The 52,518-nt window shown below is 46.1% G+C and overlaps 1 long non-coding RNA gene across 1 annotated transcript; it reads right to left on the bottom strand.

Moving 5' to 3' along the window:
- Positions 1-928: 928 nt before the first annotated feature.
- LOC149454133 (uncharacterized) lies at positions 929-49,739 on the bottom strand. Its single transcript, XR_016314363.1, has 2 exons — positions 49,501-49,739; positions 929-4,386 (listed from the first exon to the last, which is right to left on the bottom strand). It is a non-coding gene; the product is annotated as an uncharacterized LOC149454133 (long non-coding RNA).
- Between the last annotated feature and the right edge of the window lie 2,779 nt (positions 49,740-52,518).

Genomic DNA, 52,518 nt, shown 5'->3' with positions numbered 1-52,518 from the left:
CACAGAAACACTTTTTTTTCCTTTTGAGATAAAGGTTTTCCATATAAAATTGCAACTGCCACTATTTAATTCTCCAGGGACTCTACTTTCAGAAAATATATAATTGAGGTATAATTAAAGTAATTTTAAGCAAAAATGCAGATTTCAACATGTATGAAATTAAAAAATTGCCCTGCTAGATGATTGGTTAAATTTAGGTTGCCTCCTGGGGGGACTAAAATAACAAACACTTGGTGCCAGTAGTCTGTCCTTGGCCTCCAACTCCATCTTCAGTTATGATTCCCTCCTCAGCCAACAGCTTGTTTCTCACCGCAGACCCTGTCCTTGGCCAGCAACCTATTCCTCATCACTGACACCTTGCCATTCAGTCATTGCCAGCTCCTTCATCAGGGCCAACACCTCAGGCCAGCGGTCTGTCTGTCAACGCCGACTGTCCTTGGTAAGCAGTTGACACTGTTGTCACTGTTGATTCCTTTCTCAGCAAGCATCTTTTCCTTCGCTGTCAACTTCCTCCTCAGTATCTACCCTGTCCCTTAATGCTGGCTTATTTCTTAGCCAGTATTCTACACCATGCCACCATCTCCTTCCATGGTCATCAAATTGTCCTTTGCTGCCACCTTCTTCCTTGGCCAACAGCCTGCCCCTCACCTCTAACTCCTTACGTGGCCATCAGCCTGTCCCTCACAGCAACTCAGAAGGAGTTCTCGTAGCCTCCACCCTCTGCCAGCATGTCTGCTAGTACCTGTGTTTTCTCAGTGTCCTGATGGAGCGCCTTACCACCTAAACTGTACAGAGGATCTTGACAGGTACCTTCAGCTACAAGATGCCCAATCTTCAGCACTGTTGTTTTCTCAGGTCACGGCTGGTGGTATTCTAGCACAATTGTATCCTGTAGGAGAAAGATCAGGTAAAGAAGTGGAAGACCAGAAACACAAAGCACTTTATTTGAAACTAGCAATTGTGTTGTAAGACTGATACATATGTAGTACTGATATTGACACAAAAAGGCAGCTGAGGATCCACATGGACACAATTTGTTATTATTTATGTTATTTTCACTTTATATTTATCTTTATAAAGAGGTATTGGTGGATTAGCATATATATGAGATCTTCTTTTTTGGATTGTTTAGTGTGAAGGACAACTGTCCAAACAACAGCAGCTGTCACATTTGTTCTTTTATATTTTTTTCTGGAGAGCTTAGCGTGAGTTTTATCACTGTACATATCATATCTGGTAATTATGATATTATACCACTAAATGCACTTCTTTAAAACTAAGTAAATACATATTTAATTTTTGTTGGGGATTTTAAAATATATTATGTTTTAGAACCAAGTTTGAAAAACATGTTTCATTGCAGAAGTATTGTTGGCATATTTTTTTCAAATTATGTAAAGCAACCCACATTTTAAACAAAACAAGGAATGGTAAAACATTACATAATATGTTTTTAATTAAGCAACAAACCATATTGCATCTTCCTTTTTTCTGTTCCTATCTCACCATTAGTGTAGTTAACTCTTACAACAACTAATTTAAAGGGCCTGCAAGACAGAGGCATAATGGCCTACGGTTGCCATGAATGTGGCTTTCCCTTAGGAATAAATGTGCCTGGGAAGCGCCTGAGCAGTAAGAAGCAGCCATTTTCTGAGAAAGGGTGAAGATCATAAAATGAGGCTGAAGGTAAAATACAATATATCTGGTCAGCAACTCTCAGTAGGGTGGGGGCAACAAAGTTAACAAAAAACAAAAAAAAACATAATTGTACTTTAAGTTCTATGTGATCCCTTGCAGGCAGCCAAAAACTAGAAAGCACCTCAGAGAATTACTAAGTGTAAAGCTGCCCATAGCTGGCCATTTCCACTTGAAAGAAGTCCATCTAATGACTGGTTAACATCGAACAGGACTGTTTGAACATTTTTGTCGATCAGCGACTTGTAGCAGGCTGCAGCTGCTGATCGGTGTATTCTGATAGCAGAGGAGTCCTGCTGTCAGAATACAATGGCACAGTGGGGAGGATTCCTCCATCCACCTTGCATGTGTGGGTGGGGGAATCCGTTAATTTTTATTCAATCAGACCTCTGGCTGATCAAAAAAAAAAAATGTACAGTCTACAGCCAGTGTAATTCTTGAACCCACAGCTATGTAAATGACTCTGTTTCTGTATCAACAATCACATTCAAACCTACAAGACGGGTTTGAATCTGATTGGTGTCCAAGAGAAACTACTTAGTACTGACTTTTTAAACTCAAACATTTACCATGTGAGGAATAGTAAGAATCACTTTGCCTCCTACATCACAATTTGCAATTCTCAGATTACAGCATTACTGACATAAAGGCATTGGGAGGCATGGTAACATTACAGCAATACCTAAATGAAACTTAAGTACTGAGCAGGTAGGTTGTGCTTCCTGTATGCATCTTAATGTTTTCCCCTCAAATTCTATTCTAGTGACAACCTGAGATTGGCTGTCATCAGGCAGGAAATGAGCTCCCCAATGTGAATACAAACCACAAAACATTCAAAATAGATTAGAAAAGAGTTTAGAAAACAATTTCTAAACTGTACCCATAGCAATAAAAGAAAATAATTTATCTGCATATACTTCCAGCATAGTTATGTGCAATCAGAATCTATGGGGTGTATTTACATTTGTTCTATGGGGAAGGGGAAAATCATAGCAATTTTTCCCCTCCAGGTCGAATGTAATTTATTCATACAGAATAGAATTAATCAGGATTTTATGAATGCATAACATTAGACCTGGAGAGAAAAGAGAGTTGTTTTGTGATCCTGGGTATCCTTTTACAAAGTAATATGCACTCTGTTTTCTACAGTACAATATATTGATATCATCACATCCCATTATGTTGACACATGTTTTGTTTTTCAGTTTTTCCCCTCTTTGCTCAGAATGAATGTATATACAGTTTTATAGCTCTGCATATTTTTTATGTATTTATTTATTTCAGGTACTTATATAATGCTGTTCATTTACACAGCACTTTACACATATATATTGTACATTCAAATCAGTCCCTAACCCTCAAGGGGCATACAATCTAAGGTCCCTAACTCACATTCATACATACACATACTAGAGCCAATTAACCTACCAGCACGTCTTTGGAGTGTGGGAAGAAACCGGAATTCCTGGAGGAAACCCATGCAGGCACAGGGAGGACATGCAAACTCCAGGCAGGTGGTGCCGTGGCTGGGATTTGAACCAATGACCCTAGTACTGCCAGGCGGAAGTGCTAACCATTTAGCCACTGTGCTGCCCATGTATACACATTTGTCTCTATAAATGTCTATAAAGTCAAACACTGGCACTGTCAGTTCTGCAAACTAACATTGCATTGCACAGTAAAGTCATCAAAACACGTTTCAGGCAATTTAGAGGAAAGGATGTGTTTTTATGGGCTTAGAGGAGAGCACATTGCATCATGATAAAAATACTGGAAGGCAGAATTTCTTGGGAGAATTGTACATTGGTCCAAAAGTCCAAAGTCCCACCAGGAGATTCCATGTTCAAGCACTTTTACTTTGAAGCAGGTTCTACATTCAAGCACTTTTTTCTTTGTAGCAGGTTCTACATTTAAGCACTCTTCCTTGGAGCAGGTTCCATGTTCAAGCACTCTTTTCTTTAGAGCAGGTTCCATGTTCAAGCACTCTTTTCTTTGGATTAGGCTCCATGTTCAAGCACTCTTTTCTTTAAAGCAGGTTCCATGTTCAAGCACTCTTTTCTTTGGATCAGGCTCCATGTTAAAGCACTCTTTTCTTTGGATCAGGCTCCATGTTAAAGCACTCTTTTCTTTGGATCATGCTCCATGTTCAAGCACTCTTTTCTTTAGAGCAGATTGCATGTTCAAGCACTCCTTTCTTTAGAGCAGGTTCAACGTTTAAGCACACTTTTCTTTGGAGCAGGTTCTATGTTTAAGCATTCTGTTCTTCGGAGCATGTTCCATATTCAACCACTCTTTTCTTTGGATCAGGCTCCAAGTTCCAGCACTCTGATCTTTGAAGCATGTTCCATGTTCAAGCATTCTTTTCTTTGGAGTAGGTTCCATGTTCAGGCACTCTGTTCTTGGGAGTATGTTCAACAACTATTTTCTTTGGATGAGGCTCCAAGTTTCAGCACTCTACTCTTTGAAACAAATTCCATGTTCAAGCATTACTTTCTTTGGAGTAGGTTGCACTTTACTCTTTGAAGCCTGTTCCATGTTCAAGCATTCTTTTCTTTGGAGTAGGTTGTACTCTGGTCTTTGAAGCATCTTCCATGTTCAAGCATTCTTTTCTTTGGAGTGGGTTTCATGTTCATGCGCTCTGTTCTTTGGAACAGGTTCCATGTTCAAGCACTATTTTCTTTGGAGCAGGTTCTAAAGCAAATTATATAATCAAAATTACTAGTTTATAGATTACCCAAATAAAGAAAGAAAATATGTACCAAACCATGATACCTTTAAGGTTCCATTCATACTGTGTATTGCATTAAAATAAACTAGTAAAAGGTTTTACTATCACAACACATTGCTCAACGTGCTGTACAATAATGTGCACTGTGGTAAAGCACAGTAAATAAATTTTGAATAGTACCCCAATGCACGAGTACAGTTGCTGGCAATGCATTCACACTGAAGCACACTATGGAGCAAATGCATCATCCATTGCTGTGTATCAGCAGCTCATTCAAAATGCATGGGCTGTCTTTTTTATGTTTGTTGGAAATTTTAACTTCACATTGTAAAACAGCAAAGAAACAGATAACAGAACAAGTGCCAACAAAGAGTTAGGGTCATATGATGGCTAAAGTGATATACACATTTAGTCAAATGTAGATCCATCAACTCAGTAAAAGGACAAAGATAATAAATGCAATATATACTGTATACCATGGTTACACGACATCACTGAAAGCTGTAGCTACTGTCCTGGGAAGAAAACAGAGCAGTAAAAGTAGAGAGAGATAAAGAATTGAGAATGAGGAAGGTGAGGGGATAGAGAACATGCAGCTGGTAAAGGGTGGGGAAGGGGTGCTCGAAAAGGAAGCACCTGCCTATTGTTATGGCGTTAGCACAGGATGAGTCCTGCAATTAGGTTTATCAGGTTAGCATCTCTCAGAATGGAGTTGTAGTTCAATAATATATCTAGGTGTCATAGCTTTGTCATTGGTTCCTCCACATGCTTCAGATATCACATTTTGTGCACTCCTTCCTATATGGAGGGAGAAGTAGTAGATATTCAGGAGCTGGGAATGACTGTCCTGGCTGCCATTAAAAGAGGCTTATCCTGGTGGATGCTATTTTGCCAGGAAAAGTGTGAGTCATGGAGTGCATTATATTGTGATAGTACTGAAGCTGTAATAAATATAAAAAAAATGTTGAAAAGAATGAAGTAAGGTGTGTACATGTCCGCCAGATTTTCAGCATTGTTCTTAAATGGGTATTGCGTCTCCAACATGCTTTAGGACCTTGTGGGAAAATGCAGCGAGGGCAATGATACTATCTGTTAGGATTTTAAAAATTCTTTTCTTGTATATAGTCGGCCATAGACAGCCTATTAGTCAAGATAAAAGACTTAGAGGTATGCTCTAACGAAAGGCTGCACAAATGTTCCAATTCCCATTCACCCAAATAATAGAGGAAGCCAGGCGACACATAAGATAACAGGAGGTTTATAGAACATAGAGACCAGGCGCAGAGGTCTCTCAATATGCAAACATAACGCTTCAAATGAATTTAGGGTTATATGTAAGAGGACCCTTCCGTGCAAAGAATTACAAAAATCTCCAAACTGGAGGTAAGTAAGCCAATGACTGGGGGGTAGTATGAATTCTCAGTAAAGGAAGTAAGGGAATGTAGGTCTTTCTATGTCAGTGCAAAGTGTATTGGAGAGATTGCAGTGGTGGTCCATTTAACCAGTCTGGTGCAGGACTGTCCTGGCAGAAATTTTGGATTTTCCAAAAATTGGTTATTGGGCCTACATACAGCAGGATGAAGGTTTGTTTTCCCTATGAAATTAGTCCAATGTCTTCCATAAAAAGACGTAAGCAGATGGTAAAAGATTTTGTGGAGGACACATGGAGGGGTATGTCCACGGTAGGGGGATAGGTGATGAAAGCACTTCAATATGTGCACAGAATGTGAGAGAAACATTGAATATTCCATATTATATTCTAGTAGGGATTGATGCTTTATAATAGAGTTCAACATGAGGCAAACCCATTCTATCCCCTTGCTTTCAATTAATGAGTATGTTGTTGCATAAACGAGCTGGGAAATTAGTCCAACATAGGGTAAAAGAGAGTGTGCAAGAAAAAAACAGGATTTTGGGCTCTCAATGGGGACCATATGAAATATGTACAACAGCTTTAGGAGCATCCATTTTAAATAGCTCCTTTCAGCTAAATCAGTTGCCCTTTTTTTGACCAGCTCTGTAGTTTTTTAATAACTCTGGGTTAACCGGGTTTATAACTGAGGTCATAAAGGGTATATGAATGGGGAGACAGGAGGACTCCTAGATATTTGAAGGCCTTAGTTTGCCACGTAAAGGAAAAGTGAATATCTGCCTCCACAGTCTTGGGCAAACATGGTAAATGCCCGTGTTATGGTTGTTAACCTTAAAATTACAAAGAACCACCCATTTGGAGAATTCTTGAAAAAAGAATCAGGAATGCAATTCTTGGATTTGTACCATAAAGCAAACATTTGACAGTATTTGGGCCATACTTGTATTACTTGTATTTCTAATCATCAACAGAGATCCCATAAATAAACAAGTTATTGCACACCACTACAATAAATGGGCTGTATTAGTGGAAAGTGCATGCTGCAACACTCTACAATATAACAGATTGGGACTTAAAGTTTGTTTTTTTACACTGCTATTTCTTCCTCTCCCTATGACAACATCCTTTCACCTTGCCATTAAAGAGAGGGTAAGTCTCCCCAAATTGGGAACAGAGAGCATTAAAGCATCTGACAGTGGTTCTAACTCTTCACACTCTATCCAAAACAGGTGCGGACTGACCATTTGGAAACCCGGGCACTGCCCGAGGGCCTGGGGTTAGTAGGAGGCCCCACGAGATGCCCCTGGTACCTTTTTCATAGGTTTTTTTGAGTTTGGGCAAGGACACAGGGGCCCCATGATCCCCTATTGCCCGGGGGCCCCATGAGTTGTCAGTCTGCCCCTGATCCAAAACAAGCATAAAGTTTTGGTTACGGTTAAAGGAGAAGTACAGCCAAGGCTCTTTTGGCTGTACTTCTCCTGTGGGTCACAGAACTGCATTACTATGACCTGTTTTTAACTGGCGTCACTCAGCCGGTCCAGGCTGGAGAAAGGTCCCAACTTTAAAGTCAGGATCCATTCCAAAGTCTGGAGCAGCACCTGGCTCAGCCTTGCCTCTCAGCGATCTGCTGAGAGCCTGAGCCAGCCACTCCCTTCCCCTCCATAGCCCAGCACTCCAGTGAGCGCGTGGAGGGGGGGCAGAGCAGACAGTGCTGACCAACAGTCACCACTCACTGCACACAGTGGCGGTGAGAACTCAGCAATCAGCGGTCATTGATGAGTTCTCAAACGTAGAGCGATGCTGCATCTACCTGGGTAAGTATAATTTGGGGGGAAAAAAACAAAACCCAAACGTCTCTTTTAATATTCAAGTTTAATTTCTTTACAATTTTTTTTTCATTTACACCAACAGACACATATAAATAATAATACATATGTATATATATATATATACACACACACACACTATATTGCCAAAAGTATTGGGACACCCTCCAAATCATTGGATTCAGGTGTTCCAATCACCTTCATGGTCACAGGTGTATAAAATCAAGCACCTAGGCATGCAGATTGCTTCTACAAACATTTGTGAAAGAATGGGTCGCTCTCAGGAGCTCAGTAAATTAAAGTGTGGTACGGTGATAGGTTGCCACCTGTGCAATAAGTCCATCCGTGAAATTTCCTTGCTACTAAATATTCCACAGTCAACTGTTAGTGGTATTATAACAAAGTGGAAGCAGGGGTCAGCGCATGCGGAAGCGCACAGTGCGCAGAAGTTGCCAACTGTCTGCAGAGTCAATAGCTAAAGAGTAGAGATGAGCGAATCGAACCAGGCGAACCGGAATTCGAGTCGAATTTCAGGAAATATTCGATTCGCGGCGAAACCGAAATTTTGCCTACTTCGGGTGCGCGAATCGAACATTTCCCGATCAGCCGGCAAAAGTGTCCCTGCAGTGAGCTCCGCTATTTCTGACAGTTCTCTGACAGAAGGAACACATGTTTAGCGGTTGAAACATTGTATCTATTAGTTTACATTTAGGATACAGATGTTTCAACCACTGTTCATGTGAAGAAGCTGTGAGAGAACTGTCAGAAATAGAGGAACTCTGCACATACACTTTTTGCCGGCTTGGAATTATTCTTCTTTTCATCCTACTTCTTCTTCTTCTTCATCTTCATCCTCAGAAGAAGAGGATGAGGATGAGGATGAAGAAGAAGAAGAAGAAGTAGGATGAAAAGAAGAATAATTCCAAGCCGGCAAAAAGTGTATGTGCAGAGTTCCTCTATTTCTGACAGTTCTCTCACAGCTTCTTCACATGTACAGCGGTTGAAACATCTGTATCCTAAATGGAAACTAATAGATACAATTTGTATCTATTAGTTTCCATTTAGGATACAGATGTTTCAACCGCTGTACATGTGAAGAAGCTGTGAGAGAACTGTCAGAAATAGAGGAACTCTGCACATACACTTTTTGCCGGCTTGGAATTATTCTTCTTTTCATCCTACTTCTTCTTCTTCTTCTTCTTCATCCTCATCCTCATCCTCTTCTTCTGAGGATGAGGATGAGGATGAAGAAGAAGAAGAAGCAGTAGGATGAAAATAAGAATAATTCCAAGCCGGCAAAAAGTGTATGTGCAGAGTTCCTCTATTCTGCAGATACACTTAGAGGAGCTCTGCACATACACTTTTTGCCTGTTTGGAATTAATCTTATTTTCATCCTACTTCTTCTTCTTCTTCTTCTTCTTTATCCTCATCCTCAGAAGAAGAAGAAGAGGATGAAGAAGAAGAAGAAGAAGTAGGATGAAAATAAGAATAATTGCAAGCCGGCAAAAAGTGTATGTGCAGAGTTCCTCTATTCTGCAGATACACTTAGAGGAGCTCTGCACATACACTTTTTGCCGGCTTGGAATTAATTTTATTTTCATCCTACTTCTTCTTCTTCTTCTTCTTCTTCATCCTCATCCTCATCCTCAGAAGAAGAAGAAGAGGATGAGGATGAGGATGAAGAAGAAGAAGAAGAAGAAGAAGTAGGATGAAAATAAGAATAATTCCAAGCCGGCAAAAAGTGTATGTGCAGAGCTCCTCTAAGTGTATCTGCAGAGCTCCTCTAAGTGTATCTGCAGAATAGAGGAACTCTGCACATACACTTTTTGCCGGAAACCGCTGTATGGAGGGAATGTCATGGAACTGTCAGAAATAGACTATTAATGACAGTTCTGGGACTGTCCTTCCATACAGCGGTTGAAACATTGTATGTATTTGTTTCCATAAATGGATCCATTTATGGAAACAAATACATACAATGTTTCAACCGCTGTATGGAAGGACAGTCCCAGAACTGTCATAAATAGTCTATTTCTGACAGTTCTATGACATTCCCTCCATACAGCGGTTGAAACAGCTGTATGGAGTGAATGTCCCAGAACTGTCAGAAATAGACTATTTCTGACAGTTCTGGGACATTCACTCCATACAGCGGTTGAAACATTGTATCTATTTTTTTCAATAAATGACATTCTGCAGATACACTTAGAGGAGCGCTGCAGATACACTTTTTGCCGGCTTGGAATTATTCTTATTTTCATCCTACTTCTTCTTTTTCTTCTTATGAGGATGAGGATGAAGAAGAAGAAGTAGGATGAAAATAAGATTAATTCCAAGCCGGCAAAAAGTGTATCTGCAGCGCTCCTCTAAGTGTATCTGCAGAATGTCATTTATGGAAAAAAATAGATACAATGTTTCAACCGCTGTATGGAGTGAATGTCCCAGAACTGTCATAAATAGTCTATTTCCGACAGTTCTGGGACATTCACTCCATACAGCTGTTTCAACCGCTGTATGGAGGGAATGTCATAGAACTGTCAGAAATAGACTATTTATGACAGTTCTGGGACTGTCCTTCCATACAGCGGTTGAAACATTGTATGTATTTGTTTCCATAAATGGATCCATTTATGGAAACAAATACATACAATGTTTCAACCGCTGTATGGAAGGACAGTCCCAGAACTGTCATTAATAGTCTATTTCTGACAGTTCTATGACATTCCCTCCATACAGCGGTTGAAACAGCTGTATGGAGTGAATGTCCTAGAACTGTCAGAAATAGACTATTTATGACAGTTCTGGGACATTCACTCCATACAGCGGTTGAAACATTGTATCTATTTTTTTCCATAAATGACATTCTGCAGATACACTTAGAGGAGCGCTGCAGATACACTTTTTGCCGGCTTGGAATTATTCTTATTTTCATCCTACTTCTTCTTTTTCTTCTTATGAGGATGAGGATGAAGAAGAAGAAGTAGGATGAAAATAAGATTAATTCCAAGCCGGCAAAAAGTGTATCTGCAGCGCTCCTCTAAGTGTATCTGCAGAATGTCATTTATGGAAAAAAATAGATACAATGTTTCAACCGCTGTATGGAGTGAATGTCCCAGAACTGTCATAAATAGTCTATTTCTGACAGTTCTGGGACATTCACTCCATACAGCTGTTTCAACCGCTGTATGGAGGGAATGTCATAGAACTGTCAGAAATAGACTATTTATGACAGTTCTGGGACTGTCCTTCCATACAGCGGTTGAAACATTGTATGTATTTGTTTCCATAAATGGATCCATTTATGGAAACAAATACATACAATGTTTCAACCGCTGTATGGAAGGACAGTCCCAGAACTGTCATAAATAGTCTATTTCTGACAGTTCTATGACATTCCCTCCATACAGCGGTTGAAACAGCTGTATGGAGTGAATGTCCCAGAACTGTCAGAAATAGACTATTTATGACAGTTCTGGGACATTCACTCCATACAGCGGTTGAAACATTGTATCTATTTTTTTCCATAAATGACATTCTGCAGATACACTTAGAGGAGCGCTGCAGATACACTTTTTGCCGGCTTGGAATTATTCTTATTTTCATCCTACTTCTTCTTTTTCTTCTTATGAGGATGAGGATGAAGAAGAAGAAGTAGGATGAAAATAAGAATAATTCCAAGCCGGCAAAAAGTGTATCTGCAGCGCTCCTCTAAGTGTATCTGCAGAATGTCATTTATGGAAAAAAATAGATACAATGTTTCAACCGCTGTATGGAGTGAATGTCCCAGAACTGTCATAAATAGTCTATTTCTGACAGTTCTGGGACATTCACTCCATACAGCTGTTTCAACCGCTGTATGGAGGGAATGTCATAGAACTGTCAGAAATAGACTATTAATGACAGTTCTGGGACTGTCCTTCCATACAGCGGTTGAAACATTGTATCTATTTGTTTCCATAAATGGATCCATTTATGGAAACAAATACATACAATGTTTCAACCGCTGCATGGAAGGACAGTCCCAGAACTGTCATTAATAGTCTATTTCTGACAGTTCCATGACATTCCCTCCATACAGCGGTTGAAACAGCTGTATGGAGTGAATGTCCCAGAACTGTCAGAAATAGACAGAAACTGTCACAGAACTGTCCTTCTTCTCATCCTTCTTCTTCTCATCCTTCTTCTCATCCTTCTTCTCATCCTTCTCCTTCTTCTCATCCTTCTCCTTCTTCTCATCCTTCTCCTTCTTCTCATCCTTCTTCTCCTTCTTCTCATCCTTCTCCTTCTTCTCATCCTTCTCCTTCTCCTTCTTCTCATCCTTCTCCTTCTCCTTCTTCTCATCCTTCTCCTTCTTCTCATCCTTCTCCTTCTCCTTCTTCTCATCCTTCTCCTTCTCCTCATCCTTCTCCTTCTCCTTCTCCTCATCCTTCTCCTTCTCCTTCTTCTCATCCTTCTCCTTCTCCTTCTTCTCATCCTTCTCCTTCTCCATCTTCTCATCCTTCTCCTTCTCCTTCTTCTCATCCTTCTCCTTTTCCTTCTTCTCATCCTTCTCCTTCTCCTTCTTCTCATCCTTCTCCTTCTCCTTCTTCTCATCCTTCTCCTTTTCCTTCTTCTCATCCTTCTCCTTCTCCTTCTCCTTCTCCTTCTTCTCATCCTTCTCCTTCTTCTCATCCTTCTCCTTCTCCTTCTTCTCATCCTTCTCCTTCTTCTCATCCTTCTCCTTCTTCTCATCCTTCTTCTTCTCATCCTTCTCCTTCTCCTCATCCTTCTCCTTCTCCTCATCCTTCTCCTTCTCCTCATCCTTCTCCTTCTTCTCATCCTTCTCCTTCTCCTTCTTCTCATCCTTCTCCTTCTCCTTCTTCTCATCCTTCTCCTTCTCCATCTTCTCATCCTTCTCCTTCTCCTTCTTCTCATCCTTCTCCTTCTTCTCATCCTTCTCCTTCTCCTTCTTCTCATCCTTCTCCTTCTTCTCATCCTTCTCCTTCTTCTCATCCTTCTCCTTCTCCTTCTTCTCATCCTTCTCCTTCTCCTTCTTCTCATCCTTCTCCTTCTTCTCATCCTTCTCCTTCTCCTTCTCCTTCTCTTTCCTCATCTCCAAGGGCATTTAAATTAAAGGTACAGTGTTCTGCACTAATTTAAAGGCTCTCTGAAGCCTAGAAACCCTTTTTATAAGTCATCTTCGTAGCGAAGAAATTCGCATCGAATCGAATTTCACACTGGAATTCGCCGAATCAGCCGAATCGAATTTTTGAGAAATTCGCTCATCTCTACTAAAGAGCTCCAAACTTCTTGTGGCCTTTGGATTAGCACAACAGTGCGTAGAAAGCTTCATGGAATGGGTTTCCATGGCCGGGCAGCTGCATCCAAGTCTTACATCACCAAGTGGAATGCAAAGCATCGGATTCAGTGGTGTAAAGCACACTGCCACTGGACTCTAAAGCAGTGGAGACCTGTTCTCTGGAGTGAAAAGTCACACTTTTCTTTCTGGCAATCCAATGGACATGTCTGGGTTTGGCAGTTGCCAGGACAACAGTACTTGCCTGACTGCATTGTGCCAAGTGTAAAGTTTGGTGGAGGGGGATTACGGTGTGGGTTTTTTCTTTTTACGGGGGTTGGGCTTGGCCTCTTAGTTCCAGTGAAGGGAACTCTTAAGGTGTCAGCATACCAAGACATTTTGAACAATTTCATGCTTCCAACTTTGTGGGAACAGTTTGGGGATGGGTTCTTCCTCTTCCAACATGACTGCGCACCAGTGCACAAAGCAAGGTCCATAAAGACATGGAAGAGTGAGTGTAGGGTGGAGGAACTTGACTGGCCTGCACAGAGTTCTGACCTTACCCCGATAGAACACCTTTGGGATAAATTAGAGTGGAGACTGCGTGGCAGACCTTCTCCTCCAACGTCAGTGCCTGACCTCACAAATGCACTTCTGGAAGAATGGTCAAACATTACCACAGACACACTCCTAAACCTTATGGACAGCCTTCCCAGAAGAGTTGAAGCTGATATAGGTGCAAAGGGTGGGTCAATCCGATATTGAACCCTACGGACTAAGACTGGGATGCCATTACAGTTTATGTGCGTGTAAAGGCAGGCATCCCAATACTGTTGGCAATATAGTGTATATATATTTGAAGATTTTCCTGGTGGGCGTGGCCTGCATGTTATGAGGTATGGCATGTATGATGTGTCAAAAAATCACCATAAAACATTAAAGTTAGTTACAAGCACCAAATGTAAACCTTTCCAGTATCAAACATCCTATATGACAGTTAATTAAACACACAAAAGGATTGTGTCCGCTCTACAGATTCACCCCACACACTAACGTTACATACTTTTCCCACAAATCTTATCATCTTATCAATAGAAAAAGATTTAAAATAATGCACAAAGAGCAAAAATTGCCTAGTGTCTGGTCTGAAAATGTTTTTTATATTCTATTGTAGAATACATGTAAATGGTATGCCCCTTGAATTTCAACTTACTTTTTTATAGAAGGAGATTTCATGACAGATGACCACTTGGCCATGCCAACTATTCTGTGCGTATAAGAAATAAAGTGGTATTTGTAATAAAGGTTTAATCTTTCTTATTTCCAGGTGTTAAGTTTACCCTTTCAGATGTGTGGATGTAGTACAATCATTTCAGACAACTCGAGAGTATAATAATTAGAGATGAGCGAATCGAACATGACGAAGTGGAATTCGTTCCGAAGATTTGGAAAAATTCTATTCGCGACGAATCCGAAGATTAGCAAACTTCGGATGCACGAATCGAATTTTCCCAAAAATGGCGGCGACATGTGTGGCCACGGAGAAAATGGACAGAGAAGATGGGGCGGGGATCTCTGGGAAGGCGCGCAGACAAGGCGCGCTGACCCATAATGCATTCATGACATGTGATCGCATTAGCCAATCAGCAGCCAGCCAGCACTGTGTAATGGTGGAGCTATAAATCGCGGCCATCTTAGAATTCTCCATTAGCCTCCGGTCATTCAAGAGAGACAGACCTGTGTGTATTAAGGGACAGAGTTAGGGCCACAGAGACTTTAGGGCCACAGAATCGTTACTCAGGGACACAGAATCGTTACTCAGGGACAAAGAATCGTTACTTAGGGCCACAGCTATCAAAGAATCGAAAATTTAAAGTGACATACACCCTTTTTTTTTTGGTGGCTGTCCTGCACAGTTGGTGCTGCAGTTTGCCGATTGTGCAAAATAAACTGACTTTCTGCTTCACAACCACTATTGTACGTTCAAAGAGTTAAAGCCATTTACACGCCGGCTGGCGGTAATATTTTTTGGGTGATTAGTGCATTCCAGTGACATAAACGTACAGTTTCCAGCCAACGGCAAGCTGCAATTGACCGATTGTGTACAATAAACTGACTTTCTGCTTCACAACCACTATTGTACGTTCAAAGAGTTAGATCCATTTACACGCCGGGTGGCGGTAATATTTTTTGGGTGATTAGTGCATTCCAGTGACATAAACGTACAGTTTCCAGCCAACGGCAAGCTGCAATTGACCGATTGTGTACAATAAACTGACTTTCTGCTTCACAACCACTATTGTACGTTCAAAGAGTTAGATCCATTTACACGCCGGGTGGCGGTAATATTTTTTGGGTGATTAGTGCATTCCAGTGACAGAAACGTACAGTTTCCAGCCAACGGCAAGCTGCAATTGACCGATTGTGTACAATAAACTGACTTTCTGCTTCACAACCACTATTGTACGTTCAAAGAGTTAAATCCATTTACACGCCGGCTGGCGGTAATATTTTTTGGGTGATTAGTGCATTCCAGTGACATAAACGTACAGTTTACAGCCAACGGCAAGCTGCAATTGACCGATTGTGTACAATAAACTGACTTTCTGCTTCACAACCACTATTGTACGTTCAAAGAGTTAAATCCATTTACACGCCGGCTGGCGGTAATATTTTTTGGGTGATTAGTGCATTCCAGTGACCTAAACGTACAGTTTCCAGCCAACGGCAAGCTGCAATTGACCGATTGTGTACAATAAACTGACTTTCTGCTTCACAACCACTATTGTATGTTCAAAGAGTTAAATCCATTTACACGCCGGGTGGCGGTAATATTTTTTGGGTGATTAGTGCATTCCAGTGACCTAAACGTACAGTTTCCAGCCAACGGCAAGCTGCAATTGACCGATTGTGCTAAATAAACTGACTTTCTGCTTCACAACCACTATTGTACGTTCAAAGAGTTAAATCCGGTTTTATTTTTGGGGTGCTTATTGAATTAAAGAGTATGTCAGACAACACGCAGAGGAGTGGCAGAGGAGGTAATGTTTCAGGAGCGAGCAGACGTGGCAGCAGAGGAAGGGGTCGAGGCAGCACTAGTCGCAGCCAGAGGCCAGTGCTCCCGGTGTCATCCAGCGGTCGTGTCTCCACCGACAACCCTGCCGTCATCGATTGGTTGACTCGGTCGTCTTCCTCTTCCCAGGTCACCTCTGACACCTACAGCCAACGGTCGGTGGGTACGTCAGACACAACCGTTAGTTGGCATGTCCCGGGAGCAAGCCCACTGCAATCACGTGTCCTCGACCTGCCCCTGTCCTTTGGTGTTCCCTCACCAAGCGAAGTATTGCATGCTGTGGGCTCAGCCCCACTGTACAGTGAGGAAGAGCTAACAGAGGGCGGTCAGGAACGGGGGGAGACATCCGCCTCTTCAGCAGCCAGGCGAAGAAGTACTGGTGAGGAGAGTGGCTCGGTAGCCGGTCTAGAGACAGGTCTGTCTCCTCACCCACACGCAGCCGAGGGGGCTAGTAGTGACGCGGAGACCCTAATTGATGATGATGAGACTGATCGCACTTTGCAGCCTCGTCGTCATCAGGCTATTGCTTCCGCATCATCAGGAGAAGAGGGTGCCAGCTTGCCAGCGAGCAAAACAGTCGGTGGGTTGCCCAGGAGGCAGCAGGGTCGCAGCAGTGTCAGTGGAGCCAAACGGCCACGGAGTAGAGCACCAGCTCCACTGCAGCCTACCACCACGGCCAGTAGTGGTGCCGGTGTGCACGGAGGAAGTAGCAGTCAGCCAGTGAGGAGTAGCGGGGGCAAAGTTTCCTACTCGGCGGTGTGGCAATTTTTCGTCAAGCCGCCCGAGGAAGTAAACGTAGCCGTATGTCGACTATGTGGCCAGAAAGTCAAGCGTGGCCAGGGGGCCAATGTTGGGACTACAGCGTTGCGTCAGCATATGCAGCGTCGCCATTCGGTGGCCTGGGAAAACCGTGATAAAGATACGGCGGTTCTGCCTGCCCCAGCCCCCGCTCCATCACCCGCTCCGTTACTTGCTCCGTCACCCGACGTCAATCGCCCTCTATCAGCCAGTCAAGGCTCCAACACCTCTGCTGAGGGGAGTTGTCGCTCGTTGGCATCTTCCGCTCGTTCAGATGCTCCTTCTCCTGCTACTCCTCTTCACGGATTCCGTCAGCAGTCTTTCTTGGAATCCGTTTCCAAGAGACAACAGTTTGCGAGCACGCACCCGACGGTGCAGAAGCTGAACGTCCTCCTGTCCAAGTTGCTGGTGCTGCAGTCCCTCCCTTTCCAAGTGGTGGACTCAGCACCTTTCCGAGAAATGATGGCTTGTGCCGAGCCGCGGTGGAGAGTGCCAAGCCGGCATTTCTTCGCCAAAAAGGCAGTGCCAGCCCTGCATTCACATGTAGAAGAGATGGTGGGCCAGTCTTTGAGCATGTCGGTCTCTGCCAAAGTGCACGGCAGCGCCGACGTGTGGAGCTGTAACTACGGTCAGGGACAGTACATGTCATTTACGGCCCACTGGGTGAACGTGGTGCCGGCACAGCCGCACCAGCAACTTGGACAGGTCACGCCGCTTTTGCCTCCACGTTTGCACGTCCTTGGTCCAGCAAAGATGTCCGCCTCTACCACCTCTTCTTCCGCCGTGTCCTCAGCCGCCACCCCCGTGCCAAGTCCCATTACCCGACCGGCATATCACATGTGCAGGGCGCAACGGTGTCACGCTGTGCTGCACCTGGTATGCCTTGGCGAACGTAGTCACACAGGGGAGGAACTTCTCAGTGTAATGAACAGAGAAATTGACAGATGGCTGTCTCCGCGCAAACTGAAAATCGGAACCATGTTGACCGACAACGGAAAGAACATGGTGTCTGCTCTGCGTCAAGGAAGGTTGTGCCATGCGCCATGCATGGCTCACGTGTTCAATCTGGTTGTCAAGCGGTTCCTAAAATCCACCATCCCACTGCAAGACATCCTTAAAATGTCACATAAACTTTCATGCATTTCAGCCATTCCTACACCGCAAAGCACACCCTCCTTGAGCTGCAGCGGCAGAACGGAATTCCACAGCATCGCCTGATCTGCGACGTTGCAACAAGGTGGAAATCAACCCTACATATGTTAGACCGCCTTTACGAACAGCGAAAGGCCATCACCGATTTCCTGATGTTACAAGCGGATAAAGGTACTCCCCTGTGTAACTTAGATGTCAGCCATTGGCAGCTCATGCGTGACACCTGCCGCTTGCTCAGGCCCTTTGAGGAGGCCACGCTATTCGTGAGTCGGCAGGACTATGGGATGAACGACGTCATTCCTCTGTTGCACGTCCTGGAACAAATGCTGTTAACAATGGCTGGTCAGGGTGCGGTAGACGTGGCGCACAGATCTCAACGCCACATTACCCCTGTGGGGGCAGGACAGGAAGAAGAGGAGGAGGTAGAGGAGGACATTGGTGCTCAGGAATTATTGAGTGAAATGGGTGGTTTTTCCACTCAGCGGACAGGAGTGGAGGAGCAGGAGCATCTGGTAGAGGAGGAGGAGGAGACAGAGGACCCAGACGCACCGTGGCAGTATGCTGTGGAGATGGAGGCAGGGAGTCCCTCGCATTCCTTGGCACAAATGGCCCATAGCATGCTCGGTTGCTTGCGTAGCGACAGCCGAATAATAACCATCAGACAGAGGGATGACTTTTGGCTGTCCATCTTGTTGGACCCTCGCTACCGTTCAAAAATGGTGGCCTTTTTCACACCTGCTGAGAGGGAGGCCAAAATAAAGTACTATAAAAACCACCTATGTAGTCAGTTGGTCTCTGCCTTTCTGCGCCAACGTCCATCCTCAGACACTGTGGGCCCTGTGCGCTCGCGTTCCGCTGCCATGGCAGCAGGGGAGGGGTGGGGTGGTAGGAGCAGTGGCAGCTCCACCAGCAGCGGCTGCCTCAGTCTGCAGTCGATGATGAGTAGCTTTCTTCACCAGCGCAGTGAGGAAACTACTAACCAGCCGCAGCAGCAGCAGCATCAGGTGGACCTGGAGCAGGACCTCAAACAACAGGCTTGGGCCTACTTGGACAGCACCCTGCCAACCGAGGTAGACAATCCCCTTGACTACTGGGCAACGAAACTTGACCTTTGGCCCCAACTAGCTGAATTTGCCCTTGAAAGGCTGTCATGCCTGGCCAGTAGCGTGGCATCGGAGCGCGTGTTTAGTGCGGCAGGAGGTATTGTAACTCCGCGGAGGACACGACTGTCCACCCAAAGTGTGGAGAGACTCACGTTTGTGAAAATGAATCAGGCGTGGATTAGTCTGGATTTCAAACCACCAGTTCCTGACACAACTGACTAAATCCGCCATGAATCATGCCCCAAACATGTTATTAGGGACAAATGGAAGACCTCCACCTGATCCGTACATTTGTATATATATTTTATTGAGAGGCTGCTGGTCGGCCGACTCATGTTTTGCACATTTTTAATGACTTATACTCTGCAGGTCGGGCCCCTCATGAATTGGGGTTTTTAAATTATTTATACTTCGCTGGACGACCGTCACATGAATTGAACCTTTTTAATGACTTATACTCTGCTGGTCGGGCCCCTCATGAATTGGTGTTTTTAAATTATTTATACGTCGCTGGACGACTGTCACATGAATTTAAACTTTTTAATTATTTATAGTCGACCAGTTCCAGACCGATGGAATAGCAATTTTTTTAAATATTTATTTGACACGTGTTGTCCATCTCATCAATGAGGTGGACTGTTTATTTATTGGCCACGGTTTGGCCCCCTCCTGTTTCTTACATTGTTAACTTGTTGTATCGGTCACGGTTTGGCCACATGTTTGGTTGTCTTGTTAAGATTTTCTGTAATGTACACAGTTACGCTTGACTTGTCGACTTTCCACAATCTACTAAGGTATAGCATCGCATCAAAGTTTTTTTTTTTTTGGTCTAAACCATTTCTTATAATGTCAATTTGTAGGATACGCCGCTGTAAGGCGACCTACTTTTTTGTCACTGTGTAGACATCTATTTATAGGCCGATGTTTGGCCAGAAAGATATATTTAGTAATAACCTAGCCGTTCAAGCCGCTCACTGAACACCTCGGGAATTGCTTTGTATATCTGTCGCCTTAGGGGCCGCTGTCTGGCGACATAATTTTTTGTCACTGTGTAGACATCTATTTATAGGCCGATGTTTGGCCACAAAAATATATTTAGTAATAACCTAGCCGTTCAGGCAGCTCCCTGAACACCTCGGGAATTGCTTTGTATATCTGTCGCCTTAGAGGCCGCTGTCTGAACAGCTCATGAATTGCTTTCTATATGTGTCGCCTTTGAGGCCGCTGGCTGGACAGCTGATGAATTGATTTGTATATATGTACTTATTGTCCGCTGTCCGGACAGCTCATGAATTACTTTTTGTATATAGCCTTCCAAACCACTCTCAGAATAAGTCATGATATTCATGCTGTGTATAGCCTTATAGGCCAATGGTCAATCAAGTCATGATTGTTATAGTGTGTATAGCCTTATAGGCCGCTGTCTTTACAACTTTATAATTCCATGCAGTATATAGCCCTATCGGCCACTTTCTGGCATCCAGTTGCTGTAGCCCCCATCACCACACTGTGCCACGGGCCCCTGTACCGCCTTCTCATACTGCTGCCAGATCCATCCTCTGCCATGTGCATCTTTGTCGTCTGCTCACGCTGCTGGGTTCCAGTTTTAAACCTAGGCCTGTGTATGGCTTCCGAATACTGCTGCCTCCACCGCCACCCTGCGCCATGTGCCTCTGTCGTCTGCTCACGCTGCTGACGGCTTCCGCTTTTTAACCTAGGCCTGTGTATGGCTTCCGAATACTGCTGCCTCCACCGCCACCCTGCGCCATGTGCCTCTGTCGTCTGCTCACGCTGCTGACGGCTTCCGCTTTTTAAACTAGTCCTGTGTATGTCTTCCGAATACTGCTGCCTCCACCGCCACCCTGCGCCATGTGCCACTTTCGGGTCTCCTCACACTGCTGCCAGGTCCATACTGATTCATGGCCCCCTGTACCGGCTCCTCATGAACGTGGTTCAGCGGGTTTGCATCACTTAACGGCAAATCGTTGACAAATGCTGGGACGTTCAGTGTTGTGCGCATTAAGCCAGACACCAAAGGGCAGCACAGACCTGTTATTACTCGCTCAAGCATGGCTGAATAAAACCAGTCTCTACCACAAATTGGACCCAGACCTGCCCAGGGTCTCGTAACTAGATTGCACGGAGGAGTAGAGTCCGTTATCGGAATTAAATAGACAAAACGCCACACCAAAAAGAGTGGCCATTTCCAGAAAGAGGAACAACCCGTTTCATATACGGCCCGTAGACGTTTCACGTCTGCCACATTCAGTCGATTTAAGACGCAAGCTCCACTTCCTGTGGTCTCTGACCGTCGATATACCTTTAAGTGTCAGCTTTGAAGCTATATTCCCTCTGGAGCACTGACACTGGTGCCCTTCCGTCAACATGCCTTTAAGTTTCAGTTTTCAACCATATTCCCCACAGAAGCCAAACTCTTGGGTATCCCAGAAGCTGCTCAGCGGGTCAGGGCAATAAAGCTCCCGGTTCGCAGGTTGTTCCGTCTTATGGATGGAAGTACGACGGTATATGATCTTCTTCGCACCCACGGCATCACCTCATAGAATCTCTGCATTGCATCTGCAATCACAACGCTGACTTCCCGGATCACCACTCAGCCATTGGACTCTTGATAGTCGTCTCCCCACACTGCTGCTGGGGGGACTTTTTAACCTAGGCCTGTGTATGGCCTTCAATTGAAGCTGCTTCCGCTCCGCCACTCTGCCATTGGACTCTTGATAGTCGTCTCCCCACGCTGCTGCTGGGGGGACTTTTTAACATAGGCCTCTGTATGGCCTTTAATTGAAGCTGCTTACGCTCCGCCACTCTGCCATGGGCCTCTTGGGTATCCCAGAAGCTGCTCAGCGGGTCAGGGCAATAAAGCTCCCGGTTCGCAGGTTGTTCCGTCTTATGGATGGAAGTACGACGGTATATGATCTTCTTCGCACCCACGGCATTACTTCGTAGAATTTCTGCATTGCATCTGCAATCACAACGCTGACTTCCCGGATCGCCACTCAGCCATTGGACTCTTGATAGTCGTCTCCCCACACTGCTGCTGGGGGGACTTTTTAACCTAGGCCTGTGTATGGCCTTCAATTGAAGCTGCTTCCGCTCCGCCACTCTGCCATTGGACTCTTGATAGTCGTCTCCCCATGCTGCTGCTGGGGGGACTTTTTAACCTAGGCCTGTGTATGGCCTTCAATTGAAGCTGCTTCTGCTCCGCCACTCTGCCATTGGACTCTTGATAGTCGTCTCCCCACACTGCTGCTGGGGGGACTTTTTAACATAGGCCTCTGTATGGCCTTCAATTTAAGCTGCTTACGCTTCGCCACTCTGCCATGGGCCCCTGTACCGCCTCCTCATGCTGCTGCCAGGTCCAGAGTGTGTCATGGGTCCCTGTACGGCCTCCCATTGCTGCTGACTTCATCGCCAGACACTGCCATGTGCCACTTTCAGGTCTCCTTACACTGTTGGTGGGTTCCATTTTGTGATAGGGTGCTGTATGGCCTTCCATTGCTGCTGCCTCCACCGCCACCCTGCGCCATGTGCCTCTGTCGTCTGCTCACGCTGCTGACGGCTTCCGCTTTTTAACCGAGTCCTGTGTTTGGCTTCCGAATACTGCTGCATCCACCGCCACCCTGCGCCATGTGTCTCTGTCGTCTGCTCACGCTGCTGACGGCTTCCGCTTTTTAACCTAGGCCTGTGTATGGCTTCAGAATAATGCTGCCTACACCGCCACCCTGCGCCATGTGCCTCTGTCGTCTGCTCACGCTGCTGCCAGGTCCATACTGATTCATGGCCCCCTGTACCGGCTCCTCATGAACGTGGTTCAGCGGGTTTGCATCACTTAACGGCAAATCGTTGACAAATGCTGGGACGTTCAGTGTTGTGCGCATTAAGCCAGACACCAAAGGGCAGCACAGACCTGTTATTACTCGCTCAAGCATGGCTGAACAAAACCAGTCTCTACCACAAATTGGACCCAGACCTGCCCAGGGTCTCGTAAGTAGATTGCACGGAGGAGTAGAGTTCGTTATTGGAATTAACTGTGAGGGACTTTTAAACCTAGGCCTGTGTATGGCCTTCAATTGAAGCTGCTTCTGCTCCGCCACTCTGCCATTGGACTCTTGATAGTCGTCTCCCCACGCTGCTGCTGGGGGGACTTTTTAACATGGGCCTCTGTATGGCCTTCAATTTTAGCTGCTTACGCTCCGCCACTCTGCCATGGGCCCCTGTACCGCCTCCTCATGCTGCTGCCAGGCCCGTAATCTGCCATGGGCCCCCGTACCGACTCCTCATGCTGCTGCCAGGCCCGTAATCTGTCATGGGCCCCTGTACCGCCTCCTCATGCTGCTGCCAGGTCCAGAGTGTGTCATGGGTCCCTGTACGGCCTCCCATTGCTGCTGTCTCCATTGCCACACTCTGCCATGTGCCACTTTCAGGTCTCCTCACACTGCTGGTGGGTTCCATTTTGTCATAGGGTGCTGTATGGCCTCCCATTGCTGCTGCCTCCACCGCCACACTGTGGCTCCACACTCTGGTTTTGGCCCCGTGACTGCCCAAATGAGTGAAGTGTGCGGTGATTCTAAGATCGACGGCACTCATCTGCATGTCATACTGACTGACAGTATTATTTCTCTTCCCCAGCAGACTCCAAGGGCATTTAAATTAAAGGTACAGTGTTCTGCACTAATATAAAGGCTCTCTGAAGCCTAGAAACACCCTTTTTATAAGTTAAATTTGCAGCGAATATATTCGGCTCGAAGCAAATTTATTCGGCGAATTCGGCGAATCAGCCGAACCGAATTTTTGAATAATTCGCTCATCTCTAAGAATAATAAAAGAAGTTTACTTAGCTTGGTTTAAAGATGTATTACAGATGATAAAAAAATAGATAAATATGGCATGTTCAATCCAGGAGGAGTCCATAACTTCATTTGAAGTTCCTGGAGACGATAGCCATCTGTCCTTGTTTCAGGCATATTTATATCCTGATAGTACTGTAATGGCCCTTGTTTGGGTTTTTTCTTTTTTTAGAAATCACTCCAAAAAAACACACTTCTTGCACTTTCTAGTCATGGCCATCTTGTGTAAAGGCAGATGATTCATGTAGCATTTACTTTCTGGAATCCATCTGTCTTTAGCTCAGGCATGCATAAAAGGAAGGTGTGCTTAGCTGAGAGTCCCTCCTTTCCTCTTTCAGAGGAAAGAATAAAAAGTGCCCATGAAGACATCGTATTTGTTCAGTATTCGGAGTTCCACAGTTTGCAATATAAGCTTTCACTGAATATTGATTGTAACCAGAGGATAGTCCCATATACTTAGATTGTAAGCTTCCACGATCAGGCCTTCCTAACCCTCTTGTATTGAACTGTACTGTTGCTGTATTGTCTCCCGTTATTGTAAAGTGCTGAGCAAACTGGTGGCGTTAAATAAATCCTGTATAATAATAATAATATACAACCTGAATCTTCAGTGTTCTTGATACAATCAATAAAACAATTTAGACATTTAGTTACTGAGCACATGGCTTAAAGTTCATGAAATTTGGATATCATTTAATTGTTTGGCAACTCCAGCCATATAAATATATATATAGTAGACCAAAAACCAGTTAAAACCGGTTTAAGCCACATCACCAACGTCTCACAGAATAATGAGATCAGATGTTCCCAGCTTCTCCAGAACAATGAAGTCAGCTGTCTCAGTATATATTAGACATGTATATAGATGGAAGTGATTACTTATACACTAACATAATTGATAACGTAAAAATATTGCTAAGTTTCTTCTAAACCAATAACTATTAAAAACCTACACTACTGTATTAAATCCAACAAGACAAAAATGTAATATATTGCAGCTTACCAAACATTAGATGTAGAGGCTGTATTAGTTTTCTTTTTATAGGCGTTTTTCCCTTTGTTTTCCCCTGGTGAGTAGGGCTGGCCGTACATAGAATTTTCTTGTACAATTTTCCTTTAGATTTACCAAAACTATATAATAGGAGGTCAAACCCAAACAATTTCAATTTGTATGCAATCAGGCAGGTCCTTGCACTACATAGTTGCAGGTAAATCTAAAGGAAATTGTATAATGTTTGTCCAGCTTAATACACCCCCTGTATATATGGAACCTATTCTGGATGGAGGAGCACAGGAGGTAGATTTGAGCAGCAGCATTGTCAGTCTGGGGGAAGGAGAGTGTTAGATGCAGGGGCAGACTGACCATTTGGAAACTCGGGCACTGCTCGAGGGCCCAGGGTCAGTAGGGGGCCCCATGAAATGCCCCTGGTACCTTTATCATAGGCTTTATTGAGTTTGGGCAAGGACACAGGGGCCCCATGATCCCCTATTGCCCGGGGGCCCCATGAGTTGTCAGTCCGCCCCTGGTTAGATGTACTAGCGGATTTAAATACACTAACAAACTGAAGCTGACCTCCAGCTAATACTTCATAATCTGCTGCAGCAAACAGTTTTTTCCTTTTGGGATAAAGGTTTTACATAAATAAAAGCAGATCATTGTAAGCACCCCTGCCAGTGTTAAATGGCCTGTCTCATCCCTGTAACTGCAAGAGAGTTTTTCTGTTGAAAAACAACAGATGTACTGTCTGGATCTCCAGAATAAAATAGAAGAAAGAAAGCCTAAAAAAGGAAACTAATGCAGCCATCACTTTTAAGAATTGGTAAGCTGCAATATAATGCATTTTTGCGTTCAGGTTTAATAATGCTTTAACTAGAGATGAGCGAAGAAATGAAAAATTCGATTCGACTGATTCGGCGAATTCGTGGACAATATTCGATTCGAGTCGAATAAATTCGCTGTGAATTTAACTTAAAAAAGGGTGTTTCTAGGCTTCAGAGAGACTTAATATTAGTGCAGAACACTGTACCTTTAATTTAAATGCCCTTGGAGTCTGCTGGGGAAGAGAAATAATACTGTCTGTCAGTATGACATGCAGATGAGTGCCGTCGATCTTAGAATCACTGCACACTTCACTCCTTTGGCCAGTCACGGGGCCAAAACCAGTGTTTGGAGCCACAGTGTGGCGGTGGAGGCAGCAGCAATGGGAGGCCATACAGCAACCTATGACAAAATGGAAACCAGCAGGAGCGTGAGGAGACCTGAAAGTGGCACATGGCAGAGTGGGAGCAATGGGAGGCGGTACAGGGACCCAGGTCACACTGTGGGCCCAGCAGCAGCGTGACCAGGCGGTACGGGGGCCCATGGCCGATATGGGGCTTGGTGGCACCTATGGAAGGCCTGTAATCTGCCAGCAACCTATGACAAAATGGACAACCGCAGGAGTGTGAGGAGATTTCAAAGTGGCACATGGCAGAGTGGAAGCAATGGGAGGCCGTACAGGGACCCAGGTCACACTGTGGGACCAGCATCAGCGTGAACAGGCGGTACGGGGGCCCATGGCCGATTTGACCTCATTCATCCCATAGTCCTGCCGACTCACGAATAGCGTGGCCTCCTCAAAGGGCCTGAGCAAGCGCAGGTGTCACACATGAGCTGACAATGGCTGACATCTAAGTTACACAGGGAGTACCTTTATCCGCTTTTAACATCAGGAAATCTGTGATGGCCTTTAGCTGTTCGTAAAGGCGGTCTAACATATGTAGGGTTGAATTACACCTTGTTGCAACGTCACAGCATGAGGAGTCGGTACGGGGGCCCATGGCAGATTACATGTCTGGCAGCAGCAATGGGAGGCCCGTAATCTGCCAGCACCCTATGTCAAAAAATTTAACACACCAGCAGTGTGAAGAGACCTGAAAGTGGCACATGGCAGCAGAGTGTGGCGATGGAGACAGCAGCAATGGGAGGCCGTACAGGGACCCATGAGAGACTCTGGACTTGGCAGCAGCATGAGGAGGCGGTATATAGGGGCCCATGGCAGATTAGGGGCCTGGCAGCAGCTATGTGAGGCCCGTAATCTGCCTGCACCCTATGTCAAAAAATTAAACACACCAGCAGTGTGAAGAGACCTGAAAGTGGCACATGGCAGCAGAGTGTGGCGATGGAGACAGCAGCAATGGGAGGCCGTACAGGGACCCATGAGAGACTCTAGACTTGGCAGCAGCATGAGGAGGCGGTATATAGGGGCCCATGGCAGATTAGGGGCCTGGCAGCAGCTATGTGAGGCCCGTAATCTGCCTGCACCCTATGTCAAAAAATTTAACACACCAGCAGTGTGAAGAGACCTGAAAGTGGCACATGGCAGCAGAGTGTGGCGATGGAGACAGCAGCAATGGGAGGCCGTACAGGGACCCATGAGAGACTCTGGACTTGGCAGCAGCATGAGGAGGCGGTATATAGGGGCCCATGGCAGATTAGGGGCCTGGCAGCAGCTATGTGAGGCCCGTAATCTGCCTGCACCCTATGTCAAAAAATTAAACACACCAGCAGTGTGAAGAGACCTGAAAGTGGCACATGGCAGAGTGTGGCGATGGAGACAGCAGCAATGGGAGGCCGTACAGGGACCCATGACAGACTCTAGACTTGGCAGCAGCATGAGGAGGCGGTATATAGGGGCCCATGGCAGATTAGGGGCCTGGCAGCAGCTATGTGAGGCCCGTAATCTGCCTGCACCCTATGTCAAAAAATTAAACACACCAGCAGTGTGAAGAGACCTGAAAGTGGCACATGGCAGAGTGTGGCGATGGAGACAGCAGCAATGGGAGGCCGTACAGGGACCCATGAGAGACTCTAGACTTGGCAGCAGCATGAGGAGGCGGTATATAGGGGCCCATGGCAGATTAGGGGCCTGGCAGCAGCTATGTGAGGCCCGTAATCTGCCTGCACCCTATGTCAAAAAATTTAACACACCAGCAGTGTGAAGAGACCTGAAAGTGGCACATGGCAGCAGAGTGTGGCGATGGAGACAGCAGCAATGGGAGGCCGTACAGGGACCCATGACAGACTCTGGACTTGGCAGCAGCATGAGGAGGCGGTATATAGGGGCCCATGGCAGATTAGGGGCCTGGCAGCAGCTATGTGAGGCCCGTAATCTGCCTGCACCCTATGTCAACAAATTTAACACACCAGCAGTGTGAAGAGACCTGAAAGTGGCACATGGCAGCAGAGTGTGGCGATGGAGACAGCAGCAATGGGAGGCCGTACAGGGACCCATGACAGACTCTGGACTTGGCAGCAGCATGAGGAGGCGGTATATAGGGGCCCATGGCAGATTAGGGGCCTGGCAGCAGCTATGTGAGGCCCGTAATCTGCCTGCACCCTATGTCAAAAAATTTAACACACCAGCAGTGTGAAGAGACCTGAAAGTGGCACATGGCAGCAGAGTGTGGCGATGGAGACAGCAGCAATGGGAGGCCGTACAGGGACCCATGACAGACTCTGGACTTGGCAGCAGCATGAGGAGGCGGTATATAGGGGCCCATGGCAGATTAGGGGCCTGGCAGCAGCTATGTGAGGCCCGTAATCTGCCTGCACCCTATGTCAAAAAATTAAACACACCAGCAGTGTGAAGAGACCTGAAAGTGGCACATGGCAGAGTGTGGCGATGGAGACAGCAGCAATGGGAGGCCGTACAGGGACCCATGACAGACTCTAGACTTGGCAGCAGCATGAGGAGGCGGTATATAGGGGCCCATGGCAGATTAGGGGCCTGGCAGCAGCTATGTGAGGCCCGTAATCTGCCTGCACCCTATGTCAAAAAATTAAACACACCAGCAGTGTGAAGAGACCTGAAAGTGGCACATGGCAGAGTGTGGCGATGGAGACAGCAGCAATGGGAGGCCGTACAGGGACCCATGAGAGACTCTAGACTTGGCAGCAGCATGAGGAGGCGGTATATAGGGGCCCATGGCAGATTAGGGGCCTGTCAGAAGCTATGTGAGGCCCGTAATCTGCCTGCACCCTATGTCAAAAAATTAAACACACCAGCAGTGTGAAGAGACCTGAAAGTGGCACATGGCAGAGTGTGGCGATGGAGACAGCAGCAATGGGAGGCCGTACAGGGACCCATGAGAGACTCTAGACTTGGCAGCAGCATGAGGAGGCGGTATATAGGGGCCCATGGCAGATTAGGGGCCTGTCAGCAGCTATGTGAGGCCCGTAATCTGCCTGCACCCTATGTCAACAAATTTAACACACCAGCAGTGTGAAGAGACCTGAAAGTGGCACATGGCAGCAGAGTGTGGCGATGGAGACAGCAGCAATGGGAGGCCGTACAGGGACCCATGACAGACTCTGGACTTGGCAGCAGCATGAGGAGGCGGTATATAGGGGCCCATGGCAGATTAGGGGCCTGGCAGCAGCTATGTGAGGCCCGTAATCTGCCTGCACCCTATGTCAAAAAATTTAACACACCAGCAGTGTGAAGAGACCTGAAAGTGGCACATGGCAGCAGAGTGTGGCGATGGAGACAGCAGCAATGGGAGGCCGTACAGGGACCCATGACAGACTCTGGACTTGGCAGCAGCATGAGGAGGCGGTATATAGGGGCCCATGGCAGATTAGGGGCCTGGCAGCAGCTATGTGAGGCCCGTAATCTGCCTGCACCCTATGTCAAAAAATTTAACACACCAGCAGTGTGAAGAGACCTGAAAGTGGCACATGGCAGCAGAGTGTGGCGATGGAGACAGCAGCAATGGGAGGCCGTACAGGGACCCATGACAGACTCTGGACTTGGCAGCAGCATGAGGAGGCGGTATATAGGGGCCCATGGCAGATTAGGGGCCTGGCAGCAGCTATGTGAGGCCCGTAATCTGCCTGCACCCTATGTCAAAAAATTTAACACACCAGCAGTGTGAAGAGACCTGAAAGTGGCACATGGCAGCAGAGTGTGGCGATGGAGACAGCAGCAATGGGAGGCCGTACAGGGACCCATGAGAGACTCTGGACTTGGCAGCAGCATGAGGAGGCGGTATATAGGGGCCCATGGCAGATTAGGGGCCTGGCAGCAGCTATGTGAGGCCCGTAATCTGCCTGCACCCTATGTCAAAAAATTAAACACACCAGCAGTGTGAAGAGACCTGAAAGTGGCACATGGCAGAGTGTGGCGATGGAGACAGCAGCAATGGGAGGCCGTACAGGGACCCATGACAGACTCTAGACTTGGCAGCAGCATGAGGAGGCGGTATATAGGGGCCCATGGCAGATTAGGGGCCTGGCAGCAGCTATGTGAGGCCCGTAATCTGCCTGCACCCTATGTCAAAAAATTTAACACACCAGCAGTGTGAAGAGACCTGAAAGTGGCACATGGCAGCAGAGTGTGGCGATGGAGACAGCAGCAATGGGAGGCCGTACAGGGACCCATGAGAGACTCTGGACTTGGCAGCAGCATGAGGAGGCGGTATATAGGGGCCCATGGCAGATTAGGGGCCTGGCAGCAGCTATGTGAGGCCCGTAATCTGCCTGCACCTATGTCAAAAAATTAAACACACCAGCAGTGTGAAGAGACCTGAAAGTGGCACATGGCAGAGTGTGGCGATGGAGACAGCAGCAATGGGAGGCCGTACAGGGACCCATGACAGACTCTAGACTTGGCAGCAGCATGAGGAGGCGGTATATAGGGGCCCATGGCAGATTAGGGGCCTGGCAGCAGCTATGTGAGGCCCGTAATCTGCCTGCACCCTATGTCAAAAAATTTAACACACCAGCAGTGTGAAGAGACCTGAAAGTGGCACATGGCAGCAGAGTGTGGCGATGGAGACAGCAGCAATGGGAGGCCGTACAGGGACCCATGACAGACTCTGGACTTGGCAGCAGCATGAGGAGGCGGTATATAGGGGCCCATGGCAGATTAGGGGCCTGGCAGCAGCTATGTGAGGCCCGTAATCTGCCTGCACCCTATGTCAAAAAATTTAACACACCAGCAGTGTGAAGAGACCTGAAAGTGGCACATGGCAGCAGAGTGTGGCGATGGAGACAGCAGCAATGGGAGGCCGTACAGGGACCCATGAGAGACTCTGGACTTGGCAGCAGCATGAGGAGGCGGTATATAGGGGCCCATGGCAGATTAGGGGCCTGGCAGCAGCTATGTGAGGCCCGTAATCTGCCTGCACCCTATGTCAAAAAATTAAACACACCAGCAGTGTGAAGAGACCTGAAAGTGGCACATGGCAGAGTGTGGCGATGGAGACAGCAGCAATGGGAGGCCGTACAGGGACCCATGACAGACTCTAGACTTGGCAGCAGCATGAGGAGGCGGTATATAGGGGCCCATGGCAGATTAGGGGCCTGGCAGCAGCTATGTGAGGCCCGTAATCTGCCTGCACCCTATGTCAAAAAATTAAACACACCAGCAGTGTGAAGAGACCTGAAAGTGGCACATGGCAGCAGAGTGTGGCGATGGAGACAGCAGCAATGGGAGGCCGTACAGGGACCCATGAGAGACTCTGGACTTGGCAGCAGCATGAGGAGGCGGTATATAGGGGCCCATGGCAGATTAGGGGCCTGGCAGCAGCTATGTGAGGCCCGTAATCTGCCTGCACCCTATGTCAAAAAATTTAACACACCAGCAGTGTGAAGAGACCTGAAAGTGGCACATGGCAGCAGAGTGTGGCGATGGAGACAGCAGCAATGGGAGGCCGTACAGGGACCCATGAGAGACTCTGGACTTGGCAGCAGCATGAGGAGGCGGTATATAGGGGCCCATGGCAGATTAGGGGCCTGGCAGCAGCTATGTGAGGCCCGTAATCTGCCTGCACCCTATGTCAAAAAATTAAACACACCAGCAGTGTGAAGAGACCTGAAAGTGGCACATGGCAGAGTGTGGCGATGGAGACAGCAGCAATGGGAGGCCGTACAGGGACCCATGACAGACTCTAGACTTGGCAGCAGCATGAGGAGGCGGTATATAGGGGCCCATGGCAGATTAGGGGCCTGGCAGCAGCTATGTGAGGCCCGTAATCTGCCTGCACCCTATGTCAAAAAATTTAACACACCAGCAGTGTGAAGAGACCTGAAAGTGGCACATGGCAGCAGAGTGTGGCGATGGAGACAGCAGCAATGGGAGGCCGTACAGGGACCCATGACAGACTCTGGACTTGGCAGCAGCATGAGGAGGCGGTATATAGGGGCCCATGGCAGATTAGGGGCCTGGCAGCAGCTATGTGAGGCCCGTAATCTGCCTGCACCCTATGTCAAAAAATTTAACACACCAGCAGTGTGAAGAGACCTGAAAGTGGCACATGGCAGCAGAGTGTGGCGATGGAGACAGCAGCAATGGGAGGCCGTACAGGGACCCATGAGAGTCTCTGGACTTGGCAGCAGCATGAGGAGTCGGTATATAGGGGCCCATGGCAGATTAGGGGCCTGGCAGCAGCTATGTGAGGCCCGTAATCTGCCTGCACCCTATGTCAAAAAATTAAACACACCAGCAGTGTGAAGAGACCTGAAAGTGGCACATGGCAGAGTGTGGCGATGGAGACAGCAGCAATGGGAGGCCGTACAGGGACCCATGACAGACTCTAGACTTGGCAGCAGCATGAGGAGGCGGTATATAGGGGCCCATGGCAGATTAGGGGCCTGGCAGCAGCTATGTGAGGCCCGTAATCTGCCTGCACCCTATGTCAAAAAATTAAACACACCAGCAGTGTGAAGAGACCTGAAAGTGGCACATGGCAGCAGAGTGTGGCGATGGAGACAGCAGCAATGGGAGGCCGTACAGGGACCCATGAGAGACTCTGGACTTGGCAGCAGCATGAGGAGGCGGTATATAGGGGCCCATGGCAGATTAGGGGCCTGGCAGCAGCTATGTGAGGCCCGTAATCTGCCTGCACCCTATGTCAAAAAATTTAACACACCAGCAGTGTGAAGAGACCTGAAAGTGGCACATGGCAGCAGAGTGTGGCGATGGAGACAGCAGCAATGGGAGGCCGTACAGGGACCCATGAGAGACTCTGGACTTGGCAGCAGCATGAGGAGGCGGTATATAGGGGCCCATGGCAGATTAGGGGCCTGGCAGCAGCTATGTGAGGCCCGTAATCTGCCTGCACCCTATGTCAAAAAATTAAACACACCAGCAGTGTGAAGAGACCTGAAAGTGGCACATGGCAGAGTGTGGCGATGGAGACAGCAGCAATGGGAGGCCGTACAGGGACCCATGACAGACTCTAGACTTGGCAGCAGCATGAGGAGGCGGTATATAGGGGCCCATGGCAGATTAGGGGCCTGGCAGCAGCTATGTGAGGCCCGTAATCTGCCTGCACCCTATGTCAAAAAATTTAACACACCAGCAGTGTGAAGAGACCTGAAAGTGGCACATGGCAGCAGAGTGTGGCGATGGAGACAGCAGCAATGGGAGGCCGTACAGGGACCCATGAGAGACTCTGGACTTGGCAGCAGCATGAGGAGGCGGTATATAGGGGCCCATGGCAGATTAGGGGCCTGGCAGCAGCTATGTGAGGCCCGTAATCTGCCTGCACCCTATGTCAAAAAATTTAACACACCAGCAGTGTGAAGAGACCTGAAAGTGGCACATGGCAGCAGAGTGTGGCGATGGAGACAGCAGCAATGGGAGGCCGTACAGGGACCCATGAGAGACTCTGGACTTGGCAGCAGCATGAGGAGGCGGTATATAGGGGCCCATGGCAGATTAGGGGCCTGGCAGCAGCTATGTGAGGCCCGTAATCTGCCTGCACCCTATGTCAAAAAATTAAACACACCAGCAGTGTGAAGAGACCTGAAAGTGGCACATGGCAGAGTGTGGCGATGGAGACAGCAGCAATGGGAGGCCGTACAGGGACCCATGACAGACTCTAGACTTGGCAGCAGCATGAGGAGGCGGTATATAGGGGCCCATGGCAGATTAGGGGCCTGGCAGCAGCTATGTGAGGCCCGTAATCTGCCTGCACCCTATGTCAAAAAATTAAACACACCAGCAGTGTGAAGAGACCTGAAAGTGGCACATGGCAGCAGAGTGTGGCGATGGAGACAGCAGCAATGGGAGGCCGTACAGGGACCCATGACAGACTCTGGACTTGGCAGCAGCATGAGGAGGCGGTATATAGGGGCCCATGGCAGATTAGGGGCCTGGCAGCAGCTATGTGAGGCCCGTAATCTGCCTGCACCCTATGTCAAAAAATTTAACACACCAGCAGTGTGAAGAGACCTGAAAGTGGCACATGGCAGCAGAGTGTGGCGATGGAGACAGCAGCAATGGGAGGCCGTACAGGGACCCATGACAGACTCTGGACTTGGCAGCAGCATGAGGAGGCGGTATATAGGGGCCCATGGCAGATTAGGGGCCTGGCAGCAGCTATAGGAGGCCCATAATCTGCCAGCACCCTATGTCAAAAAATTCAACACACCAGCAGTGTGAGGAGACCTGAAAGTGGCACATGGCATGAGACACTGTGGACCTGGCAGCAGCATGAGGAGGCGGTATATAGGGGCCCATGGCAGATTAGGGGCCTGGCAGCAGCTATGGGAGGCCCATAATCTGCCAGCACCCTATGTCAAAAAATTCTACACACCAGCAGTGTGTGAGGAGACCTGAAAGTGGCACATGGCAGAGTGTGGCGATGGAGACAGCAGCAATGGGAGGCCGTACAGGGACCCATGAGAGACTCTGGACCTGGCAGCAGCATGAGGAAGCGGTATATAGGGGCCTATGGCAGATTAGGGGCCTGGCAGCAGCTATAGGAGGCCCATAATCTGCCAGCACCCTATGTCAAAAAATTCAACACACCAGCAGTGTGAGGAGACCTGAAAGTGGCACATGGCATGAGACACTGTGGACCTGGCAGCAGCATGAGGAGGCGGTATATAGGGGCCCATGGCAGATTAGGGGCCTGGCAGCAGCTATGGGAGGCCCATAATCTGCCAGCACCCTATGTCAAAAAATTCTACACACCAGCAGTGTGTGAGGAGACCTGAAAGTGGCACATGGCAGAGTGTGGCGATGGAGACAGCAGCAATGGGAGGCCGTACAGGGACCCATGAGAGACTCTGGACCTGGCAGCAGCATGAGGAAGCGGTATATAGGGGCCTATGGCAGATTAGGGGCCTGGCAGCAGCTATAGGAGGCCCATAATCTGCCAGCACCCTATGTCAAAAAATTCAACACACCAGCAGTGTGTGAGGAGACCTCAAAGTGGCACATGTTTGAGGCATGATTCATGGCGGATTTAGTCAGTTGTGTCAGGAACTGGTGGTTTGAAATCCAGACTAATCCACGCCTGATTCATTTTCACAAACGTGAGTCTCTCCACACTTTGGGTGGACAGTCGTGTCCTCCGCGGAGTTACAATACCTCCTGCCGCACTAAACACGCGCTCCGATGCCACGCTACTGGCCGGGCATGACAGCCTTTCAAGGGCAAATTCAGCTAGTTGGGGCCAAAGGTCAAGTTTCGTTGCCCAGTAGTCAAGGGGATTGTCTACCTCGGTTGGCAGGGTGCTGTCCAAGTAGGCCCAAGCCTGTTGTTTGAGCTCCTGCTCCAGGTCCACCTGATGCTGCTGCTGCTGCTGCGGCTGGTTAGTAGTTTCCTCACTGCGCTGGTGAAGAAAGCTACTCATCATCGACTGCAGACTGAGGCAGCCGCTGCTGGTGGAGCTGCCACTGCTCCTACCACCCCACCCCTCCCCTGCTGCCATGCCAGCGGAACGCGAGCGCACAGGGCCCACAGTGTCTGAGGATGGACGTTGGCGCACAAAGGCAGAGACCAACTGACTACATAGGTGGTTTTTATAGTACGTAATTTTGGCCTCCCTCTCAGCAGGTGTGAAAAAGGCCACCATTTTGGACCGGTAGCGAGGGTCCAACAAGGTGGACAGCCAAAAGTCATCCCTCTGTCTGATGGTTATTATTCGGCTGTCGCTACGCAAGCAACCGAGCATGCTATGGGCCATTTGTGCCAAGGAATGCGAGGGACTCCCTGCCTCCATCTCCACAGCATACTGCCACGGTGCGTCTGGGTCCTCTGTCTCCTCCTCCTCCTCCTCTACCAGATGCTCCTGCTCCTCCACTCCTGTCCGCTGAGTGGAAAAACCACCCATTTCACTCAATAATTCCTGAGCACAAATGTCCTCCTCTACCTCCTCCTCTTCTTCCTGTCCTGCCCCCACAGGGGTCATGTGGCGTTGACATCTGTGCGCCACGTCTACCGCACCCTGACCAGCCATTGTTAACAGCATTTGTTCCAGGACGTGCAACAGAGGAATGACGTCGTTCATCCCATAGTCCTGCCGACTCACGAATAGCGTGGCCTCCTCAAAGGGCCTGAGCAAGCGGCAGGTGTCACGCATGAGCTGCCAATGGCTGACATCTAAGTTACACAGGGGAGTACCTTTATCCGCTTGTAACATCAGGAAATTGGTGATGGCCTTTCGCTGCTCGTAAAGGCGGTCTAACATGTGTAGGGTTGAATTCCACCTTGTTGCAACGTCGCAGATCAGGCGATGCTGTGGAATTCCGTTCTGCCGCTGCAGCTCAATGAGGGTGTTCTTTGCGGTGTAGGAATGGCTGAAATGCATGCACAGTTTACGTGACATTTTAAGGATGTCTTGCAGTGGGATGGTGGATTTTAGGAACCGCTTGACAACCAGATTGAACACGTGAGCCATGCATGGCGCATGGCACAACCTTCCTTGACGCAGAGCAGACACCATGTTCTTTCCGTTGTCAGTCAACATGGTTCCGATTTTTAGTTTGCGCGGAGACAGCCATCTGTCGATTTCTCTGTTCATTACACTCAGCAGTTCCTCCCCTGTGTGACTACGTTCGCCAAGGCATACCAGGTGCAGCACAGCGTGACACCGTTGCGCCCTGCACATGTGATATGCCGGTCGGGTAATGGGACTTGGCACGGGGGTGGCGGCTGAGGACACGGCGGAAAAAGAGGTGGTAGAGGCGGACATGCTTGCTGGACCAAGGACGTGCAAACGTGGAGGCAAAAGCGTCGTGACCTGTCCAAGTTGCTGGTGCGGCTGTGCCGGCACCACGTTCACCCAGTGGGCCGTAAATGACATGTACTGTCCCTGACCGTAGTTACAGCTCCACACGTCGGCGCTGCCGTGCACTTTGGCAGAGACCGACATGCTCAAAGACTGGCCCACCATCTCTTCTACATGTGAATGCAGGGCTGGCACTGCCTTTTGGGCAAAGAAATGACGGCTTGGCACTCTCCACCGCGGCGCGGCACAAGCCATCATTTCTCGGAAAGGTGCTGAGTCCACCAGTTGGAAAGGGAGGGACTGCAGCACCAGCAACTTGGACAGGAGGACGTTCAGCTTTTGCACCGTCGGGTGCGTGCTCGCAAACTGTTGTCTCTTGGATACGGATTCCAAGAAAGACTGTTGACGGAATCCGAGAAGAGGAGTAGCAGGAGAAGGAGCATCTGAACGAGCGGAAGATGCCAATGAGCGACAACTCCCCTCAGCAGAGGTGTTGGAGCCTTGACTGGCTGATAGAGGGCGATTGACGACGTCGGGTGACGGAGCAAGTAACGGAGCGGGTGATGGAGCGGGGGCTGGGGCAGGCAGAACCGCCGTATGTTTATCACGGTTTTCCCAGGCCACCGAATGGTGACGCTGCATATGCTGACGCAACGCTGTAGTCCCAACATGGGCCCCCTGGCCACGCTTGCATTTCTGGCCACATAGTCGACATACGGCTACGTTTACTTCCTCGGGCGGCTTGAGGAAAAATTGCCACACCACCGAGTAGGAAACTTTGCCCCCGCTACTCTTCACTGGCTGACTGCTACTTCCTCCGTGCGCACCGGCACCACTACTGGCCGTGGTGGTAGGCTGCAGTGGAGCTGGTGCTCTACTCCGTGGACGTTTGGCTCCACTGACACTGATGCGACCCTGCTGCTGTCTCCTGGGCAACCCACCGACTGTTTTGCTCGCTGCCAAGCTGCCACCCTCTTCTCCTGATGATGCGGAAGAAATTGCCTGATGACGACGAGGCTGCCAAGTGCGATCAACCTCCTCATCATCAAGTAGGGTCTCCGCCTCACTACTAGCCCCCTCGGCTGCGTCTGGGTCAGGAGACAGACCTGTCTCTAGACCGGCTACCGAGCCACTCTCCTCGCCAGTACTTGTTCGCTTGGCTGCTGAAAAGGCCGATGTCTCCCCCCGTTCCTGACCGCCCTCTGTTAGCTCTTCCTCACTGTACAGTGGGGCTGAGCCCACAGCATGCGATACTTCGCTTGGTGAGGGAACAGCAAAGGACAGGGGCAGGTAGAGGACACGTGATTTCAGTGGGCTTGGTCCCGGGCCATGCCAACTAACGGTTGTGTCTGACGTACCCACCGACCGTTGGCTGTAGGTGTCAGAGGTGACCTGGGAAGAGGAAGACGACCGAGCCAACCAATCAATGACGGCAGGGTTGTCGGTGGAGACACGACCGCTGGATGACACCGGGAGCACTGGCCTCTGGCTGCGAATACTGATGCCTCGACCCCTTCCTCTGCTGCCACGTCTGCTCGCTCCTAAAACATTGCCTCCTCTGCCACTCCTCTGCATGTTGTCTGACATACTATTTAATTCAACGATTAGGTGTCCCTGAGTAACAATTCTCTGGCACTCAGTAACAATTCTGTCTGTCCCTGAGTATGAATTCTGTGGCCCTGAGTAACAATTCTGTGTCTGTGCGAGTAACAATTCTGTGTCTGTGCGAGTAACAATTCTGTGTCTGTGCAAGTAACAATTTTGTGTCTGTGCGAGTAACAATTCTCTGGCACTCAGTAACAATTCTGTCTGTCCCTGAGTAACAATTCTCTGGCACTCAGTAACAATTCTGTCTGTCCCTGAGTAACAATTCTCTGGCACTCAGTAACAATTCTGTCTGTCCCTGAGTATGAATTCTGTGGCCCTGAGTAACAATTCTGTGTCTGTGCGAGTAACAATTCTGTGTCTGTGCAAGTAACAATTTTGTGTCTGTGCGAGTAACAATTCTCTGGCACTCAGTAACAATTCTGTCTGTCCCTGAGTAACAATTCTCTGGCACTCAGTAACAATTCTGTCTGTCCCTGAGTATGAATTCTGTGGCCCTGAGTAACAATTCTGTGTCTGTGCGAGTAACAATTCTGTGTCTGTGCAAGTAACAATTTTGTGTCTGTGCGAGTAACAATTCTCTGGCACTCAGTAACAATTCTGTCTGTCCCTGAGTAACAATTCTCTGGCACTCAGTAACAATTCTGTCTGTCCCTGAGTAACAATTCTCTGGCACTCAGTAACAATTCTGTCTGTCCCTGAGTAACAATTCTCTGGCACTCAGTAACAATTCTGTCTGTCCCTGAGTAACAATTCTCTGGCACTCAGTAACAATTCTGTCTGTCCCTGAGTAACAATTCTCTGGCACTCAGTAACAATTCTGTGTCTGTGCGAGTAACAATTCTGTGTCTGTGCAAGTAACAATTTTGTGTCTGTGCGAGTAACAATTCTCTGGCACTCAGTAACAATTCTGTCTGTCCCTGAGTAACAATTCTCTGGCACTCAGTAACAATTCTGTCTGTCCCTGAGTAACAATTCTCTGGCACTCAGTAACAATTCTGTCTGTCCCTGAGTAACAATTCTCTGGCACTCAGTAACAATTCTGTCTGTCCCTGAGTATGAATTCTGTGGCCCTGAGTAACAATTCTGTGTCTGTGCGAGTAACAATTCTGTGTCTGTGCAAGTAACAATTTTGTGTCTGTGCGAGTAACAATTCTCTGGCACTCAGTAACAATTCTGTCTGTCCCTGAGTAACAATTCTCTGGCACTCAGTAACAATTCTGTCTGTCCCTAAGTAACAATTCTCTGGCACTCAGTAACAATTCTGTCTGTCCCTGAGTAACAATTCTCTGGCACTCAGTAACAATTCTGTCTGTCCCTGAGTAACAATTCTCTGGCACTCAGTAACAATTCTGTCTGTCCATGAGTAACAATTCTCTGGCACTCAGTAACAATTCTGTGTCTGTGCGAGTAACAATTCTGTGTCTGTGCAAGTAACAATTTTGTGTCTGTGCGAGTAACAATTCTCTGGCACTCAGTAACAATTCTGTCTGTCCCTGAGTAACAATTCTCTGGCACTCAGTAACAATTCTGTCTGTCCCTGAGTAACAATTCTCTGGCACTCAGTAACAATTCTGTCTGTCCCTGAGTAACAATTCTCTGGCACTCAGTAACAATTCTGTCTGTCCCTGAGTATGAATTCTGTGGCCCTGAGTAACAATTCTGTGTCTGTGCGAGTAACAATTCTGTGTCTGTGCAAGTAACAATTTTGTGTCTGTGCGAGTAACAATTCTCTGGCACTCAGTAACAATTCTGTCTGTCCCTGAGTAACAATTCTCTGGCACTCAGTAACAATTCTGTCTGTCCCTAAGTAACAATTCTCTGGCACTCAGTAACAATTCTGTCTGTCCCTGAGTATGAATTCTGTGGCCCTGAGTAACAATTCTGTGTCTGTGCGAGTAACAATTCTGTGTCTGTGCAAGTAACAATTTTGTGTCTGTGCGAGTAACAATTCTCTGGCACTCAGTAACAATTCTGTCTGTCCCTGAGTAACAATTCTCTGGCACTCAGTAACAATTCTGTCTGTCCCTGAGTAACAATTCTCTGGCACTCAGTAACAATTCTGTCTATCCCTGAGTATGAATTCTGTGGCCCTGAGTAACAATTCTGTGTCTGTGCGAGTAACAATTCTGTGTCTGTGCAAGTAACAATTTTGTGTCTGTGCGAGTAACAATTCTCTGGCACTCAGTAACAATTCTGTCTGTCCCTGAGTAACAATTCTCTGGCACTCAGTAACAATTCTGTCTGTCCCTGAGTAACAATTCTCTGGCACTCAGTAACAATTCTGTCTGTCCCTGAGTAACAATTCTCTGGCACTCAGTAACAATTCTGTCTGTCCCTGAGTAACAATTCTCTGGCACTCAGTAACAATTCTGTCTGTCCCTGAGTATGAATTCTGTGGCCCTGAGTAACAATTCTGTGTCTGTGCGAGTAACAATTCTGTGTCTGTGCAAGTAACAATTTTGTGTCTGTGCGAGTAACAATTCTCTGGCACTCAGTAACAATTCTGTCTGTCCCTGAGTAACAATTCTCTGGCACTCAGTAACAATTCTGTCTGTCCCTAAGTAACAATTCTCTGGCACTCAGTAACAATTCTGTCTGTCCCTGAGTAACAATTCTCTGGCACTCAGTAACAATTCTGTCTGTCCCTGAGTAACAATTCTCTGGCACTCAGTAACAATTCTGTCTGTCCCTGAGTAACAATTCTCTGGCACTCAGTAACAATTCTGTGTCTGTGCGAGTAACAATTCTGTGTCTGTGCAAGTAACAATTTTGTGTCTGTGCGAGTAACAATTCTCTGGCACTCAGTAACAATTCTGTCTGTCCCTGAGTAACAATTCTCTGGCACTCAGTAACAATTCTGTCTGTCCCTGAGTAACAATTCTCTGGCACTCAGTAACAATTCTGTCTGTCCCTGAGTAACAATTCTCTGGCACTCAGTAACAATTCTGTCTGTCCCTGAGTATGAATTCTGTGGCCCTGAGTAACAATTCTGTGTCTGTGCGAGTAACAATTCTGTGTCTGTGCAAGTAACAATTTTGTGTCTGTGCGAGTAACAATTCTCTGGCACTCAGTAACAATTCTGTCTGTCCCTGAGTAACAATTCTCTGGCACTCAGTAACAATTCTGTCTGTCCCTAAGTAACAATTCTCTGGCACTCAGTAACAATTCTGTCTGTCCCTGAGTATGAATTCTGTGGCCCTGAGTAACAATTCTGTGTCTGTGCGAGTAACAATTCTGTGTCTGTGCAAGTAACAATTTTGTGTCTGTGCGAGTAACAATTCTCTGGCACTCAGTAACAATTCTGTCTGTCCCTGAGTAACAATTCTCTGGCACTCAGTAACAATTCTGTCTGTCCCTGAGTAACAATTCTCTGGCACTCAGTAACAATTCTGTCTATCCCTGAGTATGAATTCTGTGGCCCTGAGTAACAATTCTGTGTCTGTGCGAGTAACAATTCTGTGTCTGTGCAAGTAACAATTTTGTGTCTGTGCGAGTAACAATTCTCTGGCACTCAGTAACAATTCTGTCTGTCCCTGAGTAACAATTCTCTGGCACTCAGTAACAATTCTGTCTGTCCCTGAGTAACAATTCTCTGGCACTCAGTAACAATTCTGTCTGTCCCTGAGTAACAATTCTCTGGCACTCAGTAACAATTCTGTCTGTCCCTGAGTAACAATTCTCTGGCACTCAGTAACAATTCTGTCTGTCCCTGAGTATGAATTCTGTGGCCCTGAGTAACAATTCTGTGTCTGTGCGAGTAACAATTCTGTGTCTGTGCAAGTAACAATTTTGTGTCTGTGCGAGTAACAATTCTCTGGCACTCAGTAACAATTCTGTCTGTCCCTGAGTAACAATTCTCTGGCACTCAGTAACAATTCTGTCTGTCCCTGAGTAACAATTCTCTGGCACTCAGTAACAATTCTGTCTGTCCCTGAGTATGAATTCTGTGGCCCTGAGTAACAATTCTGTGTCTGTGCGAGTAACAATTCTGTGTCTGTGCAAGTAACAATTTTGTGTCTGTGCGAGTAACAATTCTCTGGCACTCAGTAACAATTCTGTCTGTCCCTGAGTAACAATTCTCTGGCACTCAGTAACAATTCTGTCTGTCCCTAAGTAACAATTCTCTGGCACTCAGTAACAATTCTGTCTGTCCCTGAGTAACAATTCTCTGGCACTCAGTAACAATTCTGTCTGTCCCTGAGTAACAATTCTCTGGCACTCAGTAACAATTCTGTCTGTCCCTGAGTAACAATTCTGTCTGTCCCTGAGAATGAATTCTGTGGCCCTGAGTAAGAATTCTCTGGCACTCAGTAACAATTCTGTCTGTCCCTGAGTAAGAATTCTCTGGCACTCAGTAACAATTCTGTCTGTCCCTGAGTAAAAATTCTGTGGCCCTAATAACGTTTCTGTGGCCCTAAGTAACAATTCTCTGGCACTGAGTAACAATTCTGTCTGTCCCTGAGTATGAATTCTGTGGCCCTAACTAGCGTTTCTTTGTCCCTAAATAACGATTCTGTGGCCCTCATTAACAAGTCTGTGTCCCTGAGTAATGGTTCTCTGTCCCTAAGTAACTTCTCTCTGTCCCCAATTCTCGTTTCTGTGGCCCTAACTCTGTCCCTGTCCCTAGTACAGAGCGGTCTGCCTCTGTTCAATGACTGCAGGCAAATGAAGATTTCCAAAATGGCCGCTATATATACCTCGACCATTACACAGTGCTGGCTGGCTGGCTGCTGATTGGCTGATGCGATCACATGTCGTTGAGGAATGCATTATGGGGCAGCGCGCCTTGTCTGCGCGCCTTCCCCGACATCCCCGCTCCGTCGCCGCACATGTCAGCCGCCATTTTCGGAAAAATTTCGATTCGCGCGTCCGAATTGGGCTGTTTTTCGGATTCGGCACGAATCGAAATTTTTCCGATATTCGACTCGAATTCCACTTCGGATACTTCGATTCGCTCATCTCTAGCTTTAACTTTTAACTTAAATTTCTTTCTGCAATTTTTGTACAAATAGGGGAAGTAAGCTTAAGTAAGATTAATAGATAAATATGTTGTTTATCTTATCTCGCAGGCAGTTTTATTCCTGGCTCTGATGTATGTTCTGCTGCTTTGGTATTTTCTGACTTATCACGGCCATTGAGGAAGTGGCCAGTTTACTCACTATTCTGATCTGTGAAGTTACTGTTCTTCCACTGCCTTTTTATCTTCCTCTAGCTGATCACTGTCAGCAAAACAGTTGATGAAACTGATATACTTGTAGATCCATCCAATGTGGGCATCTTTTCTGCAAGCAATGGTGGCAGTACTGGAGGCACTTTGTGTACTGTAGGGTATCATGGTGTGAAATAATACCCACTCCATTCTCACCATGAGTCTTTTTATTTCATCATGAAGTGCTAGTAGAATATACTAAAAAGGGGATGTACAGATTTTTTTTTAATTATTTATTATGGTCAGGACTAAAAAAATAAAATGTAAAAAAAAAATGTTTAGTCAGGCTAGGCTTTCACATCGATCCATTTTTCTTTCAGTTTTGCATTAAAAAAGCGGAAGAAAAATGTGTGACCATGTAATTCTATGGAGCTCTTCACATTGATCCGTTGCGGGTACGGAGCGTTTTTCAAATTCCTGCTTGCTGCATTTTTGGTGCAGCTTTGGTGTGGTGAAAAAACTGCACCAAAAATATACCTCCCCATTGAAATCAATGGAAAATGTGGCAAAAATAGTTTGTGAGTCACATGTCATGTTAAAAACGCACCACAAACGCGCTAAAAACTAATATGCGTTTTTGCCGTGGATCAGTGTGAAAGTAGCCTTTTTATGTGTATGAATATTTGGTAATTTCATGTTCAGCCAGCGGGTAGTTTTCTTCATGAATGCTGGCTGCAATTTCTCATGAAAAGTTTACTTTAAATTGTAATGTTTTCAAATGAAGCCACAAAAAAGTTTGGAACAATCTTAGGCTCATACCTCTATCTTTAACTGCTTTCCTGCCACTCTATAGCAGAAATACTATATAGTATAGTATATATATGGGATTTCACATTTCCTGGTAGCACGTGCCTGATTCCTACCCGCGCGGCTTCAGCCGTGATTCCCCGCCAACACCCGGTGCTCGCTGAGTATCATTATCAGGGAGAGACCTGTGTGTAAACTATACAGATCTCTCCCCTGTCAGCTTCTGCAAATTGCTTTACATTGTTCTGCATAGCAGAGCAATACAAAGCAGCATGCTTACATAGTAAAACACACACACAGGCCACACAGTAAAACACACACAGCACACAGTTAACCCTTTGATTGCCCCAGATGTTAACCCCTTTCTGCCCAGTGCCCTTAGTACAGTGTCAGTGCTTTTTATAAGCACTCATCACTGTATTAATGTCACTGGGGATGTCAGTGACAGTTAGTCAGTTCCCACCCAGTGTCAGATGGCCGCTGCAGTCCCACAGTCCCACAATAAGTAGCTGATTGCTGCCATTACTAGTATATAAAAAAAAAATTCCAGTATCTATACTGCCTTTTGTAGACACTATAACTTTCACGTAAACCAATTAATTTACATTTATGGAGATTTTTTTTAGCTAAGACATATAGCAGAATACATTTCGGCTTAAATTTACGATGAAATTCGATTTTTTAAATTTTTTTACTGGATATATTTAATAGCAAAAAGTCAAAAATATTGTTTTTTTCTCAAAATTGTTAGTCTTTTTTTGTGTATAGCGCAAAAAATAAAAAATGCACAGGCAATCAAATACCACCAAAAGAAAGCTCTATTTGTGATAAAAAAGGACATAAATTTAATTTGGGTGCAGTGTTGCATGACAGCGCAATTGTCAGTTAAAGTAAGGCAGAACTGTATCACGAAAAATGGCCTGGTCAAGAAGGGGGGTAAATCCTCTGGAGGGCAAGTGGTTAAGGATAATTATTTAACACCCCTTTTTAACCAATGATACCACAAAGCTCCTAATTCACTCCCTGGTAATCTCTCGCCTCAACTACTGCCACTCCCTCCTCATTGGCTTACCTTTACATAGGTTATCCCCACACCAGTCCATCATAAATACTGCTGCCAGGCTCATCCATCTTACCAAACGTTCAGTGTCTGCCACCCCTCTCTGCCAATCCCTCCACTCACTCAATGAATAAAATTCAAAATTTAACAACTTACAAAGCCATCCACAACTTTGCCCCCAGCTACATCACCAACCTGGTCTCAAAATATCAACCAAACTGCTCTCTTCGATCCTCCCAAGACCTGCTCTCTATTTCCCGTGTCACCTCCTCCCATGCTCGCCTCCAGGACTTCTCCCGAGCTTCTCCCATCCTTTGGAACTCCCTACCGCAATCTGTCTGTCTGTCTCCTAATCTATCCACCTTTAGACGATCCCTGAAAACCTTTCTCTTTAAAGAAGTCTATCCTGCTTCTACCTAGTAAACTGCCATTTATTTCCTCCATCAGCTCATCCCCCCCACAGCTATTACCTATTGTATCACTCAACCCTTCCTCCTAGATTGTAGGCTCCAACGAGCAGGGCACCCTGTTTCCTCTTGTACCAAATTGTATTGAAACTGTAATTTCTACCTTCATTTTGTAAAGCGCTGCGCAAACTGTTGGCGCTATATATATCCTGTATAATAATAATAATAATTATTATTATTCTTGGGTCAGTCAACAGAACAGCAAACTCAGAAGACTCGTAGAATGTATACCTGACTTTAGCCTTGGGCTTTCAGCCCCATTCACATACCCACAATTGTCAGCTTAGAGTTATTCCAGTTTTTGTCTCCTAATACACTGTCGCAGAAATCGCTACACGACTGATGGCGCACCTCTTCTTTTTTTTATAAATGTAGGTCAAAATTGCTTCAGTGATATAATGCAGAGGTTAACACTTCAACATTTCCCCTTCTTGTAAAATGTGCCAGGCAGGGAGTTGCCTAGCTACCAATTCTCTCTTTCTAAGCCGGCATAAGCATAAATATAGATATAGCATCATTGCACCAGATACAGATTTCCACAGAAATAAGACATTTAGGAAATCCTCCTTTCAGTTTTTCCCTTCTGAGAATTTCCTGCAGCTAGGCCAGATGGGTGCAACCTCCATTGTCTGAGGTCCACTTTGATGTCAACTAAATTGTGGCTTATAATGACAAAACAGCTGTAAGATTACTAATACATTTACTATGCATAGGAGAGGCGTATTACTGTAGGTGGCCATGGTAGCTGCTTGTGCTTACATACAGTATGACTTTATTCAGTGCTCATGTGTATGATGTGTCACTTTGATATTGTTTTAGTTCTTTCAGCAATTTGTTTTCCATTCTGGAATACAGAATCTTCATTCACAGTCCTGCCTTCCAATAATGCGGGATGGAAATTTAAACATTATTGCTTTTGAAAGCCAGCTTGACAGGCCTGGTAGTGGTGCTTGTATTCACAGACCTGTGCCTTTGAGCACCATATTAGCCTGATGGGGTTCTTTATGTAGGTTGTTGAACTTTTTTTGTTGGACTTTGTCTTTTATTATCCTTGCCTTCAGTCCTAGAGGTTTATGTCCTTCTGTTTTTAACCACCTTATGACAGTAAACGTAAAGAAAAAAAAACTATTCAAGTATGTATTCTTAACTCAGAAATGTACCTTCTGTTGCTCTCAGCCCCCCTTTCTGGTGTGATTTGACTTGCTGTTAGAGGGTAACTACATTTGTTTTTCATGGTTCCATTGTATGTAGGAACGCAGAGGCACCCTCTTTTGCTCCCTCCTGAGATGGACTAAGGACTATGGACTTTGTAGTGTGCAGTGCACTTCACCACAAATAACATGACTGTTTGTTCTGAACAAATAGAAGTGAGAGCGTAAAGTAGAAGTTTGGACAGCTCACAGAAGGTTTGGACAGCTCACAGAGGAAGTTACAAGGAGGCAGAAAAACACAGTAAGAAACTATTTCCTGAAAAATGGATTACAGGGCCATTAACTAGTGGATATGTATTAATTATTTTTGGAGAATAGGGATATTGTTCAGTGTCACTTTAAGTGTTTCCCAGGATGGATCCCACCCCAAATGCCACCAGCCTACCACCTATTTTCAGTAAGCCTCCCCTTTTGGGCCTCATTGTCATCACTCCTGTCACCCTAATTCTGGAAGATCCAACTGTCTTGTTTTTTTGTTTTAAATATGACTTATAAAGCAGAAAAGCTAGGTTATCCCAGAGACAAGCCATATCTAAATGAGGGCATCATAAAGACTCCTAAAGTCACATACATGGTAAGCCACACGAAGATGTCTGCTATTTATACAGAAGTACACAATTATGAAAATGGCTTTTCTGAGCCATGCTTTTCAAAAAAACTTCCCAGGAAGTGACAGACAGGCAGACAATATAAATAAGTAAAGTGCAGCGCTATAAATAAGTAAACAAATGATAATAATGTCCGTATAGATAAGTATTCATAAGGTGACAATCCGTGTGTAGAGTGCCCACTATGGCAGTACTTCAGTGCTTGTGCTTTTAAAGATGAGGTAAGAATATGCACTCACCAGATGCGTAAAGAAAATACGAATATAGATCATTCATCAGAGGTCCTCCTTTAAGGAAGCAGGTTAAGCCAGGTATAGAGATATCCTCCCTCTGGATGGATGGTACGTCAGGCACTTCTGGGTGGTATATGGATCCAGTAACCAGAGGTCCCCTTTAAGGGATGAGTGGGTGTAGCAGCCTGTGTAGCAGGAACTCCCTCTTTTGTGCAATATGATGGATCTTGATTTGGGGGGGGGGCTCTGGAGAATCAATGACTCCACAAGGAAGACATAAAAAAGGTGCCCATAGTGTAGTAATTTAATTTAAAGCTTTAATCCAGAAGTATTGCCAGAAATCAAAATCAAATCGAATAAAACAGTAGGTGTATAACAGGTAAATGGACTAACCGTCCTTTAGTAAGATGTCCGCCGGACCTTCACGAGGCTGCAGCAGCGTGACGTCACGGCGTATTGGCTCCTTCTTACGCGTTTCGTGCCATGCACGTCTTCAGAGGAGAGCCAATACAGACAATATGAGTACATATATAAGAATATTCACAGATATCAGCTTCCAACATGGAGGATAAGGATAGAGATGCAAAGGATGATGAGAGGCTGCTAGTCTTGCAAACAAAATCTCCACATTTGTCTTCCATTTGTTATTGAGGCCAATGCCCTGACATTTGTGACGATTGACATAGAAAATGCAGTTTATTCTTTCTTCTTTATAGAACAGAAAATGTTATAAAAAGATTGGATCATGTCAAGCTATCCTCAGAGTTTATTGGAAAAGCAGTTGTACAAATTAGAGATCTTAGGGAAGACCTTGGTTTCATTACCCTAAATGGGCTCAAAGTGGGTGGTGGTTTTGTTCCAAGCACTTGGCTTTTCATTCTGCATAAAATTGTTATTTGGACAAAAACTGGAATCCACAATTAAGAGTCGCTAGTCTGGTCTGATTCTTTTGAATAGCAGGACCACACACCCATACAGGCTGCTAACAGGAAGAACTTTGGTGACCAAGCCAAGGAGATTTTATAGGCCACGCAAAAATAATAAACAAAATACCAGAGGATGGAAAGGTACATAGAATTCCTGATGAAGTCAGCAAAATGAAAGCACATATTAAAAATGAAAGGCTTCTATGAAATCTTTTAGACAGTTTGACTGTCCATTAAGTAGGCATTAGATATACTGCCTGACGAAGGAGCATTACCTATCTGAAACATTACTTTCCTGATTTATATGGCCATGTGTCAATAAACCATGGATCTTCCCCTGAATTACAGGTAAACAGTCTCTGTTTTCTAAAAGCCCATCCCTTATATATAGTCCATTAGCAGCATGTGTATGATTTGTGAGTGAGACTTGTATACAGACTTGTAAAGCAATGAAAGATAGGGTTGTGTCAAACTAGCTCAGTTGCTAAAGTGCTGGTTACTGAGAGCACTGTGTCTAACACTGTTTTACTTTACTCACGATTGCTTCTTCCAGCCAGTCAATCCATTTTGCAGAACTTTACGCATCAGATAAAATTAGAATATTCCAAAACGTCCTTGGATTCTTCTAATTCCTGGCTGCCCACTGCTCTTCCCTCTTCCAGACCCCAATTTCGGATGTTTCCAGCACAGTCTAGGGATATATTAACCGGCAGCACAGAAGTTGTGTTCAGTAGCTTGGTAGGCTATGCTGCTGTAAGTGCTGTGGGTGGAATATTGTGCGTGTGCAGGATTTCTGACCTTCACAATAATGACAGCTGTAAGCCTGCTGGACCACATCCAAGATGGGACATCCAGCAGAGAAGGATTACACTTCAGGATAAGAAATCCTTTTTGAAGGGGATTATTTTGCCAAAGTAAGCTATAAAGATACTAGGTTATGTTTTATTAAATGTGCCTGTTGGGGACAGGTTTTCTCCAAAGCATGTCTCAAGATTGTTCCCTCAAATAAGCTATGACTTTCTGAAATTTAACCCTTACTCAGTTTATTAATACTTGACATAGAAACCATTCAAAAATGTTCCCTACCAAATTGCACACTTAATATTGGTCATCTCTCATGGCTATAAAGATCTCAGAGATTCAAAATATCGCTTATAAAGAACCATGTTTAATTCTTCTCAGGCTTATTCACTTTATTATCAAGTTTATTCTGGAAGTACTTCTTCACTTCCACTATGACTGGGCCTTTACCCTTATGGACTCTTCACATTCCCTAATATATTATCTTCCTTCTGCAAAATCTTGAAAGAGAGACTCTGGCACAAACATTTTTATTTTTACTGGGAAAGGATTGCAACCATTGTTTACATTTCTGTGTCTCGGAGAGTTTCATGCCCTTCCTGTCCTCAAGCACCGAATGGATGTAAGAGGAGATACCCTCAAAGAGAGGGAAAATCCCACCTGACATCTGTCATTGGAGCTGGTATTTCCATTTAGGAGTTTTGCCGTCAGGGAACACAGGCAGCAGTGCAAAAATTATAGGGGTTTCAAACTTTGTCCACTTAATACAAAACTATAAAAAAGAGTTTGGGCTGCAGTTTCACATTAAGAGCATATAGTTTTGCTTATGGTTTTGCATCTAACACTTCTCAAAAAATTTTCAGTTTTTATCTAAAAAACAAAAGGTGCTGACTTTTCCAAGATCTATCTATCTGCTGCTATAGAATTTTAACAGGATCAGGAAAGACAAATTACAGTAGACTGAAAGAATAATTTTCACTTTTACCATTTCAAAAGAGTGCAAACTACCACATAGTTGTCAGGACTTACCAAGTGGACTATATCATCTTTCAGAAGGTCAGGGATCCATTTGGTATTGTTATCTAGTCTTGAATCCAGCCATATCAGCATGAGATGCTCTAAAGCTATATACAGTGGCAAAACAAAACACATAATACAAATGTTATAAATTGAGCTGCAGTTCAGTGAGTAAAATAAATATTTGATCCCCTACACACAGACTGGCTATGTGCTCATGTGGTACACAGATTAGTCCTGTCAATTTAAGATGGTGCTCCTAACAACAACTCGTCATGTGTATAAAAGACACCTGTCCACAGAATTTCGTTCTTCCATTCAAACCTCACCACCATGGGCAAGACCAAAGAACTGTCAAAGGATGTCAGGGACAAGATTGTAGACTTCCACAAGGCTAGAATTGGCTTCAAGACCATCATCAAGAAGCTTGGTGAGAAGGAGACAACTGTAGGAGGTCAAACCTAAACAATTTCAATTTGTATGCAATCAGGCAGGTCCTTGCACTACATAGTTGCAGGTAAATCTAAAGGAAATTGTATAATGTTTGTCCAGCTTAATACACCCCCTGTATATATGGAACCTATTCTGGATGGAGGAGCACAGGAGGTAGATTTGAGCAGCAGCATTGTCAGTCTGGGGGAAGGAGAGTGTTAGATGCAGGGGCAGACTGACCATTTGGAAACTCGGGCACTGCCCGAGGGCCCGGGGTTAGTAGGGGGCCCCATGAGATGCCCCTGGTACCTTTTTCATAGGCTTTTTTGAGTTTGGGCAAGGACACAGGGGCCCCATGATCCCCTATTGCCCGGGGCCCCATGAGTTGTCAGTCCGCCCCTGTGTTGGAGCGATTATTCGCAAATGGAAGAAATACAAAATAACCATCAATCGCCTTCAGTCTGGAGCTCCATGCAAGATTTCACCTCATGGGGTAAGGATTATCATGAGAAAAGTGAGGGATAAGCCCAGAACTACATGGGAGGAGCTTGTGAATGATCTCAAGGCAATTGGGACCACAGTCATCATACAAACCATTGGTAACACAATACACCACCAAGAAGGCACAGGTACAGGAATGTATGAAGTTTTCCAATGAATATCTAAATGATTCAGAGAAGGATTGGGAGAAAATGCTGTGGTCAAATGAGACCAAAATTGAGCTCTTTGGCATTAACTCGACTCGTCGTGTTTGGAGGAAGAAAAATGCTGAGTATGACCCTAAGAACACCATCCCTACAGTCAAGCAAGGAGGTGGAAACAGTATGCTTTGGGGCTATTTTTCTGCTAAAGGTACAGGCTGACTTTGCTGCATTGTGTGGCCAATGGATGGGGCCATGTATTGTAAAATCTTGGATGAGAACCTTCTTCCCTCAGCCAGAACACTGAAGATGGGTCGTGGATGGCTCTTCCAGCATGACAATGACCCAAAACATACCACCAAGGCAACAAAGGAGTGGCTTAAGAAGAAGCACATTAAAGTGTTACTAAACCCACAACAGTGCCCCTTTACAGCGCAGTACCCTTTATATCACAGTGCCCCTTTACATTACAGTGCCCCTAGAGATCTAATCACAGTGCCCCCTATATATTCAAAGAGTTGGCCCAATCCAGCAAAGAGACATCCCCATATAGCAAACACAAGATGTGTCTTTGCTGGACAAGGATGTCTCTTTGCTGGATGGGGATTTCCCTTCTTGGACTGGGCTGTCTCTTTGCTGGATTGGGATGTCTCTTTGCTGGACCC

Source organism: Staurois parvus, unplaced genomic scaffold (genome assembly GCF_062004578.1).
Source record: "Staurois parvus isolate SC_StPar_1 unplaced genomic scaffold, SC_StPar_1.0 ptg000437l, whole genome shotgun sequence".
In the NCBI taxonomy this organism is placed as follows: Eukaryota; Metazoa; Chordata; class Amphibia; order Anura; family Ranidae; genus Staurois; species Staurois parvus.
The sequence above is the reverse complement of the archived record's forward strand: the minus strand, read 5'-3'. Positions and strand labels throughout refer to the sequence as shown.